The sequence below is a fragment of the Zingiber officinale genome, chromosome 11A (genome assembly GCF_018446385.1).
Source record: "Zingiber officinale cultivar Zhangliang chromosome 11A, Zo_v1.1, whole genome shotgun sequence".
Lineage (NCBI taxonomy): Eukaryota > Viridiplantae > Streptophyta > Magnoliopsida > Zingiberales > Zingiberaceae > Zingiber > Zingiber officinale.
Window position 1 is genome coordinate 91358887 of NC_056006.1, and position 72089 is coordinate 91430975.

The 72089-nt window shown below is 38.0% G+C and overlaps 4 protein-coding genes, 1 long non-coding RNA gene and 1 pseudogene across 6 annotated transcripts; 4 read left to right on the forward strand and 2 right to left on the reverse strand.

Annotated features, from left to right (window-relative positions):
- Positions 1–11448: 11448 nt before the first annotated feature.
- On the forward strand, positions 11449–15179 carry LOC122032144 (LRR receptor-like serine/threonine-protein kinase RGI3). Its single transcript, XM_042591404.1, has 2 exons — positions 11449–14390; positions 14456–15179. The coding sequence occupies exons 1-2, from the start codon at positions 11585–11587 to the stop codon at positions 14896–14898; spliced, it is 3249 nt and encodes a 1082-aa protein (XP_042447338.1). The 5' UTR covers positions 11449–11584; the 3' UTR covers positions 14899–15179.
- A 300-nt stretch (positions 15180–15479) lies between these two features.
- Positions 15480–17718, reverse strand: LOC122032170 (NDR1/HIN1-like protein 13). Its single transcript, XM_042591432.1, has one exon. It carries the CDS (start codon positions 16375–16377, stop codon positions 15646–15648), a length of 732 nt encoding a protein of 243 aa, XP_042447366.1. The 5' UTR covers positions 16378–17718; the 3' UTR covers positions 15480–15645.
- Positions 17719–30334: 12616 nt separating this feature from the next.
- Positions 30335–38089, forward strand: LOC122032219 (probable ADP-ribosylation factor GTPase-activating protein AGD13). 2 transcript variants are annotated; one of them, XM_042591486.1, is made up of 9 exons: positions 30335–30478; positions 30979–31067; positions 35090–35174; positions 35476–35551; positions 36193–36356; positions 36425–36554; positions 36713–36829; positions 36927–37022; positions 37568–38089. In XM_042591486.1, exons 2-9 carry the CDS (start codon positions 31028–31030, stop codon positions 37847–37849), a joined length of 990 nt encoding a protein of 329 aa, XP_042447420.1. In that variant the 5' UTR covers positions 30335–30478; positions 30979–31027; the 3' UTR covers positions 37850–38089. The 2 variants fall into 2 exon arrangements, with proteins under 2 accessions (XP_042447420.1, XP_042447421.1); XM_042591487.1 differs by lacking the exon at positions 30335–30478 and adding an exon at positions 30528–30588.
- A 1196-nt stretch (positions 38090–39285) lies between these two features.
- LOC122030866 (GPI-anchored protein LLG1-like) lies at positions 39286–43312 on the forward strand. Its single transcript, XM_042589914.1, has 3 exons — positions 39286–39618; positions 39739–39795; positions 42951–43312. The coding sequence occupies exons 1-3, from the start codon at positions 39534–39536 to the stop codon at positions 43310–43312; spliced, it is 504 nt and encodes a 167-aa protein (XP_042445848.1). The 5' UTR covers positions 39286–39533.
- A 19-nt stretch (positions 43313–43331) lies between these two features.
- LOC122030867 lies at positions 43332–45478 on the reverse strand. The gene is made up of 3 exons (XR_006125639.1): positions 45272–45478; positions 45009–45068; positions 43332–43559 (listed from the first exon to the last, which is right to left on the reverse strand). It is a non-coding gene; the product is annotated as an uncharacterized LOC122030867 (long non-coding RNA).
- A 1012-nt stretch (positions 45479–46490) lies between these two features.
- Positions 46491–55957, forward strand: LOC122031902 (annotated as a pseudogene).
- The last annotated feature ends 16132 nt before the right edge of the window (positions 55958–72089 follow it).

Below are 72089 nucleotides of genomic sequence, written 5' to 3' on the forward strand. Positions count from 1 at the left end.
GGAGAAACATTCAAGGCAAAGGGGAAGCTAAAGGGGAGAGACAAGGAATGTTACCTGAATTGAAGAGAAATTGCAGAATAAGTAAATGTAGATTCTGAAATTGGCTAATTGCACTTGCACTTCAATGCTGGATCAGTGACTTTCTAGATTCGAATTGTACATCAGAAACCTGCAGATCTCTGAAATTTCTGAAACTGTTGTTGCAGTGTCTCCAAGCCTAGGAAGTGGAAAGGTGCTACAGCTTTTACAGAATCCGGCCAAGTATTCAAAAGCTGATTAAATGCATGATTTAAATTCTGAAACTGAAATTCTGTTGGAAAAGAAACTGAATTCTGAAAGTGTGAAACTGAAATCTGAGTTCTCGATTTCTGAAATGAAGATGCTGTTATCGAGGGGATGAATTGGTAAGTATCTTAAGAGTCTTGATGGAAAGGACCAGAATCAAGAGATCAAGAGTTGCTAAAACTAAAAAGCTCAGGGAACTGAATTGCAAACCATTCCACTCATGAATCACTTGAAGATAGCATCCTTTACTCTGGAAAGTTGAAGTGATTTCAGTAAAGCTTGAAGTGATATATGCAGTTGTGTGATTTCTGTGATTACTGAAATTGCTGAATCAATTTTGATTCTATTATTGAAGCTGTGATCTCAGGAGCTATATTAATAGCTAATCGGATGATGTTATTATTATGTAGGAGTGATGAGTTAAATTGAATGATTAACATAGTGTAGTAATTGTTTGTGATATGGTTGCAGTTATGTAAAAGCTGTAGGAAGGAGAGCTGAATTCTTGTGTTATTGCAAGGGAAGTTTATACAGACTGCTGAAACTTGTGAAGACTAGATTTGAAGTCTTTATACTTCTAGTTCATGGAGTGCTATTTTAATTGTTAAGCCCTGTTAAGTCCTTAAGTTGAAGTTACCTTCGGAACTTGATTCTGAAAATGAGAATTCAATTAGCAGACAATTCTGAAAATGCTGTATGGATGGTGAATTTTGTCCGGGAACCATACAAAATTTAGGAAAACCTCATTGATTGATTAACTCAGTAACATGAGAATTTCAGGAAAAAAAAAGTTTCACAAGTGAAGAGTTTGCAATTTCTTTAAGCCTGTCACCTGAACCAGAATGTAATAACTGCTGATTTCTGGAAATGCCAGCTGCACTTCAGTGGAGTTCATTTGAATCAGAATAGCTGCTGATTTCAAATTTCTTTATCCAGATTTCTGAAATGCTGAAAACACAGAATATAATGCTTGAGCAGTTGAAATTCATATCAAGTTTGTGATTGGAACCTGAAGTGAATTCTGTGAGCAAGAGTTGCTGTGCTGATTGATTTCCGGAAGTGTAATTGGTGAAGATTTTCATAAGATCTCTCTGCTGGACACAGAAAGATTAAGAAAGATGTTTTGCTGGAAATAAATTATAAATGCTGAATCTAACTATTGGAGGGCAGCTGGAATTCATTGAAACTTCATTGATTCTGATTTCTGAATTGTTTAGAGGCAGAATTCTGTTGTGAGATGTAAGGGCAGAAATGAAGGCTGACAATGATGCTAAAAAATTCTGCATTTAAAGATCAGATACAAGGGATATATCAGGGTTACAAGTGTGTCATTTTGTGAGTTGTTTGTGCCAAGTTTTCTTTTGCAACCCTTAGGGCAGTTAGAGATCAAGTGAGCAGAATTCTGTGAGATTGATACCTGAAATTGTTGTGGAAAGAGTAGGCTGCTGTAGATGATCAATGAAGCTATTATTTGGAAATCATGAATGTGTTTTATTGTCCGAGACGACCAATGTTTTAAGTGTGGGGGAGGGAACTCTTCTTGCCAAGTTGATGTGAGATTGTTTAGCTTCAAATGCTGGAATTTAAGTGGAAAAATGGAAAAACAGTGAGAGAAAAAAATTGAAAAAATGGCACAATCAAAAGAGTATCAAGTGGAAGATAGAGTATCAAGATTCTTTGTTTGCCATCAAATTGAAGGAGAGGTTAGCTTGATACTTTGAAGTGGTAATAACATATGGTATTCATCTCTTTTCACATCAAAATGGTCAACTCATCAAGTATATTCCTCCAATACTCTTATCTTCTCATTTTCTTCATTAAATACTTTTCTTTTGCCATTTTCATTCACTTTCATTGTTCTTTTTGCTTCCATTTAAATTCTTGATGATAAAATCCTTTTGATTCATGTATGCTATGTTTTATGGTGGTGGAGAATTAGACACTAAGCAAGCTTATGGTAGTGAAATGTTGTGAGTTGCATTGAGTTGAACTCCACTAATACATGTTTTGAGTGTGAGAGCTAGAATAGGTAAATCCTTTGTGAGATTGCATCTTGCTTAATTTTTCAATTGGATTGAAACTACCATACCTACTGATTATTGTTTGGATTGTATTCATGATTGTTTGTGATCTTTAAAATGATCGTAGTTAAATTCTTTTTACCATCTTCTAGGTATTGCTAGAAAATTTGTGTGGAGATGATTTTTAGTTTCTTGACTTGAACGGGACGTCCAATACTAAGTGTGGGGGATTTGATAACCATGATTTAGGTATATTATTTTGATTCATAATGCATATTTTTGATGGTCTATTCATAGCTTAAACTCATATATACATTACATTTTGTAATTACATTTGATTTTGGACTTAATTATAAATTAGCTTATTTTCATGGTATTTGGTGCTAATATTTGATTCTTATTTTGTAGGCATCAAAAGGGTCATGGACCCGATCAGATTGTACCACACTTAGGCTCAAATCAAAGGCTAAACGAGGCGATCAAACCTTGGAACATTATGGACCGTTCGTTGAAGATCAGAGAGATCAGAGCCATCCGTTGAGAATTTGGTCCATCCGACCTAATGAGGAGCAGATCTCGTCCATTGATGAATATCCAGAAGTTTTGATCCAGATCTGACCTCATCCAGCCGTTGATCAAGACCTGGATTGTTCTGGACCATCCGATCAGTTTTGAGGAGGTTTAAAAGCTTCGTGAGAAGCTACAGTGCACCTGGACTCGGCGTTCGCGATTTCTCTACAGTAGCTTCTTCTTCTTCCTCGCGGCGCCGCAGTTCCCATTCCAATTTCCCAATCCAGTGGCTTCTTCTTCTTCACCGACGACGACCACTGAGCTCCTGCGTTCATCTTCCGAGGGCAGAGAGCGATCGAGGAGGTTTCCAGATTGCGTTTTGGGGTCTGTTCCACCGCCGCGTACCTGATTGAAGGGAGGTCTCCCGATCGGCGTTTTTCGCATCCACCAGAGCTTCAGGGAGGTTTCTCGGGAGCTACTGATTTCTTTCCGACCGTCATTCCACAGCGAGGTTAAGTAGATCTGATCAATTTACTTAGCTTTGCAAATCACAGAACCTTTGCTCTGTTTCTTCGGATTGTGAGGTTACCAGCTGGATGTGAGTTGAAAGGAGGTTTCCTGGATCTGTGAACGTTCTCTGGTAATAGCTGGAAGCTCGAGAATTGTTTGTTGGGTGCTTGAAAGGAGGTTTCCGAGAGCACTTCTGTTTTGGAGGTTTCCTGGCAGATTGAAGAAGATTGCTACGGGGTTTGGATATGGAATGCTTAGGGTTGTAGATTTCTTTATCTTTGTCTTTGTAGTGTACTTGAATCTGCTCAGATCTTCAGATCTGATTCATGACATTGAGATTTCATTCTTGTTTGAATCTTTGAATTACATATTTGATTTCTTGTTTTCAAATCCCGACCTTACTAACCGATTAGAATTGATTTAGGTTCTGATATATTTCTGAAAATCTATTACTGTTTGTTTGTAGGTTAGGATAATTAGCTAGCAAATCTTTGTTCTTAACAATCAATCTTTGTTACTGTGATTTTGCTTGAATGTTTAATTCTTACTTGAGTTTTTGATGGTTATCTTCATTTAGCATTATTTTGTTTACTGTTGAAGCTAGTTATTATGAAGTGGATGCTGAATGGTTTTTACAAGTGTGTTTAGGGAAAAGAATTTAGTTTCAATTGTTATGGCAAGTTGAGGATATGGTAATTGGTTGGTTTGATTAGATCATGCTTCAGTAGCCGAATTTTACTGATGTTAATTGGATGAGATCGATGAGTATCATGTCTAAATGAGTTTAATTGTCCATTGATTCTATTTTTAATTTACTAGAGCATTATTGCCAAATAGAAGAATTCAATTTGTCATATGCATCAAATGGTAATGCCTATTTGACCTTGTTTACGAGAGAATCAATTTGAATCAATTCTAGAATTTACACACATTCACTAGTATACCTTGGAAAAATACGACTTGGGACTCCATACTACATCTCCTATTTTTAGTTTTGAAATGTTCCAATATTAATTAATTTGATGCACCACATGACATGTAATATGGTCGACACCACAAAACCCTAGCTCTGATACTAATTGTTAGTTGCTACTCGGAAAATCTAATGGTTCCACTGTACAAAAATTTGTACAAAGGTCTGAGCCTTTTCCTAGCTACCATGTGTTCTTTTAAATTAAACTTGGATCGCCTGCGGAACTTAACACGTTTGATCCAAAGTTTAATTTATTTGTTCTTTTAGGTTTAGACTTGGATCTCCTACGGAACTTAATACTTTCGATCCAAATTACCTAGGTTATTAATTCCATTAAATATTAATTTCCAAAATTGGCTTCCAGGACTGCATGGTGAGGCACATGACCTTCTTAGATATGGGAACAACCACCACCGTCTAGACAAAGCCTTTTAAGAAAAGCTAATATTTAATTTCCTTAAATAACTTTAGGTCAACCAAAAAGAACAATCAAATCACAAGAAAAAAAAAATAAAAGAACACAACATCGAAAATAAATTCGAAATACTAGCATCGCATGCCTCTTGTATTTAGTATTTTTACAAAGAAATAAAACTAGTATGATGCGGAAATTAAATACTAGTATACCTTTTCTTTTGCAAGCAAAAACCTCTAGGTCTTCTACTGTATTCCTCTTCTAAGCTCGGACGTTGTGTGGGCAACGATCTTCCGAGATGAGAAACCACCAAAGCACCTTCTTCTCCTCCTTGCAAGGTTCGGCCACAACAAGAGCACCTCCAAGGATGAAGAGAAACCACCACCAATGCTCCAAGGGATGCAAGCTTTCTCTCCTTCTTCTCCAAGCTAGAATCCGGCCACACCTTGATCTCCAAGAGAGAAGAGAGTTTCTGCCACAAGGATGAAGAGAAGAGAAAGGGAAGAGCCGACCACACCAAGGAAGAAAAGAGGGAGAAAATAATAGAGGTTGTTCACCTTGAAGGCACCCAAAACCCCCTCTTTTATAATCCTTAGCTTTGGCAAATAAGGAAATTTAATTATAATAAAATTTCCTTAACTTTCCTTGACATGAATTAATTAAGAAAAATTAAATAAAATTTCCTAATTGATCATATCATGGTCGGCCACCTCATGGAGAGCAAACAAGGCAATTTTCAATCAACAATTAAAATTCCTTATTTGTCTTCGGAAATTTTAAAAAATAAAATTTCCCTTTAAAATCCCTTCATGGTTGATAAAAAGAAATCTCTATAATTTTAATTTTTCAACATGTGAATAATTTACAAAGAAGAAAAATAAAATATCTTTCCAATCTACAAATAAGGAAAGAGATTTAATCTCTTTCTTTAATCTTTTGTAGAACCTTATAAAAGAGATATTTTAATTTTTAATCTCTCCAATAAATTATATCTTTCACATAAGAAAATTTTAAAATTAAAATTCTTTTTTAATTTAATAGGGCCGGCCACCTAAGCTTGGGTTCAAGCTAGGGCCGGCCACCCATGGACCAAGGCTTGGCCGGCCCTAGCTTGATCCACAAGCTAGCTTGGCCGACCCCTACAACATGGGTATGAAGGTGGGTATAGGTGGGTATAGTACTCTATAAATAAGAGGCTACGATAGGGACCGAGAGGAGGAATTGGTTTTGGTCTCCCGATAAAATTAAGCATCCCATGTTCACCCCGAACACACAACTTAATTTTATCAATAATAATTCATTCCACTAGAGAACTATTATTGAACTACCGCACCAATCCCAAAATACATTTTTGGGCTCCTTCTTATTATGAGTGTGTTAGTCTCCCTGTGTTTAAGATGTCGAATGTCCACTAATTAAGTTAGTTACTGACAACTCATTTAATTAATATCTTAGTCCAAGAATAGTACCACTCAACTTTATCGGCATGTCGGACTAAGTCCACCTGCAGGGTTTAACATGACAATCCTTATGAGCTCTTCTTGGGGACATTATCAACCTAGATCACTAGGACATAGTTTCCTTCTATAATCAACAACGCATACTATAAGTGATATCATTTCCCAACTTATCGGGCTTATTGATTTATCAAACTAAATCTCACCCATTGATAAATTAAAGAAATAAATATCAAATATATGTGCTTGTTATTATATTAGGATTAAGAGCACACACTTCCATAATAACTGAGGTCTTTGTTCCTTTATAAAGTCAGTATAAAAGAAAACGACCTCTGATGGTCTTACTCAATACACTCTAAGTGTACTAGTGTAATTATATAGTTAAGATAAACTAATACCTAATTACACTACGACCTTTCAATATTTTGTTCCTTTCCATTTTGGTCGTGAGCTACTGTTTATAATTTATAAGGTACTGATAACATTATCTTCTGTATGTGACATCACATACTATGTTATCTACAATATAAATTAATTGAACAACTACAACCAAATGTAGATAATTTGACCAAATGTGATTCTTTATTCAAAATAAATGTTTACAAAAGCTTAGGATTTCAGTATACATTCTAACACAGTGAAGGTAAGGAAAGAGCCGCCGACCAGTGGTGAGGAAGAAGAAAGGAGAAAGTGTCGGCGCTGTTGAGTTATCGTGTGCCCTAGCAAAGTTGCAAGGAAGAAGATCGCCCCTCTGTCGTTCGTGCTCTTTGAGGAGTTTCTTAACGGGTGCCCGGATCCGGATTGAGAAAGTAGATCCATTAAGGATTAAATCCGGATCCATTAAAAATAAGATTGAGTTTCAAATTGGGATTTTGGATGAATCGGCTTAGAAAGTTGGACTCTTGTGATTGGATTGGGCTCTTCTTTCTTCATCCAAATTGGAATGAAATGCTCATGTCTATGGCTCCTCTTTAATTCCCTACAAAAATCATGAAATAATAGCAAAATTAGGGAAAGAGTATAAAAAGCTCACAAATATATCCTAACTCATAAATCATAATATTAAGCAAGATTTAAGTGAATGAGAGGATAAAAATGTTAAGTATGAGAGTTAAAATATCACATAAAAATGCTAGTTATCAAGGACCAACCTACGGGTCCATAAAAAATTATATATAAAAAATAAATAATAAATAAATTTGGTTACGAATTATACGGGTCAACCCCATAATTTAGCACACAGATATGATGTTTAGTATAATCATATCTAAAGTTCAGTTGAGCGTGTAGATAGTTTGTCTCTTAGTGCATTTTTTTTTTCTTTTGACAATTATTCTTTATTTGATTTAAATACAAAAGTTGGTGGAGTCCAATTTGATTCAAGTTAAAGTCTTGTCTTTGAAGTTCTTGAATTTTTCATTTTAATTTTAAGTTTTGGAGATTTTTTTTCCTCAACCCGCGGACCAATCCAAGCATGTTGTAGGCCAATCCAAGCAGGTCATGGGCCTAGGGGGTTGGTCCACCTGAACCCACATCTTTAAATGGATTGATAAAATTTTAACCGAATCTCCTTAAATTATTTGGCAGGACAGGCTAATCCGACATACTAAACCCAAATTGACAATTATATTCTCAACCCACCAAATTGATTTTCCCACCCAACAAAATTAACTTTGGTTTAGTTGACTCCCATCCAATTTGAACATGACTTAGACATCACTCAAGCCTAATCCAAAACTCAAAATGCGTAATAAACTGGTGCAGGTTTGACAGTGTAATTTTTTAAAGACTATAACTTTTGACTCGAGATTCGAAATCAAACTCTGTCAATAGTCACATGTCCAAAATTCAAAGATCTAAGTTTGTTATGGGGAACTTGTAACCGTCAAGTTTCGTGTTCAAAATCCACAGTTTAGGCCTTCAATTGAGCTTCCAAATATATTTTTTCTATTTTTGCTAATTTTTATTTTTATGATATTTAGGATAATTTTGGTATTTCTAGTATATTAATATATATGTGTTAGGATTTATCCATGTTAACATCCTATTTTGTTAATTGAGATTTCTATTGACAAATTTCTTTTTCTGATAAGAATTCTTTTCTTTCTGTAAAAGAATTAAAATTCATATATGAGGAATTTTTATTTTTCTTTGAGTCTTAGGATATGGGGTCTATATAAGTATTATATTTCATATTTTGAGGATAATTTTTTATCAATACTAATTCAGTCACATTATTTTTCCCAAAGCTTCGAGTAATTTTTGAATGTGTATTTCTTGATATTCGTACATGAATCAACAAGTTTAAAAGATTACTTCCAATATTCGTAGATTACTTCCAATATTCGTACACGTATCAACGGATTTGATAGTCACTTCTAATATTTATACTCGAATCAATGGATTACAAACCTCAAATCAAAGGATCAAACCTTAATTGGGCCCATTTACATCAAAATCACCTCCTAAACATAACAATTAATGCAAAGCTCTAAATCCATCAATTCGACCTCAAATTCATCTTTCAAATGCAAAACACTAAAAGGCAAAGGCAAAAATAAATAAATAAATCACAAATACAAATACAAGTTTGTTGTATTGTATTGCACATCAATTTGGCTCCTATAACACAGACAAGCGTATCCAAACAATATCACTAATGACAAACTAAATGCACTCTCCAACATATACTTTAATGAACTTCAACAACCAAAGTATCATGCCACCAAGAAGATCTTCACTAGATGTGCCTCATCAATCATCTGCACAAACAAATAAGTTCAGTTCATTGACTGAGCTCAAACATTATCAGCTTTAATCATGGATTCTCCAGATCTTGCTTGATTAATCTAAATGAATTATGTCTCTCTCAATCACTATCCCATTCTTCAGTCTACAGGTGAGGTGAGTGGTCAGACAGCAAAACCCTGGAATTAGGGATGATGATGCATCTCCACTTTGGCATGTGACACGAGGGACAAGAAGATATCATCGTCCATCGCCGGCCGGCAACCTCTAATATATTCTAAAGCTAGATAGATCACCAAGAAAAGTCAGGTTTGGACACTGAAGAAATCTAAACAGGTTTGTAAAAGAAGAGGCAGATGTGTATTTTGGGTCCCATTCTGAATCCAAAGTGCATGCTTTCGCAGGCAAAATCCATAGCAAAGGGAGGAGAGTAGTACTGCTATCATATATTATTTCTAGTTCTTCAATCTGCTGTTATTCAGACATTAACTTTGATATTTTTGGAAGAAAAAGCATGAAATTGGAATGATTTATAAAATTTGATGAGTGGAGACATATTCCATCATCAAGAAAGCATGAAATGATATATAAAAAAAATAAACTTCATCATCATTTATGACTATGGGGACATTGTGTGGATTTATCTTTACTATAAAATAAGGAGAAGAGCCAATAATTGAGTTATGCTATTGACAAGTAGGGAGTCAAATCCAATTAACATGACTAACCATGGAAATGGAAATGCATGAGGCTTTGCTTAATTCAAGGGTTCAAAGAGCACTATAATGACTGAAATGGCTGTTTCAACATCAAGCTGCAGTAATTTATATGCTCATTAGGTGTCTTTACCTCCTCTTTATTTACTCCATAATTAAATTTTGGAGCTTTCTTTAGCCACATATAATGCCCACATGTCGAACGGTGGATGGCATGTGAAGAACATCAACATAATGGCCAAATTAATAAAAACTAAGCATCCTGCCTAACTCCATCATCCATGCATGTGCTCTTTTGTACTACACTTCCTCTTAAATATTATTTACTCATTAATGCTTAAACTTTGCCCTTCAAGAACTAAAGCCAAACCACTTCTTACCTTCTATTTCTTTTCAGATACTCTCTCTTTTTTTTTTTACATTTACCATTGCCATTCCCTTGTAGGACTTCATCATTATACTAGTCAAGGAAAGCATAAACTTGGGTATGTTTTTTACTAGCTCAATCATGCAGAAAATAATTCTAAATTTGACATTACTGCAACAATACTGCTAGAGGACTCTAATATAGCACTTTTTACAATTTTTATTTTCTAGAAAAAATTGTAAAATTATCTAGACAAATGATATATGACAAGTTGAGTGGAATAGAAATTCTTATTTCAGAATGGCAATGATATGCATGAACAATAGGAGTGAAAGAATAAGAGATTTTTTTTACTTTAAATTCTATGAAACTTAAGGTTTCATCTGTACATATTTGATCTCCTGATCATGTCAGTGGGTGTTTATTCTCTTACAACTTGCAGCTTCTACAACTGCTAGCTACTGTAAAAAGGCTGGGCATGCTCTATAATGATCAGATCTGCTAGAGGAGGTTCTATAATACACTGTTGTCAGAACACTATAAATAACTTGAAGAACATGTACTTGAGAACATGCATTACACCTTGGCTGAGGTACAAGGTGATTGTATCAGCAAGTTATTTTTCACCACAATATGTGCTTCTCATTTCCATCATGTGATCTACTTTGTCTTCAGTCTTAATTTTGTTCATAAAAATAACTTCTTTTCCAATAAGTGGAAGCATAGTAATGTGCTACTGTCATAATAGAAGATTTGTTTAATCTCCACATAGATTAAATCTGTATCGGCAAGACTCCTTGCCATTTCTTGAAGGTCTAAAATGAAAAGAACACTAGTGGCGACCACATTATATCTTGCAGGAAACAAACCATAAAGCTAGTTCAGATCTTAGAGAGTAGGTTATAACTTTATATACTTAAATGTGGATTTCTACAAGGTTTGATTATTTAGGTTAATGAGGTCTACATGCTCCCTAGTGCTGAATAAAATACTTCTTCGGGCATCAACAATGGCATGTGGTATTGACAATGGGCCAAGGTTAAAAAAAAATTAGCAGAGCCAGCATGCTTAGTCTTCCACTTAAGGACACGTACATGTGTTCTATCTGTTCCTGGCTTTAATTTTAAGTAGTTTTTTAGGATTAACTCTAACCTTCCTCCATGTGCACTTGGAGATTCTTCACTTTCCCTCTCCTTGGACTCCAATTCAAACAAGAGCCAGCCTGACAGATGCGTTTTGCTCTTAGTTTACTGAAGAACAAATGACACTATACAGAAACAACTGCACCATCACTGTTGTAATATTGATTAGAGTTTCTTGATTGTAATATTGCAGAAATAGTGAAAAGAAGCTTATGCTTTCACAGAGAATGAACTCTAGTAATCTTCTCTTGATGACTAAACAAACTGTCTTGCTCTACAAAAGGAATAAAAAACACAAACACACACAAAAGCTAACATGCTATTTGGATCCAGATCTCTTGCTTTTCTATTATAAACAAAACATGGGGTTTCCCCACTGATATATCCCAACACCCTGCTCTTCTGCATTCTTCCTCGCTTCCCTCCCCAATCCCAGTATGGGATTGTTGCCTCCAAACTTACGTACAATTATCTTCTTCACCGTCTTATCTTTCTTCTTCAGTTGCCTGGCCATTGATGAGCAAGGCCAAGCTCTGCTTTCTTGGAAGCAGACTCTAAGCAGCTCCACTGACGCACTTAGCTCTTGGAATTCTTCAGATCCCAATCCGTGCAAGTGGTTTGGTGTTGCCTGCAACTCCAAGCTTGAAGTCACCAGCTTAAAGATCAAACTAGTCGATCTGCAAGGCCCATTGCCTTCCAATCTCCAACCTCTCAAGTCCTTGAAGAATCTAGTGCTTTCAGCGATCAACCTCACCGGCCCAATTCCAGTAGAGTTCGGGGAGTACAGCGAGCTCGCCTTCCTCGACCTTAGCAAGAACCAAATATCGGGCGATATTCCGCAGGAAATTTGCAAGCTGACCAAGCTCCGATCCTTGGCTCTGCACTCCAACTCTCTACAAGGCGCCATTCCGGCAGACATTGGAAACCTCTCTGGCCTCACGTGCTTGACGCTCTATGATAACTACCTCAGCGGCGAGTTGCCAGCGAGCGTGGGGAAGCTGGAGAGGCTCGAGGTTTTCCGCGCCGGTGGGAACCGGAATCTGAGAGGCTCCGTGCCTGCCGAGATTGGCAATTGTAGGAGCTTAGTGATGTTGGGCCTGGCAGTGACCGGCTTATCGGGGAGGCTTCCTTCCACTATCGGTTTGCTCGAAAGAATTCAAACCGTTGCTATCTACACTTCTCAGCTGTCGGGGCCAATCCCAGGAGAGATTGGCAACTGCACTCAGCTGACCAATCTTTATCTGTATCAGAATTCTCTCTCCGGTCCGATTCCGCCGGAACTCGGCCGGCTTCGGAACCTGAAAACTCTATTCCTGTGGCAGAACAACTTGGTCGGAGCAATTCCACCGGAGCTCGGTCAGTGCGAGCAACTGATCCTCATGGACTTGTCCTCGAATTCGCTTACTGGAAGTATTCCCGAGAGCTTCGGTAACTTGCGGAACCTTCAACAGATGCAGCTGAGTACCAATCAGCTCACCGGAGCTATCCCATCGGATATCTCGAACTGCACGGCGCTGACTGATATCGAGGTGGACAACAATGGTCTTTCTGGAGAGATAGGAATCGACTTCAGGAGATTGGAGAACCTCACTCTGTTCTACGCTTGGCAGAATTGGCTCACGGGGAGCATTCCGGCGAGCTTGGCTCAGTGCCGGAATTTGCAATCGCTGGACCTCTCTTACAACAACTTGACGGGCTCGATTCCTAAGGAGCTATTCGGGCTGCAGAATTTGACCAAATTGCTTCTCCTGTCCAATGAGTTGACCGGATTTCTGCCGCCGGAGATTGGCAATTGCACGAATCTTTATCGGCTGCGGCTGAATGGCAACCGCCTAGGAGGCACTATTCCGGCAGAGATCGGCAATCTCGAGAACCTTAATTTTCTTGACATGAGCAACAACCGGCTCGTCGGCCCGATTCCGGCGGCCAGCTCCGGGTGTCAGAACCTCGAATTCCTCGACCTTCATTCCAATGGCCTGAGCGGCAGCCTGCCGGAGTCGCTGCCAAGGAGCCTGCAGTTTGTTGACTTCTCCCAAAATAGGCTGACCGGAGTAATAAGTCCTGTTGTTGGATCGCTGCCGGAGCTGACGAAGCTCTTGCTAGGTAGGAATCAGCTCTCCGGCGGAATCCCTGCGCAGCTCGGGTCATGCAGCAAGTTGCAACTTTTAGATCTCGGTGACAACTTCTTCTCCGGCGAGATACCAGGCGAGTTAGGCCAACTTCCCGCGCTGGAGATCTCGCTCAATCTCAGCTGCAACCGTCTCTCCGGAGAGATCCCGCCGCAGTTTTCATCCCTTGAGAAACTCGGTTGCCTCGACATCTCGCACAACGAACTCCACGGAGACCTCCGGGTCGTCGCCACGCTACAGAATCTGGTTGCTCTGAACGTATCCTTCAACGCCTTCTCAGGAGAACTTCCTGACACCCCCTTCTTCAGGAACCTCCCTCTCGCGGACCTTGAAGGCAACCACGGCCTAATCATCGCCGACGGCCGTCCCTCGGCCCAAGAAACACAGAGAAGAGCAGCCGTCTCAGCTCTGAAGCTCGCGATGACGTTCCTGATCATCGTCAGCGCGGCGCTCCTCCTGACGGCCGCCTTCCTCCTCGCTCGTGCGCGTGCCGAGCCGCGCGGCGGCGGCGCCGACGACGCGTGGGAGATCACGCTCTACCAGAAGCTGGACCTCTCGGTCGACGACGTCCTCCACGAACTGACGTCAGCTAACGTGGTTGGGACCGGGAGCTCCGGGGTGGTCTATAAGGTCTCCATCCCAAGCGGAGTGACGCTGGCCGTCAAGAAGATGTGGTCGCCAGCGGACGACGACTCGGGTGAATTCCGCAGCGAGATCGCCGCGCTGAGCACGTTACGCCACCGCAACATCGTGCGCCTCCTCGGGTGGGGCCTCAACCGGAGCGCCAAGTTGCTGTTCTACAACTACTTACCCAACGGCTGCCTAAGCGGGTTCCTCCACCGGGGGGTGAAGGAGGCGGCGGCGTCGTGGGAGACTAGGTACGAGATCGCAGTCGGGCTGGCGCGCGCCGTCGCCTACCTGCACCACGACTGCGTGCCGGCCATCCTCCATGGCGACATCAAGGCCATGAACGTGCTCCTCGGCCCAAGATTTGAACCGTATTTGGCGGACTTCGGCCTGGCCCGGGTAATGGCCGACGGCGAACGTGCTCATAAGTTGGACACCAATTCATGCCCTCCTCGCATCGCCGGCTCGTACGGCTACATGGCTCCAGGTAAATTCTATCTTTCAATCACAATTATCTAAAATTCGATTCATGGCGTTGTTGGATTTGCTCAGAGCACGCGTCGATGCGACGGATAACGGAGAAGAGCGACGTGTATAGCTACGGAGTGGTTCTGCTAGAGGTGATAACGGGAAGGCATCCACTGGACCCGTCGCTGCCCGGCGGGATGGATTTGGTGCAGTGGGTTCGAGTCCACCTGCAGAGGAAGCTGGACCCGGTTCATCTCCTCGACGGCAGGCTGCTCGGCCAGCCGGAGCACCAGCTCCAAGAAATTCTGCAAGCGCTATCGATCTCGGTTTTGTGCGTCGGCCACCGGCCGGATGACCGGCCGGCGATGAAGGATGTGGTGGCGTTGTTGGAGGCGGTGAGGCGGCCGGCGAACGACGAGCAGACGAAGGATCCGGCGACTGCCTCCGCCGCCGCTTGCCCAGTTCGCAATGTGAAGTTGCAGGGGTCTTCGAATTGCTCGTTTGCGATGTCGGAGTACAGTAGTTGAAGAAAGCATCTGGCGGAAGCTGCTTTAATCTTGGGAAACAGTTTTGTGAAAGATTAAGGTTAATTTTTGCCCTTGTAAATTAGTTTTCAAAATTGCAGATGCTTTGGTCACTAGGATTAGAGAGGATTCAGCTCGTAGAAACCACCTCTGCTCTGTCCTCTGCTAATGGCTGCTGTACATGTTAATGCGGAAGACGAAGATCAGTAATAGAGCATTAAGGATTTCTCAGTAAAAATTGCTACTTATGTTGTTTGGTGAACAGAGATGAAGATTGAAGAACAGGAAAGGCTCAGAATTGTGAATCTTGGCTCGCTTCCATCTCATTGTTATTGAAGATTGTTTTCTTAGATCACCTTTCTATAGTTAGAAATGCGAATTGATTCGTTGTTTCTTAGATCATATTAACCTGACGACTAGTGGCAAGGGAGGTGATTTATTCCCACAAGCAAGCTTGGAATTGATAAGTTCACGAAGTCTTCGTATCTTCCATTGTGTTTCAACAAACACAACATTTTAGATCGTTGTTGGTGTTCAAACTTATACCCATCAATTATAGATCAAGCATTAAAGAATAAATCTAGTTTAAATTAAAGGAATTCCATTTTATATTATAAAATGTAATTACTCTTTTAAAAGTTTATCAACTAAGAAGTGATCCTGAAATAATGCTCACTTCGAGTAAAAATCTATCGTGATCAAGAAAAAGGGGAGAGAAAAAAATTTGTGATTTATGAAGAAATGCATATGTTAATCTTTCCTGCATCGCCGGGCCACGAGCACCCCGTTGGGCGGCGCCGTGATCTGGACGTCACAGCGATTGTAGATCCAGTACGAATAATGGCCGGCGCCAAATCTCGCCCTCACCTTGAAGCTCCCTCTAACGCTGTACACCACGCTGTTCTCCCTCACCTGTTTCTGGAGCTCCTCCGCCAGCTCCGCCGGCAGCAGCACCTCGCTGGTGATCATGCGAACCGCCTCCAGCCTTGACTCGCCCGTCCGCAGCGCGAACGGTCGCAGCGCCTGCACCGCGATGAGCCTGTCACGGAAGTAGAGCTCCAAGCCCAGCGACTTGAACACCACGTCGATCTTGTGGTTGGGGTTGGAGAAATTGGCGAGGAAGGCGACGTCGCCGTTGAGGTACGTGGGCGAGTCGAGGTAGATGCTGTTGAGGCTGGCGGCGGTGAGGTCGATGGAAGGGCTGCGCGGTCTGATGACGAAGAAGACGATGAGCGTGACGATGCCAGCGAGGATGAGGAGGAGAGTGAGGACGACGCAGACGACGGCGGCGCACCAGATGAGGGGACCGGTGCGACGTTCGGGCGGGAGGAGCTGTGACTTCCCCGTGTGCAACGGGTTCGAGAATTCCGGCGGCTTGTTCAGTGGCATGGTGGTGGATTTAGGAGGTTGGGAATGGGGAGGAGGAGGGTGAGAATGAAGAGGTGGCACTTGTGGAAGGGTGGTGCAACTGTGAGCGGGCATCTGAGGAGAAGTGTGGAGGAGAAAAACCTTGGGATGAAGCAACGAGATCAATAATGGTGATGAACGGCAGATGTTTTCTTAAGGAGGAAGGAGTAAGAAAGTTGGCTAAAGAGTAAAGAAGCTTTTGAATCATGGAATGGGGCCATGGCCAAAAGGCAATGCTTTTATAACCAAACTAGAAGGATCGACTAACCAATTCAACCAGTTAAATCAGGAACAATTTGGCCTGATTTGTTCAGAAAGATTAAAAGCAACTGGTTCATCCTCGGGTTCTTTTGTTTTTTCTTCTTCTCAAAATGCTACTTAAAGAAGGTTAAAGGAGCAGCAAACATATGGCAAGCAATACGATACGTGTCATAGCAGAAATATGTGAGCAGTGAGATCTTACGATGATCCAATTTGATTTCTGAATGGGCAGTGCCCACTTAGAGAAGAGATTTGTCAGTTTCTGATCGATTAATCTGTTAAAATTTAACTGGTGGAATGTTGCTCGGATGAAATTAAGATGGCATGACCTTTATTTCCTGAAGAAAGGAAAGTCGAAAAGAGAAAAGGGAGAGGAAGTTTCGAGAATAGAAAACCATGTACTTGAATAATTCAGCTGCAGTATAGTATTAGCAAGGGTACGAAAAGAGAGACAGAATAAAGGCGTCGCTAGTGGAGAAAGAGAAGAGGGAGAGGAACAATGGCCGCCGGAAGATGGCACTGACGGTCATCCGATTTGGCGTTGATCGGTGGGAAGAATGGTCTAGGATCGATCTGCGAAGAGGACTTGGCAAATAGAAAGGGCCGGGGCGGTTCTTACGCTCACCAATTACTGCTTAGCGGAAGAAAAGAGAGTGTTTGGAGAAAGAAGAGATCTAGTATTTGGAGGAAGAAGAGACTTGTTGCTGGGAGGAAGAAAAAGATACTACTTGGAGGAATAACAAAAGACCTGGTGTTTGGAGGAGTAAGGACCAGATATGCTTGGAGGAAGAAAAAGATGTACTAATTTGAAGAAGAAGAAGAGGAAGAAGAAGAGGCATTTTGCTTTGACGAATAAAAAGAGAGTGTTTGGAAAAGGAAGAAGGAATCTGTTGCTTGGAGGAATAGGAAGAGACTGCATGCAAGCAGAAGAAAAAAAGAACGGCACCGCTGCTTGGACAAAAAGAGGAAGTTAAGTGAAGAGAGAAGATGAAATCAAGAACAAAAAATGATAATCCTAATTCGTGATCGGTCCGATCTCATTAAAATTTTTCATCGATCATCAGAATATATCAGAAAATGAGAGAAGTGTTGGTGCAATATCCCTAGGTCAAGGTTGAACTGGTTGACTAAGTTTGGGTTGATTCAAGCTTGAGTATTGAAGTTTAGATTTCGATGTTTGACAATACATGGAGATTGTAGATGCAATCATCCATTTAGGAAGATTGTTGATACAATTCTCCTCTGATCAAGATTAACTAGTTAGATGTAAAAAAGAGTCAAGTAGGTCAAAGGATTGACCGGATATTTGACTGGGAAAGTCCTAACTAGAAGCTAGGCAGATGAAAAATCCTAGTGAGTGAAGCCAGGTGAAAACCCTAGTGAGTGAAGCCAGGTGAAAACCCTAGTGAGTGAAACTAGGTGAAAGTCCTAGTGAGTGAAGCCAGGCAGGTGTAAATCCCAGTGAGTGAAGTCGGGCAGATGAAAAATCCTACTGAATGAAGTTAGGTGAAGCTAGGTGAAGCCAGGCAAATGTAAGTCCTGGTGAGTAAAGTCGGGCAGATGAAAAATTTTGATGAGTGAAGCCAGGTAAAAGTCCTAGTGAGTGAAACTAGGCAGATGAAAAATCCTGGTGAGTGAAGTCAGGTGAAAACCCTAGTGAGTGAAGCTAGGTGAAAGTCCTGGTGAGTGAAGCCAGACAAATATGAAATCCTAGTGAGTGGAGCTAGGCAGATGAAAAGACCTGACAAGTCAAGCTAGGAATGTGAAAATCCAGGTGAGTTAAGGTTGACCGGATACCTGGTATTTGGAAATCCAAATATGTCAAAAGATTGACCCAATACTTGGCAAAAGGAAATTTAGATGGGTCAAAAATGATCGGACATCGGGTAGAAAGAAGTCCAAGTGGGTCATAGAGGACCAAACACTTGACACGAGACGGTAAATCTAAGTGGATCAAGGAGGACCGCACTTGGTGATCAGAAGTCCAACGAGAAATTGGTAAAGAAAAAGTCCAGATAGGTCAAAAGTTGACCGAACACTTAGCGGTCGTAAGTTCAATAGGGAGTTGGCATAGAACTAGGAAGTTCGGGCGTACTAAACTTCCGAAGGCCATAACTTTTGATTCGGATATCGGAATGAGGTGATCTCGAATGCGAAACAAAGCTCATTTTAAGCTCTACACATTTTTCTACTTGCCAATCGATTGGGGAGGTTAATCGATCAATCAATCGATTGATTGACACGATTTAATACAGAAATAGTTTTGATCGATTGGGTAATCGATCAAAACTTTCCCAATCGATTACTTGTATGAAATTAAGATAACATGACCTTTATTTCCTGAAAAAAGGAAAGTCGAAAAGAGAGAAGGAAGATCAAGTTTCGAGAATAGAAAACCCTATACTTGAATAATTTAGCTGCAGTATAGTATTAGCAAGGGTACGAAAAGAGAGACAGAAAGTATTAGTTTCATGAGCGGCAGCAGGGGGAGAAAAAAGGCGTCGCTGGTGGAGAGGGAAGAGGGAGAGGAACAATGGCCGCCGGAAGATGGCACTGACGGTCAACCGATTTGGCGTTGATCAGTGGGAAGAATGGTCTCGGATCGATCTGCGAAGAGGACTTGGCAAATAGAAAGGGGTGGTTCTTACACTTACCAATTACTGCTTAGCGGAAGAAAAGAGAGTGCTTGGAGAAAGAAGAGACCTAGTATTTGGAGGAAGAAGAGACTTGTTGCTGGGAGGAAGAAAAAGATACTACTTAGAGGAATAACGAAAGACCTGGTGTTTGGAGGAATAAGGACCAGATATGCTTGGAGGAAGAAAAAGATGTACTAATTTGAAGAAGAAGAAGAGACATTTTGCTTTGAGGAATAAAACGAGACTGGAAAAAGGAATCTGTTGCTGAGGAATATGAAGAGACTGCATGGAAGCAGAAGAAAGAAGCACCGCTGCTTGGACAAAAAGAGGAAGAGAAGCGAAGAGAGAAGGACAAATAGGAAAAAAAAAATGATAATTTCAGTTCGTCTATCTCTGGATTGATCGGTTCAATCCTATTGAAATTTTTCATCGGTCATCAATTATCGGGAAGTGAGAGAAGGAGAAATGAGTTCAACCGGATACAAGAAATTTGGGATTGAAACTAAGATTTAGAGACCATTATGTGAGGGGAGTCTGATGTCCGTCTTAAAATACGTTTTAGAAAATACACCTAATAAAATAAAAATATAATAAGTTTTAATTATTATATTATATATCGTATGCATGCAAGGATATACGGTAAGACGTGATCATAAAATAAAATTTTCTAAAATAACTTTTACTTTAGGTATACTTGGGATGATGCGAAGTGAAAAGGACATCAACTAACAAACCCAACGGAGTTTAACTTTACTCGTATCCATGCCGAGTTGTCATTGAAATGACTTCACAAACCCATGAGTAATTCATCTCCGATCAGTACTAGCCAAGCGTGAAGAGGAAGCAATCCGAGAGAATTCCCACTACACGATTTGGTGGGTGGCATGGCACCAAAATCATCGACAACGAATTCGTTGGCACCAAAATCGTCGACACTGAATTCGTTGGCACTAAATTCATCGACACTTAATTCATCGCCACCGAATTCATGGATACCAAATTTGTTGACACAGAATTCAAAACCAAACCATCTTGGTTCATAATTAAACTAAACTCTTTTGATTTATTAGTAAACCAAGTTATTGCATAACTAAACCAAACCTCTTTTGGTTTATTATCAAAACATTATGAATTCATATCTCCAATAGTCATGGCTTATGCACGCTTCCATTCAGACAAATATCTTTTTATATTTATCCTTCTGTTTGATCTAACCAAACTCTATCTCTCTCTTGATTTGAGAATCTAATTTTCAAACTCGTTTTAAGTCTATAAGATAAACTTGTCACACCCCGAGGGTATAGTTCTCGGTACCCCACTCAGTGATAGTATAATATAAGAAACCCTAAGAACCATCTAAACAGAATAATCAGGAAATTTATCAATTTTTATATATATCATAGTTTTCATAGGCCACAATACTATACAGATAAACAATATCTGAAATAAAATTACAAAATATAAATACAACGAAAAAAAAGTAAAACAAACTAGAAAATCAGCACGTCTAGATTTCTGAGCAACTTTATGGAAGTCCAAAATCAACTACAATATCAAAAGGATCCTTGTGCCTGCAAAACTAGAGGCCAAGGAATGTAGAAAGTTAGTCAAATGACTAAGTATGTAATCAGGAAAAATATGCATGAATTTAATCTTGTTTAAGAAATCAAAAAGATATGATTTATTATTTCAACTTTTATTTCTTCTCTTAGTTCTCAAATAATATACATAATTATATATTTATGATCATCTAATATTTATTTGTTAAAATTAGAATTTATCTTCATATATTATCATCAATTAAGATCAATTCTTAAATCTTATTTATTTAATCAACAGTCGCACATGTCATCTATGGTATAATATCAACATGGGTAAATATAATAAATCAACTAAAAAGTGAATCACTAGAATCAATATCATCAGAGTGAAATATCATATGTATAGGTTAAAACCTCCTCAGAGTATAAAACTGTCGTATACGTCATCTGACGTACAGACTATTAGCCATTATCGATGGAAGACATAATGAACACTGACCAAGGGCTACATCATGCCACCACGCCTCGAGTGTATGGTCAGGTACTCTAGACCACGACCGCTGTGCTACCACAATAACATGTGGGCCATCCAATACTCTAATATAAAGCTCTGGTATAAGTTAGGCTCATAGTCTTTACTTTTTAATATTCTTCATTTATCATCTTTATTATTTCACTTTAAGGATTCCATGTTATCTATTTATCATAATTATTCTCTTTTTATATCAAATGGTCAATCAAGTTAATATTTTTGTATCAAGTCGATTAATTTATCATCTTAAGGTTCACATATAAAAAGCTACAAGTATCAACAGGTAGAATATCAAAAAACATAGAGTATAGAAGGTCAATAAATCAAAAGACAGGTATCAACAGAAGAATAATTCAGAATATTTATTTAATTTTTAAAACAATCTTTCCCATATTAATCCCATTATGAACTCACATGTAAATAAGAAATAATATCAATTATTTATCCTCCATAATTTTATTATTTTAACTCATTTAGCTACTTGTAATATCATTTTAATTTCCTTTTAAAAATAATTATACAAATATATATAATTTCATTATTTCTTTATTCATGCACAAAGATAAATATATGAGTCAAGAGAGATGTACCCACTTTATATACAGCAAAATCATCGAGTGTCGGTAGGTCACCGTACTCCACTCAAGCTCGTGCCTATAAACATAACACCAAACATAACTCAAATAATCAAAAGATTGTCTAATAAGAATCATGACATGAACATCTAAATTGTTATCTATAACTCGAAGTCGAAGGATCATTTTGATCTCACTTCCTCGTAATATTCCCCATCCCTAAATTGATTTGGATCAAATATATCTTGCATGTTTTCCCCATAATAAATTTAAGTGCCTTCATCCTATTAACATTATGGAAAGGCTATCAAGACAAAGAAAATAAAATGATATCAGATTCATCTTGAGGAAAAATTGATCGCTCCTGTTTGTTGATGGAAATCAAGAAAGGAGGTCGTCGCTAAAAACCTAAGAGAGAATGAAAGTAATAAGAGCTTACTATTGTTGGAGAGAAAGCAAGACAAACCAAAGGGTGAAATAGTTGAAATGTGTTGAAAGAAAAAGGAAGGAAAATCTTTTCCGTTTTGCTGGTGGCCTTGACTAACTCCGACAAAGGCTCCGATGGCTATGATAAGTTGGAAAAACAACAACAGAAGCGGGGACGAGATTACTTCCCTTGACGTTGGAAGCGAACAGCAGCTACCACTGCTTACAGGAGAAGAGAAGTCAAAAGAAAAGGGGGTTTGTTGTGCTTGAGAAGAAGAAAGAGGAGGGATCTGTCGTTTGTCATCACTGGAGAAGAGAAAGAAGAGGAAGGGAGGGGTTGTTGCTCGTGTTCCTCTTGCTTGTTAGTGAAGAGGAAGGAGAAGAAGGACTCGTGATGAAAAAAAAAAGTTCAACTCATGGCCTAAATCCACATTATCTTATGCTGGGAAAGCCCAGCTAGTATCATCAGTCCTGCAGGGAGTAGAATGTTATTGGATGTCTATTTACCTCTCCTACAGGGAATCATAGCATGCATTTACAGCATCGGTAGATCTTTCATGTGGACAACTAGAAAGCTCCCTATCACATGGTCAAAGATAGTCCGCCTAAAGGCGAAAGGTGGTCTTGGCTTGAGAGACTTATGAGCATGGAACCACACTCTCCTGACAAAGGTTCTATGGAACATACATGACAAGAAAGATACACTATTGATACGTTAGGTCCACCACACATATTTACAGTAGCATGTATGGGTGTGGGGGTGGCAAGCCAAACACACAGACTCCCCACTTATCAAGCTCCTGATGCACATTAGATACAACATCCTCGACATGGTAGGTAGTTCGGAGGTAGTAGGATAGATATGTAAATACCCTGAGATAGTTTTAATGGTCAATCTAAATAAGTTAGGTCATATTATGTTTAATCCTTGTATCTAAGTGTGCAGAAACTTAGGAATACAAGAAATCAAAAGGAAGATATAGGTAGCGAAAAGAATGGCACGACAAAGGAGTCGATGGGTTCGGTGCATCCAAGGGATGAGGTGCTGCGGAAGAGTACACAGGCGAATGAGAAGGATGTGCATAGTACTTCCAAGGGATGAGAAGCTGGAGCGGAAGATTACTTGATAAGAAGGCTGGAGTTGGGTTCGGGTGAACTCAACTCTAAATGATCATAAAATCACCCAAATGACTGGAGCAGCAGCCAGGCAAAGTCAACTCTAAGTTGACTTTGTCCAAGTGCCTGAACTCTAGGTGCTCGAACTAGCCTGGTACCAATTAGGCATCTCCACTTCGAGATGTTGCTATGAATAACTGTTGGAGTTCATGTCAACAACACTTCAAATGTCCGGACCGATCCCCGACAAAGATAAAAAGTTATTATCAGCCCATTGAAGAGCCATTGAGGAGCAGATAAGGTGCATCGTTGGGGATGCTCGGACCCAATTTAGGCGTCCGGAGCTGCCATGTTAGCCAATGGTCAAATCTAACCAGTAAGCTATAAATAGAGCTATAATCCGAGAAGTTCAGCGTAACAACCGAAAATGAAACACTTACTTCTATTGTTTCTGTACTTAATTGTTATAAAAGGCTACTCCACCAGAAGGAGATTTTTAGTGAAGATTTCAAAGTCTTGGACTAACAACTGTTGGAACCCCAAAGTTGTTTTGATGTGATCAACAAGTTAAGTTAGGTCCTGTGTGTTTTTAACCTTGTGTCTAAGTGTACAGGAACTTAGGAGCACAGGTAGTCGAGTGGAAGACGCAGCTAGCGAGAAGGACGGCACGTAGTGCGTCCGAGGGACGAGGCGTTGCGGAAGAGTACACTGGCGGACGAGAAGGAAGTGTGCGGTGGTTCCGAGGGACGAAAAGCCGGAGTGGAAGACTGCTCGAGGAGCAAGAGACGCAGCTAGCAAGAAGGTCGGCATGGGGTGCGACCGAGGGACGAAGACTGCGGATGAGTACGTTGGCGGATGAGAAAGAAGCACGCGGCGATTCTGAGGGACAAGAAGCCGGAGCGGAAGCCTGCTCGAGAAGACCGGAAGTTGGGTTCGGGTGAGCCCTATTCCAGATGACAGAGATCACCCAAGTGGAGCAGAAGACCCCTGCTGGAAAAAGTCAACGGGGTTGACTTTTCCCTCCGGGGCACGGAGTTGACTTTTTGACTGGATCGAGTTTTGACTCGATCTGAACATTGGGGGATAAAGTTTATCCCCCCAAGGCGCCCGGAACCCTAAGGGCGCCCTACCAAGGCTATAAATATAGCATTGGTTCAAAAGTTTTTTCAACAACTCAAGAATTGTAATTTCAATGCTTGTGTGCTTTGAGTTTAGAGTTGAGCTTCTGTTTCTGTGCTTAAACGCTGTAAGAGGCTTCTCCGCCTGAAGGAGATATTCTAGTGCACTTCATCTTCCTTGGATTAACAACTCTCTCGTTGTAACCAAGTAAATCTCTTTTGTCTCTTACTTTTAGTTTATTTGTTTAATTTATTTATGCAAGTGTTCTGTTGAGAGTTCGAGAAGGGTTGGTTTTTGTTTTTGTATTTTCAGGCTATTCAACCCCCCTTTTAGCCGGCCGCCGCGATCCAACAACAACCTCCCCAGTTGTAACTATGTAAATCTTGCCTCTTCTTTTCTTTTATGTTAATTAATTCTTGTTCAACTAACCTGTGTTATATTTGCTAACTTCAAGAAGCAAAAGAAATTTTTTAACTCTTATTTCAGGGCAATTCACACCCTTTTTGCCAGCCACACCGGGATCAACAAGACCCTTTCTTCCGGGTTCAGTGAGAAGAGTGGAGGTGTCAGGAAAGCTTATGATCATTTTAGGGACTCCAAAGCCAAGAAGCTTTGGACAGTGACAATATGGCAGAAAGACCTCCAGCCAAATCATGCTTTCACAGTGTGGCTCTTGGCCAATGGGAGGCTACCAGTGTTAGCTAGATAGGACTACATAGAGGACTTCTCACCTTCTATCGACATGATAAGGAGACTTTGGACCATGTCTTCTTTCAATATGAGCTGGTCCGACAGCTATGGGGACAAATCAAAGCTTGGCTATGGATGTCGTCACAGATGTCCACTTACCAATGCATATTGCGAACCTTCAGAGGGCAGTATAAAGGGACCTCCACCTTAGCTAGGGCTTGTCACCTTGCCATGTTAGCAATGGTTCATCACATTTCAATGGCAAGGAATAATAACATATTTGAGGGGAAGAGATTTGATGACGAGCAGGTTCTTAGGAAGATATAGATACACGTCTTTAGGCCGTTTGGTGGATTCTCGGGTCGGGTACCTATACACAGGTGATACTTTTGAGTTCATGTTATTTTTGGTTACTAACCTATTTACACATTCAACATATATGCATAGAGATACCATACTTGGGAGCATACATTATAACATACATGTAGATTAACATAGTGAGGGCATACATTTTGTTACTGCATAAGTGTAGGGATCCTTGTACACCTAGCGACAACATGAATCTTGATGTCATAGGCACCACACATGTAGATAGACTGTCGATGGACCTACTAGGGAGCAGTGAGACATCATTCTGCACTTGTATAGGGTTAGTGATGAGGTCTCTACCCACCGGCCAATCTTGGGACATTTTGGCATAATACATTGAGGTTTGTCGACCATATATATTTCCCTACTACAGATACAAAACTCAGGCAGGAGGTGCTTCCTATTAGATCCACCCAGAGGCGGACACTCTGGTTACAAATACTCCCTTCCATAGCTAACTGGGGGAGACATGCAGATGCGCTACTGGAGCAAGATTCTGGTGTATGTAGCCCGAGTAAGTTTTGATGTGATCAACCGAGTTAAATTAGGTCATGTTGTATTTGATCTTTGTGTTTAAGTGTGCAGGAACTTAGGAACACAAGAAATCGAGCAGAAAACGCAGCTAAAGAAAAGGATAGCATGGGAAGTAAGTTGGTGAGCTCAATGAATTTAAGGGACAAGGTGTTGTCAAAGAGTATACCAGCAGACGAGAAAGACGTGCACGACGCTTCTGAGGGATGACAAATTGGAGCGAAAGATTGCTCGATGAGAGAAGACCAGAGTTGGGTTCGGGTGAGCTCAATTCTGGATGGTCGAAGAATCACTCAAGCGATTAGAGTCTAAGACGAATAAAGTCAACTTTGAGTTGACTTTGTCCTAATACCTGGACCAAGTCTAGGCACCTGAACCACCTTGGTGCCGAACATGCACCTTGTCATAGAGTCATTGTTGTGGATCACTTTAGTGTACCCTTCAACAATGATCTAGGCGCTTGGACTGATCCGAGTGCCCAAGAGTGGATAAACGACTTATCACTTAGTCGTTGCAAAGCGAATTGAGGCAACCAGCTAGGGGTGCTCGGATCGGGTCTAGGCACCTGGAATTCGCTACGTCAGCAAACCACCACTTTGACCAGTAAAGCTATAAAAAGATGCTTGGGGCTCAAGATTCACGACAACACTTTCTATATTTTGAATTTATTATTTTATTTTTCATAATTGTGCTTTCAACACTTGTAAGAGGTTTCTCCATCTCTAAGGATTCGCTCGTAGAAAGAAATCTTAGTGAGTTGACATTGCCTTAGATTAGCAATCTTTTGATTACCAACCAAGTAAATCTGATTGTCTCGTATTTCCATTTTATGTATTTCAACTTTCATTTATTAAGTGTTTATCTAACTTAAGTCAAAAGATTGAGGAAGTGTATACTTATAATTTCAGGTAATTTACCCCTTATTGTCGGCCCACACGGGACCAACAGCTAGATGGGATGCAGGCCACCTAACAGAGCACTCCAACGTCATGGATGGAACTTTATCGGATGTTACCATTGAGTGAGTGTAGTGTGACTAATGAGGAGTGAGGAGAGCTGAGAGAGTTGACCATAATGGATGGAGTCATATAGTAGAGTATAAGGAATGCATGTGAGAGAGACTGTATGAGATGAGAGTGATATATGAGAGAGGGGACTACAACGCAGGGAGTTATGTAGTAGAGCATGAGGATTGTATGCAAGAGATATTACATGAGGTGATGGTTATGAACAGGTGAATAGATCCACCTTAGAATGATCTATCTAGTATGTAGTAAATTGTTAGTGGTAAAGACACCTTAAATCCGTTTATGGCTAAGGCTTTGCCACAAAGCCCAAGAGGGTGAGTAGGCCCACCATAAAGATCTATCTAGTTCGCAGCAAAAGGTTTGAGATAAGGACATCACAAATATGTTTATAGCTAGGGCTTTGCCAAAATCTCATGAGGGGTGCATATGCCCACCACAAAGGCCTATTTAGTCTATAGCAAATGGCTCACGGTAAAAACACATCAAATCTATTGATGGATGGTCACTTGCTAAAAGTGATTTCATGGGACTTAGAGGTGACACCGGATGGTCCTAGACCCATGGCATAGGAGGAGGCTGATCGAGATGACTTGGAGCCATCAGTGGTTCACAGATACATGATAGAGCCCATGACATGGAGGGTGTGGCGACACCCAGGATAGAGGATGGAAGACATAGTATGGATAATGGTGAGGATGAGACACGTGCAGTATAGACAGAGATCATAGGCGGTGTTGATTGATACCTCAGCTTTGGTACCCTGTACAAAGGATGAGTAGGCATCCAGCATGTATCACAGAGAAAGCGAGAGATGGTACATGAGTGAGCAGATGTTCATTATCATGGCTACCCTTCTTCTAGATATAACAGTTCGTAAGATATGACATAAGGGCCTTTGTGGTTATTTTGTATGGTTGTGCATATTTTGATGAGATATATTTACTTTTCATAAAAAAAATACAATACTCTTAACAAGTGATGCTTTGACTAAAGACTTTGAGTAACAATCCTAATAAGTGACTATAGGATATATATTTCCTTGTAAGGAATAGTGAATTCTTTGTTAGCTATTCAAACATTCTCGGACACTTCGGCTTATACCTAATCATTTCGGATATACACCTCTTCGGAGATACTTGCTTAAGATGTCAAAATATGTCTCCATGGCCAAGATGACTTGAATACCTCAAGTCGAAGGAAACTCACACTTAAGCTATAGTAAGAGCTTCATTGATATATCCATATATGTAGAGAACTATATGAAATTTAATTTTATAGTAAGTCACTCTAATAAACTAGTTACCATAACTAGCATCAACGTTTAACTCTCGACATCCTAATATCTCAGTCAGTGAGAAACGACTGCTTAGTTAGACCAAGGAGTATAAGCAGTGCTAACCTCACAGAATCGATGATATTCGAACACATCAATTCATTGACTAGGGAAGATTTTAATATATTCATAATTATATATGTAGAGATGTCCATTAGTCGTGATCCAATCACAAGTTCTCTCATACTATAAATCGTATTGTGAATATTCAGTAAATAAATTTAATATCCAATCAAATACATATAGAATGTGTACTCAAATAATGAATATTTATTTATCCAATAAATAGTATATTCATAAGATGATTACCTTATGATACCTTTTAAATATAACACATTAATCATAAATTTTTTTCACATACCATCACATTTAAGAAAACAGAGCAGGAATTACCAACAAGCTGGGAGGCCGAGAAGAGGATTCCGATGACGTGGACTAGGCAAATATCGGCAAGGTTGCCACTTGACCTCGACGCTCAAGCTCTTCGCCTACTTCAATCTTTGCGACTCCTTGACCAAGTCGAAGGTCACATCCTTCATCCGTAACTACATGCACCGAGTGAGCACCGACCCCTCGCCACGCTCTCGCTTCAACCTCCACATCACCCTGCCAGTTAGCGTGCAACGCAACCCGTACTACACCAACCACCACTAAGGACTTGAGCAAAGAGAGGCCGGATGGAGGCCACTAGTAGTGATAGGCGGTGGGACCACAAGCCACTACAGATAGGGGTGTAATCGAGCCGAACCGAGCCGAGCCGAATTCTTGGATATTTGAGTTTGACTCATTTATAATCGATCCGAGCTCGAGCTTTATTTAACGAATATATTCATGGCTTACGAGCTTATTCGAGTTTTTATCGAGCCTAAACGAGCTTAATAAATATAAATTATAAATTTAAATATTCATTAAAAACTAAATTATATATTTTTAAAAAATTATAATATTCTTGTTAAAATTTATAATTTTATCCTAATAAATAAATTTAATATATTTGTTTATTTTTCATAAGTAGAGTGTAAAATCTATAAATTTAATATCAAAACTATTATTATTTTTATTTAAAAGTTGATTTATGAGCTTAACGAACATGTTCACGAGCTAACGAGCTGAATATTGTGAAGCTTGAGCTTGGTTTGTTTATTTTAACGAGCCTCATTAAACGAGCTTAAACGAACTTTTATCGAATCGAACTTCGAATAGCTCACGAATGACTTAACTCATTTACACCCTTAACTACAGAGGCGTTGAAAAGACGTCGGGGATATGCCACTGAAGGTGGGGAAGAGGCACGGAAGTAAGAAGGCCGCGCGCTTAATGATGTCCACGTGGGCCTCGAGGGCAACATGGACAGTTGGGAGCTTGCGGAGCACTTTTTTTTTAATCGGAGCGGATTCTACCGGATCCAATCCAAAAACTTGCTAAATCAAATAAAGTTAAATTACACATCTACCCATGATGATGGATCACATCGTGACCAATTAAATTAATATTAAATATAATTTTCTAATCTTCTGGATGCGTTAGCCATGTTCTCATTACATCTGAACAATGTATCCGTCAAACTTGTCCAATTGAGTTGGTCAGTATTGTTGCAATGGCACAGAATCTCGATAAAAACTTTGTATAACTCTCTCCCACCGTGCTGACCGATGATTATGAGCCGTGTGGGGCGCCCGGTGCAATGTCTCCGTCAAACTTAACGTGCGCATTGAAATTAAATTTCCCAAAATAATATTCCTCCTCTATGCGCTGTCACTGCATCATAATTTGGATAAAATTAGAAGTGGAATTAATGGTTCGGTTCAAAGCGGCCCGGTTTGATTTTAGATGCGTGGTCGTCTTAGTACGAATTGGAAACCGCGGCCCGCGACACGTACGCTGTAAGATTGCTGTTATTTCTTAGTCAATTATTTCTGGGTATTCGTCAGCCAGAGGAGCAAGTTCCAGCATCGGCGACGTCGTGAAGCTCGATTCATTCCGGAAGGCTTTTCTATCAAACCGCGTTTAGGTTGCCTGGTAAGATCGATTTGCGGCGATTGCCCTTCCACCTTTCTTGTGTTTTGGGGAAAGATTTGAAATCTGTAGTCGATCCTCTTCATCTTCAAGATCCTAGTTTTTCTTTTTGGGTAGGCATTAAGCTGCTGAGGCTTTGTTTCAGACGCTTAAAGTTCGTTCTTTGGGGGATTTTGTTTGCCTTTGATTTGCTTATGGCTTGAAAAGAGTTTGAAGTAACATTTCCCGACTACTTTGTTGGCTGATAATTTTTACCTGATATATACAGAGATCTGAAGTTTGCGGATTATTTGACTTGTATATTACCGTAGTTCGGCAGCCTGTTATTGTTTGTTGAGTTCCTATTTTAGTATCGTATCCCTTTTCCTGTAGTGGTTTTTCATCGTAAGGTTATACCTGCAAGTAAACTTGCACAATGTGAACTATATCCATTAACTTCAGAAATCTACTTAATGTTGAATAGTGACTAAATTATCTTTTTTTTTTTTTTTTTTTATCTTCAGTTTTCGGATTAGCCCGGCTGTGGAATATCGAGATCATCAATTTGTAGACATGAGCATCCGCTACTACAGATCAGAGAAGCCTGCCTCAGGTGTGCACTAGTGTAGTCTTTCATATTCATCATCCTTATCTTCAGCTTACTATACACCAGATAATATTTGTTGTTTGGTTGGGATAAAGCAAATTTCAAGGAAGCTGTATTTTGAGAGTAAATATTTTTTATCTGAATTATTCAGTGCCTGGTACACCATCATAAATCAAACTATCCGAGTACATTGGGAAATTGCTATGACAATTAGCTTCACTCTTTAGATTGTTGTGGAGTGATTTAATTAAGCCTACATTAGCCGCCATAAATTCTCCACTCTTTTGCATTCTTTGAACGACAATTTACCAAAGAGCGCACGTAGGTTTCCAAATTGACCAAAAGATGCATACTACTTTGGTATTTACCAAAGGGTGCCTTCAATTATGTGCTCTTTCCGTTTTACCTCTCCTGACAAATCTAATTTTTTCTCTTTCTCTTTTCTCTGTCTTTTTTTTCTCTCTTCTCTTTCCTCTCTCTTAAGCATGCACCTCTCTTCTTCTTCCTCCCCTCTCTTTTCTTTCCTTTCTTTTTTGCATGCATGCATAACGTCGGTCTAATATGCAAATCATATCAGGCTCACAACGTTTAGGGTTTAGTTGATTTTTTCAATGACATTTTAACACCTTTAGAGAAGCTGAAATAATTAATGGAGGGCACCGTTGGACTCCTTATAGCCTCAGAAATCCACAGAATCTAAAATGGTAGCAATCTGATATCTCTAGATCGATTAGTGGATTTGATTGAAACCCACTGATGGACTTAAACAGGTTCGATTGGACTCATTTTAGGTCTTATGGATTTCTAAGGTTGCAAGGAGTACAACGGTGCCCTCCATTGCTTATTTCGGCTTCTCCAAAGGTGTTAAAATATTATTGAAAACATTAGTCCAATGTGGGCCTGATATGACTCATATCAGACCCACAACCATATCAAACACACATTGTTGGCCTGATAAGGAACCATATCAGGTAGGCCTAATATGAAACCATATCAGACCCTATTAGGTAAAAGAAGCGGGTTAGGTTTGGAGTCCTTGGCCCTATTAGGTAAAAGAAGTGGGTTAGGTTTACGGTCCTTAATCCATAAACACGTTCATTCTATCTCCAACTGAAACCAACCAACCACTCGAACGATCTCATCTATCCCCGTTAGAAAGCCATTGGAGTTCATTTAAGAGAAATTGGTTTTGCTTTTCGTGCCATATTAGCTTACGCTTGACCCCCCGCATCTTCCCTTTCCTTTATTCGTTTTCAAATTTCGTGTAGAAGTAAATTCTCAAAATTTATACCAACCTTTCGTTAAGTGATCTTACAACGAATAGGAGTTTTTCCATTGTAAATGAGTACGGAGCATCAACGAATTTTGTTAGGCCTGGTATGGTTCCATATTAGGCCCATATTGTGCTGATTCTTTTGATAATATTTTAACACCATTGGAGAAGCCGAAATAAGCAATAGAGGGCAACGTTGAATCTAATGGACCTAGATAGGTCTGATTGGATTCATTTCAGGTCCTGTGGATTTCTGAGATCACAAGGAGTCCAATAGTGTCCTCCATTGCATATTTTGGCTTTTCCAGTGGTGTTAAAATATTATCAAAAGAATCAGCCCAATGTGGGCTTGATATGAAACCATATCAGGCCCAATAGAATTCGTTGATTGCTCCGTACTCATTTACAATGGAAAAACTCCTATTTGTTGTAAGATCACTTAAGGAAAGGTTGGTATAAATTTGGAGAGTTTGCTTCTACACGAAATTCGAAAACGAATAAAGGAAAGGGAAGATGTGGGGGTCAAGTGTAAGCTAATAAGGCACAAAAAGACAAACCAATTTCTCTAAAATAAACTCTGACGACTTTCTAACGGGGATAAATGAGATCGTTCGAGTAGTTGGTTGGTTTCAGTTGGAGATGGAATGAATGTGTTTATAGATTGAAGGACCCAGACCTAACCCACTTCTTTTACATAATAGGGTCTGATATGGTTCCATATCAGGCCCAACGTGAGCCTGATATGAACCATATCAGACCCACGATTCATATCAGACCCACGTTGGACTGATTTTTTCGATAATATTTTAATATCTCTAAAGAAGCCAAAGTAAGCAATGGAGGGCACCGTTGGACTCCTTGTGACCTCAGAAATTCGCAGGATCTGAAATGGGTCCAATCGGACCTATCTCGGTCCATCAGTGGGTTTACCACATGACCTGAAATGGGTCAAATCGAATCTGTTTAGGTCCATCAGTGAGCTTGAGTTTAGGGTAAAACCCACTGATGGACCTAGATAGGTCCGATTGGATCCATTTCAGGTCCTGTGAATTTCTGAGGTCATTAGGAGTCCAACAGTGTCCTCCATTGCATATTTCAGTTTCTCAGTGGTGTTAAAATATTATCAAAATAATCAGCCAATGTGGGCTTGATGTGAAACCCATATCAGGTCCAATGGAATTCATTAATTGCTCCGTACTCATTTACAATGGAAAAACTCATGTTTAAGATCACTTAAGTAAAGGTTGGTATAAATTTGGAGAGTTTGCTTCTACACGAAATTCGAAAACCAATAAAGGAAAGGGAAGATGCGGGGATCAAGTGTAAGCTAACGTGGCACGAAAAGCAAAACCAATTTCTTGTAAATGAACTCCAATGGCTTTCTAATGGGGATAGATGAGATCAGTTGAGTAGTTGATTGGTTTTAGTTGGAGATGGAACAAATGTGTCTATGGATTGAAGGACCCAGACCTAATCGCTTCTTTTACCTAATAGGGCATGATACATATTAGGCCCAACCATATCAGGCCCATGTTGGGTTGATTTTTTTAATAATATTTTAGCACGTTTAGAGAAGCCAAAATAAGCAATGAAAGAGCACCGTTTGACTCCTTGCAACTTCATAATCCACAGGACCTGAAATGAGTCCAATTGGACCTATCTAGGTCTATCAATGGGTTTCGATCAAAACTCATTGATCGATCTAGAGACATCAAATTGCAATCATTTTAGGTTACGTAGATTTATGAGGTTGCAAGGAGTTCAACGGTGCTCTCCATTGATTATTTCGGCTTCTTCAAAGGTGTTAAAATGTTATCGAAAAAATTAATTAAACCTTAAACGTTGTCGGCCTGAAATGATATCAGGCTCACGTTATTTATGCATCCATGAAAAAGAGAAAGGAAAGAGAAGAGAGAGGAGGAAAGAGAAGAGAGGTTGCATGCATAGGAGAGAGGAAAGAGAAGAGAGAGAAAAAATGGTAGAGAAAAGAGAGAGAAAAAAATTAGATTTGTCAGGAGGGGTAAAACGGGAACAGCATATAATTGAATGTGTCCTTTGGTAAATACCAAAGTAGTGTGTGCCTTTTAGTCAATTCGGAAACCTACGTGCGCCCTTTGGCAAATTGTCGTTCCTTGAATGTTTACTGTTTTAATAAATGTTTGGCATAAGGTAGATCACTTGATTTCTGATAGACATGTCTCCACATTCTCTGCCCTGCTTTTCTCTTATTCTTTCCTGTTTAGCCGACCAAAGCTCTTTATGGTGTTCAGCAACTGTTTGTTTTTAACTTTCTATTCATGCACTGCCACCATGGGAGTCCTAGTAGACTATGATCTAAGTAATGTTTGGGTCTTATATACAGTTATTTACATTAATTATTGTTTAAAAGATAAGATTTTGGGAAAAAAATGTCCATAACATCCAGATAGTATGAGATCCAAGAAAATTGCAGCTTTGTGGAATCTAGAGATATTTTATGGAATGCCACTGTTGTTACATGCAGAAATTTTCCTTTGCTGGAAGTACATCTAGGATACATTAGCTCCAGGAACACTGTACTTTGGTTAAAGCCTAGTAGATACTGGTGATTTAATTAAAAATATCACATATTTCATATACCATGCTTGGACAAAAATATTTCCCCACTTATGGAATCTAATATTCATTTCTACTTGGTAATCACAAATTCGAAATCTAGAAATTTTGTGTATTCCTCATAGATTAGAAAATACCCATATGATCCTTTATGTAACAGGTAAAATGAGAAAACTGAAGGAGCTTAATCTCAAAGGTGATAATCGCATCTGTGCAGATTGTAGTGCTCCAGATCCAAAGTGGGCGTAAGTACTTGCATTCTGCCATTAAATGAATAAGATTACGGGAATAATTTGGAACAATTGAAACTGATATTTACATTGAAGTGTAAAAAACCTTTTTTCCCGTAGCTAATTGCTAAGAAGTTGTCCTCTTTAAGGAAGTGTTTCATTTCACAATTGTCTTTATATTCCAAGCCAATAAAAAATTACTGACTTAGCAAAGTGTTAATTTATGAGACTGATTAGACAGTAAATGAGTTCAACCAACAGTCCAGTACTGATGTCTTGTAGTCTAACCTGAACATTTCGTCATTGCAATTTGCAGGTCAGTGAATATTGGTGTTTTTATATGCTTAAAGTGTAGTGATGTTCACAGGACTCTTGGTACAGATATATCAAAGGTACTATTTGAGATGCCAAATATGTTATATATGGATATTTAATCCATTGCCTTTACACTTGACATTCCATTGTAAGTCAACATCAACATTAACATCAAATCAACAACCTGTTTTAATCGCAAAACATTTCATGCATCAAGTCTATGAAATTTCTCCCTTATAGCCTTTTTCAATTCTTCTCGTGCAAGTAATTGGCTGGATAGTAAGATCCCAGTTACTAGCATAACCTTTTGAATGCCATTTGTGTCATTTATTTGTTTTATTTTTGTGTACATGGCATTAAACTTTAGATGGTGCATTACTAGTTTTTTTTTATCAATGAATTTGAAACTTTCTGTGCACACAGTTTCCAGCTTATGCCATTCAGAAATTGTTTAAATATCCAATATCTCACTTTACTCTAAAGGTCTTCCAAACTTGTAGTCTTTGAGATTGCTTTCCTCTGCTAGTATGTTTTGTTCGAAACAGCTGCTCCTAGGGTAAATATTAGTAGAAGAAACTTGTGGAACCAATTGCATATCCTGCTAAAGGGACTGTGCTTTTGCGAAATTCCAATTGGATAGATTCTGATATTTTGTGTTAAATACTGTGTCATTTCTGATTTCGCTTGCTTTTTCACCTCTGGTACTGTTGAAGTTCAGGTGCTGCCTTTGACATTGGAAGAATGGAGTGAAAGTGACATTGATTCCATGATTGAAGTGGGAGGGAATACATATGCCAACTCAATATATGAGGCTTTTCTTCCTAAAGGGTATCGAAAACCTAAACCAGATTCAAATAATGAGGAACGAAGCAAATTTATTAGGTAATTATTTCACTGTTTCTCCTGAAATTGGTTCATTAACTGCTTGTTAATGATCCCACTCTTTGTAGGTCAAAGTATGAGTTGCAAGATTTCCTGAAACCAAGTTTGCGTATAGTGTCTTCAAAGATATCCTTCGACGCATATGAATCTTCAAGGGATTTGGATCACAAGCATCAACCCTGCAGTTCAAAGAAGACAGTAAGTCGTTTTTGAACATTCTTTGTTTTAGAGCTCATAAAGTTGTTCACAATGACTATGTTATGTGTTACTCGCCTTTTATGGTACTCCACTGCTTTGGTCTTTTAGTAAACACAAAATAGTGATCAAAACTGATGAGGTACTTTTTATTGTTACAGGAAGATGCACGGGAATTTATTGGTGAATTGAAGGTCAAAGTAATCAGAGGCATAAAATTAGCTGTTAGAGATTTGCTTACAAGTGATCCATATGTAATTTTGAATCTGGGGCGGCAGGTGAGTTGATTTACGTTGATTATTATCCAAAGGAAAATGGTTACTGTATTATACTAATTTTACCTTCCAATTTCCACCTGTCATCTGATGGTTGCAGAAAGCCCAAACTACAATTAAAAATAGCAATTTGAATCCAGTATGGAATGAAGAATTCAAATTTACAGTACCTCAACGTTATGGAGCATTGAAACTGGTAAAATCAGATGAACCATTTTTCTTGTAACTAAATGTTTATGAAAACCAAGGTTAGAAAGTAGATTCATATAACTAATAAATTGTAAAAAATAAGTGTACCGATGCAGAATATAATTTGATACCAACATTGTTGACACTAGTATGATTATAGTTTCCATAAGCGATGAAAAATGAACTAACCGGGCTCTCAAGTTACAAGGGACATCAAGAATAGTTTGCATGGATGCATACTTCTGTAACAGCATGTTATTGTGTTGACTTCTATCCATTGTTTGAACTCGAGTTGATGAATTGTACTCAAGTTAATGAAAAATTCCTTTCTCAAGGACAATATGTTATCGAATAATCTTCGGTCTTTAGTGACTAATGTACACTTTCAACAATTCCATTTTGCACTTTTGATTAATTTCACTTTCACGGCCACTGCACTTCTCGTTTATCTTGTTGCAATATACAAGCCAACAGTTCAAACCAATTTTAATAGTTCAATTTCTGTATAAAAATCTGTTCTGATATGAACTTTTGTTGCCCTATGTCAAACAGCAAGTATACGATCACGACATGTTTTCTGCGGACGATATAATGGGTGAGGCTGAAGTTGATCTCCAGCCTATGATCACTGCTGCATTAGCTTTTGGGGATCCTGAGCTTCTCGGAAACATGCAGATCGGAAGGTGGTTCAAAACAAATGACAATGCACTCATTAAGGATAGCTTCATTAACATTGTGGATGGAAAGGTAAAACAAGAGGTACATCTAAAGCTACAAAATGTAGAGCGTGGAGAGATTGAACTAGAATTAGAATGGATTCCTGTAGATGAATGAACCTTCTCGGCTGGTGGTTGGTAATTTTTTGACTTGCTAGCTCTATCAGTTCATGCGTTCAAGGGGTTCATTATTATCTTTGTGTAAAAAGGTATAGATCTTTGTTATTAGTTTGTATCATATGTTTATTTGAAGATAGATCCTTCACTGAGTGTATTTAGATCTTCCGTACATGTTGGAGCTATGTTTCGTGTATCAACTTTGATTTAATTCTAATTAGCAATTTTTAAATGGATTTAATTGAGATTGTGTCATTGAATTTAATGCCTCGTTAAATAATAACAGTTTAAATTTTAGGATGAGAGTAATAAATAGGAGTAAAATACCTTTAACCATATGTGTTTTATATTCCGTAGTATTTTGTACCCTTGTGTTTAAAAAGTAATATTTAATGTTCCTTTAATCAAAAGTCATGTACCAGAAATCTTATAAAAGATAATTATTTCTCAAAGATAATTATTTCTCTTTTTTATCATTTTCTAATAATAATAAAGAAGAAAAATATATTAAATTAACTATTATATCTTTGGTAAAATTTTTTATAAAATTCATATATATACATGAGCATAAATAATAAAAAAAATAATAATTCTGAAAAGGATAAACAGTCAAAAATTTATTCTATCACTTTTATCAAACAAAAAACATAATTAAAATTCTAAATTGATGAATCAAAATTAAATGAAGATGAACAAAGATCATTATTAAAATTCTCCTCCTCATCATCATCAAGTGTGGCATGTAATAAAGTGATAGTGATTTTGGTTCATTAATTTAAAATTATGATTTCTTTTTGATTTGATTAGGGTGGTGGAATAAGTTTTTGGTTGATTATCCCTTTTAGAGTTGCTACGTTTCTATTATTTATATAGGTGCGTGTATAAATTTTGTGAAGGTTTTTATTGAGAGATATAATAGTCAATTTAATTTTTTTTTCTCTTGAAATTATTATTAAAAATTGATAAAAAAAATATCAGTGTCTTTTATTTATTGTTTGTTGCATTTAATAATGAGGAGGATATTTTTAATGAGGAACTTGGTTCCATTTTTATTTAATTTTAGTTTATTAATTTAGAATTCTATTTTTTTTATTTTGGTAAAGATGTTAGAATGAGTTTTTAGTTGATTATCTTTTGAAGATTATTTTTCTATTATTTATGTTGATTGATTCATGCATAAATTTTGTAAGAGTTTTTATCGAAAAATATAATGACTAATTTAATATGTTTTTTTTTCCTTTTTAAAGTTTTTATTGATAAAGGCATAATCATCTTTTATTTGATTTGTTTTTTATCAAAAAAAAATAATTAAATGTTATTTTTTAAATAGCAAAATACTACTAAATAGAAACACAGGGTTAAAGATATTTTATCTTTTTTTAATGCAATTTTAGTTTGAAGCCTCTTCATTTTAGTATTTTACATCGGATCAAAAATAAAATACGGGGGATGGGATTGTAAATAAGTGGAATGTCTGTGGGTGAAGTGACCGTTCTGTAAAAAAATATTCTACTGCCGTTCCCTGGCGGGCTTCCAGCTTCGCGTTCGATCATGGCTTCCTCTCTTCCCGACTTCTGCGGCCGTGTAAGCAGCGCCCCTCCTCTTCCTACACCGTCCTTCCACTTCTCTCCTCCGCGTCTCTTCCTCTCTCGTTCGGTTTGCACTATCGAAGGAGGTAGGATGAGATGGATTTGATTCCCAACATTCGCTTGCCCACCGTTCTTCTCCTCGTCGTAGCGGTGTCGGTTGCCGATTCCACCTTCATCTCAGGTAGGATGCCGAAAAAATTCGATCTTCAGTTGATATTTCCTCTATGATTTTGTTTTCTTTTCCCCTCTTTCCCGAGCTGACGAGTTAGGGCATTGAACGATCTTGGTTACCTTTGGATAGATAATGTGCTCGGGTCGCGTGGATCTGCCGGGCGGAGTTTGCTTCAGGCTCAAACGAGTAAGATAATTTGCACTTACTGATTTCCTTGTCTTCATCTGACAATCCATCTTCCAGTTCATGGACGATATGCTCAAGTTATTTTTTTCTCTGTTTATTTTGATTAGCAGGATATTTAATTTCCGAAATTTTATGTTTCTATTTATTTATTTTTTTTCCTTTTCGTTCAAGGGCAGGATTGAATTGTCAGCATGAAAAACTAAACCAAAACTAATGTTTTTTTGTTTCTGTACAAATTAGTTCCCAGAAAGTTTGGGTTTTCATGCAATTTCTTGTATTAATTCTGGAATCTGAATCCATACTCATGTATTAACCGTTGCTATATCATAAGAGCATCCACAATAGCTTAGGATATTTCTCCCAAGTATTTGTGGACCCCACTTCCATATCATCTTTTAAATATTCCACTATTCAAATATCTCAACTTTCACAATGAAATATTCCACCAATCAAATATTTATGGGTCTCACTCATCAAATATTCATTCTCAAATATCCTCAATTCCACAATTAAATATCTCATCAAATTTAATTAACTTACATTTAATTCTAACAAAAATTTAATAGAAATATAAATTTAAGTTCATACAAATACAAATACAAATATTTTATAAATTTAAAATTACAATACAGAGATACAAAACCATATTTAATTAATAAAATACATAATAATAAACTATAAATAATAAAAGTAACATGGAGCAGCTAAAATAAACCAAATTAACTACATGTTTAATTTTTTCTTCAGTTGTTCACATATCGCTAGATGATTTTGAAGTTGTTCATCAGTCATGCCTCGTGTGTCCATTACGAGGAGTTGATGTGCTTGGATGAGTTGATCAACTTTCTTATTGTTATTATACTCTTCAAACTGCGCCATTGATTGTTGCATAGCCTGATTCAATTCATCAAGTAGGCCTACTCTTTCTTTGCCTTTCCTCTTTGCTGCCTTCTGTCCCATTGGACGAAATCGGATTTCTCTATCATCTATATCAGCACTTGTATTAGGATTAGAAGAGTCAGTATGTGCACCTGATGATTCTGATGTTCTTGCTTTTTTTGTTGCCCGTCGATCTGAGGATTGAGGAGCATACATAGGACTATCTTTCACGATTCTCCACACATGCTCATATTGGAAAGTAGTTTTAAAAGTACTCTTGTATTCTTCATGAGCTCGCACCATCAAATCCTCATCACTCCATCCGCTTGGTCGATCATTATACCATTTATTGTAGATTCCATTGTATCTATTTACGATCTTTTTCAATGAAGCCCAATGTGATTTTGCTTTCTCCGCAGTTCTCTTTTTAGCTCCTTTAGCTCGATTGGTATTGAAGTATGTCACAACTCGTTTCCAAAATGACTCACTCTTCTGGGCATTACCAACTACTGAATCTTCACTCATAATAGTGTAGGCCGCTGCAAGGAGCTTATCATCTGCCACTGTCCATACTGTTCGCTTGTTATGGTCTTCATCTGATTCGTTGCCCATCTCTGGTGCTTGATTGAGAATAATATCGTCGGACCCTATTTCTGATGAAAATGGAGGAAATTGCGAATCAGGGACTACATAAGGTGTACCTTTATCACTGTCAATTGCATCAACACTAGCTCTTCTCGATTCATTTGAATTAATCTCTGGTGATTGAAGCTGATTAATTCCATGAGATGGGCCTTGCATGAAATACTGATTACTCTGCCAATATTCTGGAGGATATGTATAAAACGGAGCTCGAGGGTCGCCACTCAAAGAATTTGGATAACTTTGAAAATTATGGTAATATGGTGGTGGGTATGGAAAAGGTTGGAAATTTGGTGGATGTTGAGTGGGAAATGGGAATTGAGGATTGAAGAAATTAGGATGGGCTCGAGAACTTTCTTCACTTGAATTTTCGTCGATATTTGGAGAGTTGAACAAATCCCTAAAATAATGACCAGAATTTTTATCCATCTCTCTAAATTTTTGGTAGGCAATGGATATGAAAATGATGAAAATAGATGAAAGAAAGGATGTCTATATAGGGAGAAATTGAACGTTTTCGAACGGTTAATTTTTCGAACGTTTTCGAACGGTTCATTTTTCGAACGTTTGATTCCGAACGTTTGATCCTTGACAATTAAATCTTCTAACGTACTCTTTTTAATGTTTGCATAGTTTAAATTTAATTAAATTAAAAAAAAATAAAACAAAAAAGTTGTCGGCAGACTCATATAAGGTGGGTCCACCATATTAAAAACACAAAAAAAAAAATATAAGTATTGGCAGCCCACTTTTGTGGGCCCCACATAAAGAAATCACCGGACACAGATGAGTGTCCGGTGATTTCTATTATCCCATCCAATATCCCCCACAATGGGGGATATTTGGGAGTGGGGGATATTTGGAGAAATATCTCCTCCAAATACCTCCCACTGGAGATGCTCTAATCTTGAAGAGACCTCTATATGACTATCAGTCTTAAAGAACCTTAGAATAGAAATGATTTGACTTATCTTGTTGATTTGTAATTACTAATTACTGTGACAATTTTTTCCCCTCACTTGAAATACAATGATTTTTTATTCTGATCTCAGAGAGTCCTCTTCAATTTTTTGGCAGTCAGATTTGTCAGGCTGCATTCTTAACCTGTGCTTTGCCATCTCAAGAAAAATAAAAATTTAAGATGTGAAGATTCAAAGATCAGGCTGCATTCATTTTTTTTTTTTTGAAGGCTGCACTCTTGCGCTTTGACATCTCAAGAAAATAAAACTTTAAGATCTGAAAATTCAAAGAACCAGCCTCTCTCATAAGTCTTATGTCGATGTCTTCATTCTTAAAATATACCACTTGCAATTTGGGAACTCAAAAGTTTGACTGTTTTAGCTTCACATATTTGACTGTTGAAAGTATGGCTATACAGGTACTTAATTTCCTTGTTATATCACAAAAAACACACCATTTTGTGTTCAGATATGCTGACACTGGTATGGCTATATAGTTTCAAGAACAATGCAATGACATTGCTACTTAACAAATCTCAATTGAACCTACATCTTCTTTGTAAATAGCTGAAGATCATTATTGTGGCCCTCAAACCACAGATACTTGTTAGTCTGCCTGTTGATTATTCATTTAACTGAAAGTGCTGAATCTGTTCTTTGGAAATTTATTGTTAGGTTGCCCCATCGACTTTGAAAACTTGAACTACACGATCATCACCAGTAAGTGCAAGGGTCCACAATACCCTGCTAACTTCTGTTGTACTGCCTTCAAGGAATTTGCATGCCCCTATGTGGATCAGTTGAATGATGCCGCAAATGACTGTGCCACGACCATGTTCAGTTACATTAACCTCTATGGAAAGTATCCTCCAGGCCTTTTTGCCAGTGAATGCCGTGAAGGCAAGGAAGGCCTCGCTTGCGATGCTCTTCCCCCAGGATTGGAGAGTGCTGCTGATGCAAGCTTCACCACAACAATTCGATACTTCACTTCTCTTGTTCTGCTCTTTTCTGGAATTATAATATCCCTTTATTGGTGAAACAGAAAAAAATGTATAGATTGAGAGTTGAGACAAAATTGAGTCATGCCTACAAAGCTTGTTAGGTACCACTACTTCGCCTCTGTGTATCATTGTGTGTATAACAGCAGTGAAATATTGCTTCTGAATTCAATGAACGTTTTGCTCTTTAGAAAAATATACATATTCATGTAAACCATCACATTGGTACTGGTTTTGTCACGCCCCCAGAAGAGTCCCTGTCAGATAAAATTCGGCAACATCTCCCCTGTACCGGTGACAATATGAAGCATACATACATACATCACAATATATAAACATGAACAACAGATTCATCAACCCACACGACTGGAACATACATAAAATAAAAACAACATAACCACGAAATGTATCAACTATATGTATATGTCATAGTTTTCATAAACTACAATTACTATACAGATAAACGACATCTGTAACAAAATTGCAAAATGTAAATACAGCGAAACAAAAGTAAAACAAATAAGAAAATCAACACGTCGAGGTCTCTGAGCAACTCTATGAAAGTCCAAAATCAATTATAATATCAAAAGGATCCCTGTGTCTGCAAAACTGGAGACCAAGGAATGTAGCAAGTTAGCCAAATGGCTAAGTGGATACTCAAGAAAGATGTGCATGAATTTAATCTTATTGAAGAAGTCAAGGAAGTAGAATAAATCATCATCTTTTGTTACAACTTTAGGATTATTCTTAAAGTTCTACATTTATACATATATATGTATAATCATCTTCTCATTATCTATAATCAGGTAAAATTTTTAGATAGAGTTTGGGATCTTCACCTTATCATCACTTGTCATCATTAATAAAATCAATTTTTCAATCTTATTATTTAATCACTCAATTATAAGTTATCATGGTAAGATCAACATGTATATCAATAGTCTGAATCTGATAAATCAACTAAAAAGTGAATCACTGGAGCCAATATCATCAGAGAGAAATATCATATGGATAGACCAAAAGCCTCCTAAGAGTATAAAACTGTCGCATACGTCATCTGACGTACGGGCTATCAGCCCTCACCGGTGGAAGACATAATAAACACTGACCGAGGGCTACATCACGCCAACACGCCTCGGGTGTACGGTCAGGTACTTTGGACCGCGGCCGCCGCGCTACCACAATAACATGTGGGCGGTCCAGTACTCTAATATAGAGCTCTGGTATAAAGCTAGGTTCATAGTCTTCACTTTTTAATTCTTCATTTACTATCTTTATTAATTCACCGTTATGATTATATTCATCTATTATCATGATTATTCTCTTTTCATATTAAATGGTCAATCAAGGAAATATTTTCGTATCAAATCTATTAAGTTATCATTATAGGGTCCACAGATAAAAACTACAAGTATCAACAGATAGAGTATCAAAAGCATGAAGTATGAAAGGTCAAGCAAGTCAAAAGAGACAAAGTATCAACAGAAGAGTAATTCAAAATATTTCTTTAATTTTAAAAACAACCCTTCCCATATCAATCCCAATATGAACCCACATATGAACAAGAAATAATATCACTTATTTACCCTCCAATGATTTAATTATTTAATACCCATTTTGCTATTTAAGTATCATTTTAAATTCCCATTTTTGAAAACAATGATACAACATATACATAATACAATTTATATATTTATTCATGCACAAGGAACTATACAAGAGTAGATGTATCCACCTTATGTACAGCAAAATCTTCGAGTGTCGGTAGGTCACCGTGCTCCATTCGAGCTCGTATCTACAAAATATAATAACTCTAATAATTAAAAGGATAATAAAATCATAACACAAAATCTGAACATGATTTACAACTCGAAACCACTAGATCATTATTTTTGATCTCGCTATCTCGTACCACTTCACATTCCTAAATGAAACTGTTGTTCTAATCTAGATAGCCCTCCTAACTACACATCAATTAACACAAAGTATAAAATATACCTTCTAAGGAGTTTGTGTGGCTGCTGGAAATGAGGACAGCAACTAGGGTTATTTTCCCGTCGTCGTTGGCCACCTCAGCTAGCTCCGGCGGTGCTGCCCAAAAAAGGACAGCAGCTAGGGCTGCTGTTGGAGGAAAGAAAAGGTAGCAAAGTGCCGCTGTTGGTGGGGAAAAGGAGAGAGCAACTAGGGCTTTGTTTGCCCCCCTTTCCTAGTGGTCCGGCGAGCTCCGGCACACTCCGAGGAGCTCCGACGATGCTGTCGAGAAGCAGGACAGAAGAAGAAACTTGTTGCTTGTGGCCGTTGGAGAAGAGAAAAGCAGAAGAGAAGGGGTTTGCAAGCTTGGAGAAGAAGAACAGGGCTCTCCCTGTTGTTTGTCGCTGCTGGAGAAGAAAAACGAAGAAGAAGAGAGGGGGAAGGGTTTAAGGCTTCGGTGGGGAAGAGAAGAAAAAGGAGGGGGTATGGGGGAGGGTTTGTGCACGTGGATGGCATGGGTATATTTGTTTGTTTTTTTTTTTTTTCAAATACTTAACAGGTCTTTTACTTTGTGATTGGGAAATGTAATTTCAATTGCTCAAAAACTCTTTTCTTGTGAATGTGGAAGTAATCGGGCAGCAAAATGTGACTTAGGTTTGATCGATCTGATGTTTTATATTAGTGTCATTTATTTGAATGTAAAGTTTGTCCGTGTTACATGAGAACATCAAATCTTTTGCATTTTTTTTATTTAGTCCTGAAAATGATTTTAAAATAAAAAAAATCTCTACTGTAATTTTTGATACTTTCAAATTTATTAAAGGGTTTAATATAAATTAAGAACAGCTCGCGGATGATGAATCAATCCAACATGATTTTTTTTTAAATTAAAAAAAAAAATGGCACTGTCAACTAAGAAGATGGATCTCTTGTTCATAGTTGACGGATCTCTTATCCATAATTGGCGGATTAAAAGATGATCTATTAAGATGATTTATTAAATAGATCGATCTATTTTGATAGACCCAATCTATTAAATAAGTGGTGTTTATTAAAATCTATTAATTAAAGACAATAAACCATCTCTTATTTGCAAAAAATTAGTGTTATCTCCAAATTTCTGTGTTAATTGAGAACTTCTAAATAATAATAATAATACTAAGATCCGGTCATAAAATTACTAACTAGAAAAGAATGAAGAGAGAAATTTGTTTAGTAAGTTCAGTGACTGTTACACATGCCTATCCATTATCACTCAGTTTGTTATTCGTATCCTTTTCGCTGCTGCTTCATCCATAGGGAATGCATTAAAAAAAAAAAAGGGGGAAATTGCCCACCCTAATCCTATCCTTTTTATTTTCGGGAATTTCTTCGGTTTATGCTTGGAAGGCGTCCGATGCTTTGGATTCGGACACCGTGTGGATGCTAATCATCGCTCGACATGTCCTGGTAACCTATTGGAGGTGCATACTAATTATGAAAACCCATCTTTTTTTTTTTTTGCGATTCGTTCCCTGACCTGATAAGATCTTTGTTATCTGCAATCGATTTAAAGGCCATCGGCCTCTATTGGTTGTTTGTTGTCCTCATGTCGTCAGTTAAGTGCTAAGGTTCAGGTGTTGCTTCTGTTGCCGCTTTAGTTGAAAGATCTCATTTAAGGTTTTAGGGGTTCTTTATAAAATCTATCTTCCTTTTTGATTTCCTGTGTTGTCTGGGATAAATTAGTGAAGGACGTGGTCTATTTGGTTTTATGGTTCGGATTGGTTCATGTCCTTGTTAGTTACATTTTGATTTGTTGTAAACTTATGCACAAAAGCGACCCATTTTATAGTTAGGCAATTTAAGTTGATCAGACTAATATCTCTTAGTGTTGATATTGTGTAAGCTTAGATTAAAATATTCTATCTTTTTCTCATATTCAGTTGGCGTTCTCCATAGGTTGTGCAGACATTTTGAAAAATGATTATTTCCCTGATTCTTTGTGATGATTTCTGTGAATAACTGATTGCTTTTGAGTTTTGAGTACAATGGTGCAAAGATATTGAAGGAAATCTTTTTGTTATGAGTAAATATATATGTGTGATTGTGGCCTCTTGCAATTTTTTTCCTTTTTGGACGCTTGCTTAATAATTTATAATTGTGATTTCTGAATCTTTAGGATGGTGCATCAATGAATGAGCATGGCCCTTTTTATTTTGATATTTTGTAATATCATATTCTCTTGTTTCTCTTTTGGATGGTGTTATTTCTTTGAATGTTTGTATCTATTTTTTCATTGATTTTGTCTGAAAATTTTCTGTCATGTTTATGTGGTTATTCTTATCCTTGAAAATACATTAATATCTATTTATCTTTGGCAGGAGAATATATGCCACGATACCACTTTGATGATATGGATAAAATGGCAGAAGATTATGAGATGGGCGATGTAGATGACATGTATGAAGAATTTCAAGGTAGAGCAATGGGCTATTCAGACTCTGATGATGAAGAATATGACCCTTTGGTATGCTTATATCTACTTCTTTCCTTTTTAGTTTCTTCATTTAACAGGATGGCATTTGTAATATTATCACTCATTTTTGTTTATCTTTAATAAAATACAAACTTCTCATCATCATTATTGTATTGCTTTCCTATTTGTTCTTCAATGTTTTCTTATTTCTATGTCGTTCACAACTTAGTATCTTTGTAATTTTCAGAATGGAAGGGCAAATGACATTTCCTCTGCTCAAGCAAGGAAAGGAAAAGATATTCAAGGAATACCATGGAGTGCACTAAGCATTACACATGAGACGTATAGACAAACCAGGCTGGAGCAGTACAAAAACTATGAAAATGTTCCAAATTCTGGAGAAGAATCTGAAAAGGCATGAACATGAACTTCGATGAATGAGTAGCTCAGTTGCATTTACTAGTGAACACATCTTTGCTGACCATCCAGCTCCTTTTTTTCCCATTAATCGTGTAGGAATGCAAACCAACAGAGAAAGGTGGCATGTATTATGAGTTCCAGCGAAATACAAGATCTGTCAAATCCACTATTCTTCATTTCCAAGTGAGTTAATTTGTTCCATTCTTTGGCTTGAAACTAATAATTCCACTTCTCTACAATCTCATGATCTTGCCAAAATGAGTTGCTTAATCAGATTGGCATGGAGGGGTTTGCATTTCAATTAAATTAATCAAATTTAAGGCGTGCTCACATTTTTTGTGGTTTGAATTTAAATTATGGAACACGCTTTCTTCATCGGTGATGTAGAAAGGAACCCATTAGCTAGCAATCTGTTGGAATTTATTGTATATTTCTATTGGATCCATAATCCAAGCTATTTATTTTCCAGTAGGATAGTGCTTAAGGACAGACATTCTCTCATCGCATATGTAAATTTTCATATAGCTATCAGTTTCTCATAATACAAGAATGATGACTGTTTGATGGTTTCACATGTGTTACACTACTGCACACCCATGCCAACTTCCTGTTGTTTGTACTTTGTATCGGTCCTTACTCTTTTGATCAACCATCCATATAGTAGAAGAATTCAGAGGTTTCTTTGGATTTGCATTTCTTGTGAACAAGTCAATTGCTGCTGGCAAGTTGAGTATGACCTTAATTTTTCACTACTCAGTTATGTTGAGGAGCATCCGTATCAAGCCTGTAAATTATTTCTTCTCAACTCTGTTTTCTATGTTGCTTAAAGCATTATATGAGCTCAAGTACTCTTATTGATGACCCCTATTCCATTTTGAATTTGCAGCTGAGAAATTTGGTTTGGGCTACATCAAAGCACGATGTCTACTTAATGTCACATTATTCTGTGCTTCATTGGTCCGCTTTAAACGGAGAAAAATATGAAGTTATCAATGTTTCAGGGCATATAGCTCCATGTGAGGTGTGCTAATAGAATCAGTTTTACTTTATTGTTGCTGGTATATTTTAACTGTGTTCGTCCCACTTAAGGTGTTTTTGAGAATTGAGGTTATGATTTTTGATATCTGGAATGCATTTCAAGTTAGGTTTACAAAAATAGTATCTGTCTACAGAAACACCCTGGTAGCTTGTTGGAAGGATTTTCGCAAACACAAGTTAGTACATTAGCTGTGAAAGATAACTTGCTTGTAGCAGGAGGATTCCAAGGTGAACTTATCTGTAAGGTAATCTTCCTAATCTTGGGTTGCTTATGTTTTTTACATGGTTTTTATTGTTATTGTTTTGTCTGCTACGTTTTAAAGAATCTATACTTGTAGCCTGGAGGTGGGTTAATGATTGAGCTACCTATGTGTTGTGTTATACTTTGACTAGTTGACCAGTCCTGTTTGTCTAAACAATTTTTTTACCATAAATATTGCTGACTAAATAAATACAGAGAACTTGTTTCTTGTAGATATCTCCATGAGTGCTAAAATGTTTGTTCTATAGTTAATCTTTATTTCATGGCAATGTTCATGATTTGATGGAAAAGCCTGTATTGAAATTTGTGTTTTAACATGCTTCCAAGAAATTTTGTGCACAAGAACTGCCCCTTCAGGAATAATTGAAGAATGTTGTTTTAGAGATTTTTTGGTTCATGGAATCAGAGATCACCATGAGAATAAGCATTGCCTGACAATCGTTCACATTGTAAATTGACAAGAATGTGAGTTTGAACAAATCCATTGAAAGGAATGTGATAATAGTATCCTTTAGTTTCCAATATTACTCATCTTAAAAATATCATTTGACTATTTATAATATTAACATGAGTTGAATATTTATTAATATATATTATATTTCATTAAGCATCAACTTTATATAAAAGCAGAGGGTAATTTTATCCTAAGAACTAGTTTAACATTTCCAATTAGAGGGAATATAAGATAGTGGGCATCGCTTTATTGGGTGAATGTGATTCTCATGAGCATGTAAGAGGTCTGAGAATCTCAAAAAATTGGTTGTACAAAACTGAACACTGTAATTGCATAACTGTCATAGCTCTTCTGGGAGTTCAAGATTCCATGAAGGAAACATGCCCTTATAAATAAAATTCCTAACTGATTGATCTCTATTTGGTTCCATTTTGGACAGTCTCGCAAATCTATTTTGCTTGTAAGCAGCTCTCAAACTCCATTTCTAAATTAGGCTAGATTTTAGGTACCAGTTATTACTACTATGCCTTTTTGTGTCCTTTGAGTGGTCCTCATTTAATTGTTTGATCTTCAGTGTTGATTTTATTTGTACCAATTTTGAGAAATCATAGAGAGGTCAGCTAACCATTTATAGACTCTGCATTCATGCAACATACTTGTTTTTTAACAATTTGAACTTTCTTGTTGCATCACACACACTTGCATCCACTCCCCTTCCTTGGCTATTCTCCATCTGACCTAAATCATTTAAATTGCTACCTCCTTCCAACTATGCATATTACTGTTTTATTTATCAGCTAACCAGTATGTAGAGACCAAGCAAACTGAAACTATACTGTGCTTTTGTATATTTTTCACTGTAGTTGTTGGCCTAATTGTTAGTCAGACCATTGTTCCTGGAACACTGCTAGCTTGACTAGATTAGCTAATTGTTTGTCATTCGAGAATTGATAAGAATTGCTAAGATGTCGTTAGGTTGGCTGGTTTGACCCACTTTTGTGAGTATTTGTTGTTTGTGGAATTTGATTTGTTGAGGCTTGGTAGAAAACCTTGTGCTAGCTAGGATATGCAATCTTATCTGAACTCTAGTAATGCTCATATTTTAACCAATCAACAATCACCTGCCAATTATGGAGTGTTACCACTTTGATTTGCCACCAATGGGATTCTGGGGGTATGAAGATGTCTGGTGCTTGTTTTTATTGACCGTGGAGTTTGTGGCATGTGCATATTACTTGCAAAATTGCAACTGTGAATTTGACATTGGGATTCTCTTGTTTCATGGCTAGTCTTTCTTGTTCTAATAGTTACATTGCAAGCAGTTGCTTGACATGGCCACTGCCTATCAATCTATTTAACATTTTAATCTCTTAGATAACCTATTTGAATTCTATTAACAGCCTTTTTTAAACCAATCATTACTCTGCTCCCAGACAATCTTGTTATCACCGCCGCCACCTACCAGTTGAGTATTGAAATGACTGACACGAACTAAGGATGGCATTCACTACTTTTCCTTCCTTTCCATCTGCTTTGTATCTTCTTTCGGAGCAGATGATGGGCATTTGACCTGACAGAAGTTGTGCACTTGAGCGCATCTGTTCGCCCTTTTCTTTGGGGTGAACAAAGGCCTTCTTCTTCATTTAACTGGAGAAAAGCTTGTTCCTACCTGAAGTCTTTTAGTGTATTATTATTGGTGTGTGTTATAAGCAAGATCCACAAATTAAATGAAACAGCAAATAACATATTTGTTTTATTCCATTCAAATTAGTAAATTATTTTCTTCTTAACCTTATATAATAAAGAAACAAAGATTATTCATACATTCTTCATGTTAGTACTTACAAATCTGGTGCTAATTTTTTTAAGTTTATTTTGTATGCTTAATGATTTTCATTCCCTTTTGTTCAACATTGGTAAGAGAGGTGGTGATTTATGGATTGATAGAATTGGGGGATAGTGGATACTTAATTTTGTTGGTTGATGGATTTCCCTATGACATGTGGTATTATGCTGAGTCCTTTTTCCCATAGAGTTTATGAGGCTGAGTGGGTTGGATTATGGGCTAGAGACTACAGGCTCCTTCAACTTGAGAAGGTGTGTGGTTGGGAGGGGAGCTAGGATGCTCACTTAGCCGCATATCATGATGAGATGTTACATAGGATAGTTAGTCCAAGGATCTACTATATCCAGGTGGGACAATCATTTTTGGTGGATGGACCTGTTACCCTATGACAAATCATTGAACATAACCATGTATGAGACTCATCAGGATGTGATGAAAGTCGAAACATCTATTCTGTAGCTAACTTTAGCGCACCTGTGCTAGACTTCTATTTATATGATGCTGTTTTGGTTTTTTGTTTATTTTGGTTAAACTTGGAAGCTGGAATACATAAGTATGTGCCTTTTCTCTAAAGGCCTTAGTTTCCCTTCTATTTTCGGTATGATTTCTTTATGTATTATATTTGAAAAGTTCAAGCTGTCGGGTACATCTAATATAGCAGATAATTCATTATTAATGTGGCTCATACAATATGGTCCCTTAGCTAGTTCATGATTTTACCCGTAAAATACCATTCCTATTCATCCATCAGATCGGGATTGCTTGTCTATGATGTATTATAAGATTTTTAGTTTATAATTGAATCCAATGAATGAAATCTGGAGCCATGCCATTTGAAACGAATGGTTTTTTCACGAGATCGACACCGGCACAAAACACGCAATAATTTCGCTTGTGTCATCGCGTGCGTGACATGCACACAATAGAAGGAAGAATGAATCAATTTGGGGATGAAGACTTACCTAGATGCATCGGCGAAAGATTAGCTCTGGGAGGTGGGCGAGACAAGAAAAAATCGCAAAGAAGGGGAGGAGGTGGAAGAATTGAAGGCAGAATCGAGGAATACGCGAGGAAAAAAGAAAAAGTAGGGTTTTATTAAAAGTTCTAATTAAAACCGTTAAATTATATATATAATTTCTAATTTCTAATTAATTATTATATAAATTAATAATTAATTAAATAAATAGTTAATTAATTAATATAATTACAATATATAATTTTTTGTTTAAAATATAAAATAAAATAAAAATAGATAATTTATATAATATATAGTTATATAATTTAAAGTAAGTTTAAAATCAAACTTTAAATTATTTTTATAAATTAAAAATAGATTAAAATTTTATAAATAATTCTAAAAAATTTAATTGTTAAAAAAATTTTAAAAAAATATCTAAATTTGATTTTAGTATGCAATATAAACTATATATATATATATATATATATATATATATATATATATATATATATATATATATAAACTATAATTAGAAGGGGTGCCTTGGCGCAATGGAACAGTCTCTTGCAAAAAGCAGGGTAAGGCTGCGTACAATGGATCCTTCCCCGAGATCCCGCATAGCGGGAGCTTCGTGTACTGGGCTGCCCTTTTATAAACTATAATTATATAAATTAATAATTAAATAAATAAATAATTTATATAATTATTATATATAAATTAGGGTTAATTTATATAATTATTATATATAAATTAGGATTAATTTATATAATTATTATAGGTGATAATTTTTTTTTTATCTTAGAATCATTTTGAGATTTGGAATCATGAATATTAACATACTAGCTCTCTCTTTTTAGATTCTTGCTTCCTAATAATATGAAATACTTATTTTTGTTGATATGAATGTCTGATTTTTACACCTAGAAAATGCTTAAGATTATCTGTCCTTTATTTCAGAAGTTTTGAGAAAGGCATGTTTTCAAGTTACATAAAATTAATATACAACTTTTATATATATATATATATAGTTTCGAAACCATATCGTTCTGGTAACCTCGGCATTAGTCAAGATTTTAAACCTTGATTGGATCAATCAGCCCGTCTCACTGAATCCTTTGACATGGATAATTTGGTTGCTACACTTCATCTTTTTGGTTCAATGTATGATCAGTGATTACCATAGCTACCTATTGATTACCCCATGATGTGATTATTTGGTTTGATGATAGTGTTTATTTTTAGATATCATTTTTCCCACTAGAAGAACTTGATTGAGAAACCAATTTGAGTTAAAACTTGACATCCTTTTACTAAGATGATCTTGAGAAGTCTCTTTGATGTGCATATTGAAGCACTGTGATTATTATTGATGCAAATGTTGCATTGTTGTATATATATATATATCATAATTCTTGTTAAATAGAAGTGCTTGAGAATTCTCTTTAATGCGCATTTTGAAGCACTGTGATTATTGTTGATGCAACCGTTGTATTGTTATGTTGAATTCTTGCTTCATGTATATGTCCAAATTTTGGCCTTGATAAATGGATTTTCCCTGAGTTTGTTAGAGAAAAATAAGTATCTGTATGCTTGTTTCTTTCTAGTTGAGCATGCCCACAGGTTATTACCATGCTTCAGTGTACATATGATTGATGGTGAAATCAATGTCATCCAATATTCTTTTCTTTGAAATTGAAACAGTTTTTAGACCGGGAAGGAATTAGCTTTTGCTGCTGAACGACATATGATGACAATGCTATCACCAATGCTTTGGAGATTTATGAAAGTTCGAGGTAATATGCATTACTGTCACTAACTTTCTTGCGTGTATTTTTTTCCCTGACTGTATTATAACACATCCAGTGGGGCTGTTTGTTTCATGTCTTCAAATAATGACTGTGGAGTATGAGACTTTGATATGGAGAAATTTCAGCTTTGCAAGCATTTTCGCTTTCCATGGCCCGTGAATGTAAGACAAATAATTTGTAAAATTATCCAGAATGGGTTAAACCAAATTCCTAGTAATATTAATGCACGTACCTTATTACTTCAGCCAGAAGTGAAAGGAATCTTTTAATTAATTTTTTTTGTTCCATGCTTGAATTTTGTGTTAGTTATTTTGTTTGTGTTGCATGCTAACATTTGGATTGTTAATATAACTGACGGTGTCATTTTTTTTTGCAGCATACATCACGTAGTCCTGATGGAAAAGTTCTTGTCATTGTGGGAGATGATCCTAACAGCATGTTGGTTGATGCTCATACGGGAAAGGTTTGTAGTATTCAAATGCTAATAATGTTAGGAGTAAAACATTAGTACAATGGTCTTAAGAGATCCAATTAGAGAATAAATACACTATGATTCTGATTTATCTTTAAGTTTTAAAGTAGTAAATGAAAAATTTGTTAAAGTTTAGTGACTGTTATCAACACTCCACCATAGTAGTTTGATGCTGCGTGGTTTGGCTTTCGAAACTTGAAATCTAGCTTGAATAACAACTTTTGCAACTCTGGTTATTGCAGACTGTCCATACCTTGCAAGGTCATCTGGATTTCTCATTTGCATCGTCATGGAATCCTGATGGCCAAACGTTTGCCACCGGTAACCAGGACAAAACGTGCCGGATTTGGGACATCAGGAATCTATCAAAATCTGTTGCCGTATTGAGAGGCAATCTTGGCGCTATCAGATCGGTTCGCTTTTCATCTGATGGTCAATTTTTGGCAATGGCAGAACCTGCTGATTTTGTTCATATCTACAATGTGGGAAGTGGGTACAACGAGCGACAGGAGCTGGACTTCTTTGGTGAAATCTCAGGCATGTCATTCAGTCCCGACACAGAAGCGCTGTTTGTTGGGGTATGGGATAGGACTTATGGTAGCCTACTACAATATGGCCGGCGACGAAACTACACTTACGATGCTCTTCCCTCAGGATCGGAGAGTGCTGCTGATGCAAGCTCCGCCGCAACAATTTGATACTTACCTCTCTTGTTCTTTTCTTTTCTGGAATTGTAATTTCCCTTTGTTGGTTAAACTGGAAAAGGGTATAGAGTCTGCTACCTCGCACTGTTATTCCAAATGTATGAAGTCTTCGAGGGTTTAGACAAATGGAGCCATGCCTACAAAGCTTTAAGCTTATTAGGTAACAGTACCTCGCCTATAACAGCAGTGAGATATTGATTCTGAGTTAAATAAGCTTGTTGCTCTTTAGAAAAATACACATATTCATGTAAATGGTTCTTTTTTACTTTGTAAATCTTGAATTTTCTTAGCAGCTACAACATAGTGATAGAATTGCGATACATCACTAATATAGGCAGTGAAATATTGATTCTGAGTTAAATAAGCTTGTTGCTCTTTAGAAAAATACACAAATTCATGTAAATGGTTCTTTTTACTTTGTAAATCTTGCATTTTCTTAGCAGCTACAACATACTGATAGAATTGTGATACATCCCTAATGAACAAAAAGATGCTTATACAGTAGGTTCTAGTTATCATTAATTTCTAAAATAATATTAAAATCAAAATAATAGCTAACAAAGAACTGATATGAATCCATCACAAGGTTATTATTTCTTACTTGTCAACGGTAATCATAGTATTAATATCATTAACAACGTAGGTTAATTATGGATGTGTAATATCAGAATGACACGAAATGTGATATATAAGTGTTCATTTTTAATAAGTCCTCTTTATGATCCAAATTGGGTTTAAATCATATTTACTAAAAATGTTATGTTAAATTACAATGGTAAATCACGATTTAACTTTATGACTCTAAATGGAGTGCACATCATATTTACAATCAAATGTAAAATCACCAGTAAATATGATATTCATATGTCAGAAAAAGTTAAAGTCATATACACATAAAAAATCTATAGTATATACAATAAAATTAAAGTCAAATATGATATTTCCATCTGCCTAGTTTCACTCACTAGGACTTTCCATCTGTCTGGCTTCACTCACTAGGATTTTCCATCTGCTTGACTTTATCACCAGGACTTTCATCTAGCTTCACTCACTAGAATTTTCACACTGTCTGGCTTCATTCACCAGGACTTTCACCTACCTAGCTTCACTCACTAGGTCTTTCACTTGGCTTCACTCACCAAGATTTCCCAACTGCCTAGATTCACTCACTAAGTCTTTCACTTGACTTCACTCACCAGGACTTCCCCTTGCCTAACCTTCAGTTAGGACTTTCTCAGTCAAATATCTGGTCAACTTTAACCTACTTGACTCTTCTTCACATCAAACTGGTCAAATCTTGACCAAAGGGGAATTCCACCAACAATATCTCCAATTGAATGATTGCTCCTGCAATCTCTATATATTGTCAAACATCGAAATCAAATCAAGACTTAATCTTGAGGCAACTCAAGTTTAGTCAACCCGGTCAACCTTAATCCAGGGAATATTACACCAACAATCTCTCCTTTTTTGATATTTGACAATACCTTTAAGTTAGGCTAATCTCATAGCCTCAACTTCCCTTCATGCCAAAATATGAATGAGGGTTTCCTTCATTCTTTCCCTTTCCTAGAGGGCAAACTCCCTCTTTAGGTAATGAATACCTAACTTAAACCCTACATTCCTCCCTTTGGCACACATCAAAAACTCTCCTCCTGAAGAGTTACTCACACGCTGTTCACAACCTCTCATGTTGTTCACAACGCTATAATGAAGATCTCATACCCTTCATTGTCTTCAATGCTCACCCTTGAGCATTAACCACTTAACAATGCTCATCCTAGAACATTCATCATTCCAACAATGAAGATCTCATACCCTTCATTGTATCCAATGCCCACTCTTGAGCATTAATCCACTTTACAATGCTCATCTTAGAGCATTTTCTCTAACGAATGTTAACCACCTTCCAAGATGTTAAAAAAAATTTTCATATCCTTAAAGAGTGGCTCCCCCTAAAGACATACTCCAAACTTTTGTCATTGCACCAACAATGACTTAGAATCCCTAAACCTTTAGGAAACCCAAAACTTGAAGTTTTAAGGTTCAAGTATCATTATTTGAATGCAAACCTCAACCTAAACTTCAACTAAGTCTACTTTTAACCAAACCATTCTTGTTTCAACAAGAATATCACCCTTAAATGTATATAAATATATTACAAGGGGTTGGGAATAGTTAACGAGACTAAAAATGGCTTAAAGTACTGAAATCAAACTTCGACAGCCAAATCTAGCCTTTTCAATCGATTAGGGTTGGGACTCAATCGATTGAATATGTTTCAATCGATCCATTGATCGATTCCGCGAGCTTCTGTTGACGAAAAATACCTTTGAATTGATCCACTGATCGACCTAGGCATGAATGAATCGATCGGCTGATCAATTTAGTGATCTTTTGCTCACGAGAAACCCATCTCAATCGATCGGTTGATCGATTAAGACACTCTAATCAATCGGCTGATCGATTGAAGCTCTGATTTCCTGAAAGTGAATTTCAACCAAGATTCAAAAATATCCTAAAATTTTTACAAAATTCTAAAAATCATGAAACTTCTTGTAGACGTTATTTAGGGTATATACTATTATGGAAAAATAGTTTTCTAAGAAAATACACCTATTTTAAAAAATTGTCACAAACTTGAAAACTCTGGAAAACTTCAATGTTTTCTTTTAGTTTGTGTCTAATTTTTCAATGATGATTACTATCAAAAGATAGCCTTCACCAAGGTTTTCCAAAGTATATTTAAAATAAATTTCAAAATCAATTTCCAATCATATTTTTTGGGCTCAATGCACATGACTTGTACATTAGCTTTCCCAATGATTTGAAGACACATAACTATGTGTTTTGTTGAAATCAAAACTCAATAAGATGCACTAAATCAACATCTTGAGTTTTATTCATCATCCTAACATCTCACTTGTATCTAATGTGCACTAAAACACATACAAGTCACCTTATAGTCTTTGTGAGATGTAGATTTTGGTTTTGCCCTAAACTAGGGATTATGCATATCTATTTAGGCATTTTAATTTATAAGCATCCACCTAGGATGTCACTTGTTAGTAAATGTCATTGTCCTTAATTATAAGGAATTTAAAACTATTGCATGTTGATTTTATGGCATACATCAAAATAAGTAATTTTCAAAAGAAAATATACTATAACTACATGATATATGTATGACATGACATGGTATTTTTGTTTGTTTTTCATAATAATTATAAATGCAACATATGATATCATGACATATGATGGGCAAACAATCATACCAATTTAGCATTAATAAGTATACCTAGATTATCTATTTAAGTATTCTTAAACCTTAGCTAAACTTAATAAAATCATCCTAGGTTGCCCCTATTTTCATAAGAAAATGTCAAACTCTCAACTTGATATTTCTTTTGGTTTTCCTCATTTGTGCCAATTTAAATTAAATCCAATTCCTCAAATTTTGGAGCATTTTACTCTTCCAAAGAGTAAACAATTAATCATTTTCATTTTCAAAGGTTAACAAAAACCTTAAAAATGCCTCCAAGTGTCAACTTTATTAAGGTTGGGTTAACCACCCTTACTCATTTAGAGTTGACATTCTCTAAACCCATCTAGGGTATAAATAATATGCTCCTAAGAACCCAAAATCTATTAGTACTCCTTGGATGCTCTAGGTGCTCACTAGGGATGACTTCCCTAGTTACCTTCCTAATAACCTTTATAAACTTCTTAGAAGCCTTGGTCACACTTGACTCACTTAGGTCAACTCTAGGGATAGATTCTCTTGTGACCTTCTTGATGACTTTCTTTGACTTCTTAGAAGTCTTAGTCATATTGGTCTTGACAAAAATACTTCTAGGGATAACTTCCCTTGTATCTTTGACTTGACCCCTCAACCTAGGGTTGGTTCCATAACTATATGGAACCCTATGATATGAAGTCACATCCTTCTTAGCCTTAGGTTTGTATCCCAAACCTATGGTCATTTGATGGCTTTTGTGTTCCTAGACCTAGGTAATACTCATTTTGCCCTTTTAAAATATTTTCGATTCTTTTCAAGGCTTTTTCCAATTTATCAAGCCTCGGCCTTAAGGCTTGGTTTTTCATCTTTAAATCCTTAGATTTTGATTATTTTTGAGTCCCATAAGCATTTTTGTTTTTAGGCCTATATTCAAAATTCTTAGAGTTCTTGCCCAAGTTGGTTATCTTGTCATTGCCCCTATATCATGCTAAGACTACCACACATTTGGTTATCTTGTCATTCGCCTTGCATCTTTGAATTTGCTCATTGTTCCATTTGCTTTTCTTGAGAATTTTGCCTTTTGAATCTCTTGGAGCTTCAAAGCCTTCCATTAGAGCAAATCATTGCTCTATCTTCATCATAAAGAAATTTTTGATTCTTAATTTTCAAGAATCGAAGCTTGTCATTGTGAATGGTAGATGCACCCTTGTGTCGTATCCAATTCCATCTTGGAATTCCATTTGAAGTTGAGCCTTTGATGAAGTCTTTGACTTTGTTGAACTTGCTTCAACTTTTTCTCCCTCTAGCTCGTTGCCCATTCCGGCGATGATTCGGGTGAAGAGCAACTTCGCTCTGATACCACTTGTTAGGGTCGATTTATAGTTAGAGGGGGGGGGGGGGGGGGAATAGCTCCATTCGCTTGATGATGATGTTGTTGCAGCGAAAGACACTCAAGCAAACGCTAACACTAGGATTTACTTAGTATCCACCTCAAGAAGAGGTGATTAATCTAAGGATCCACACACGACACACTCTCCACTATGAAAAATACTCCTCGGTAACTACTAGAGGTGGAGAAACCTCGTACAAACTCACACAACAAGATACAACACACGCAAGAAGAAAATACAATAATACAAAAGTAAAAAACCTCTTCTTGCTTGACCTTGTCGATGTAGGTCGCCTCTTGAACCTTGGAAGTGCAACAACACTTGTCCCCAAGAGCTTCCAAGAACCGATGCTTGTCATTGTGAATGGCAGAGGCACCCTTGTGTCGTATCCAATTCCATCTTGGAATTCCATTTGAAGTTGAGCCTATGATGAAGTCTTTGACTTTGTTGAACTTGCTTCAACTTTTTCTCCCTCTAGCTCGTTGCCCTTTCGGGTGATGATTCTGGTGAAGAGCAACTTCGCTCTGATACCACTTGTTAGGGTCGATTTGTAGTTAGAGGGGGGTGAATAGCTCCATTCGCTTGATGATGATGTTGTTGCAGCGGAAGACACTCAAGCAAACGCTAACACTAGGATTTACTTAGTGTCCACCTCAAGAAGAGGTGATTAATCCAAGGATCCACACACGACACACTCTCCACTATGAAAAATACTCCTCGGTAACTACCAGAGTTGGAGAAACCTCATACAAACTCACACAACAAGATACAACACACGCAAGAAGAAAATACAATAATACAAAAGTAAAAAACCTCTTCTTGCTTGACCTTGTCGATGTAGGTCGCCTCTTGAACCTTGGAAGTGCAACAACACTTGTCCCCAAGAGCTTCCAAGAACCGACGAAGAGTAGGCGGAGAAGGTCATGCACTAGAAAATAGCTTGCCACGACTTTATACTCGACGCTTCTAGGGCTCCCAATAAATTGGGCTTACTCCCAATCGATTGCCATGTCAGATCAGCATCATTCCAGCCGTCCATCGCTCGCTACTTGCATAACGGTCATCATCGAGCGATCGATTCAGAGCGCCTTTGTGCTCTCGCTGGAAAAGGCCCGAATTAATCGCTTGATTGATTCATCCTTCCTCGCGTTACGTGAGAATTCCAACCCTAATCGATCGACCGATCGATTGGCGGTGCCCAATCGATCGGCTGATTGATTGGGGATGCTTCTGTGCTTGTGATTCAGCCTCCCAATCGATCAGTCGATCGATTGGGCTGTTGTTTATCGCAACACTCTCCCAATCCATCAGCTGATTGATTGGGCTTCGGTTCAATCGATCGGCTGATCGATTGGGCTTCGATTCAATCGATCGGCTGATCGATTGACCACCCTTGACTTGCTTAACTTTTCTAAATCCAACATCCAATCAACCATGACCTGTTAGAACTTCTCATGCCTAGCATCTGGTCAACCTTGACCTGCTGGGACTTCTTCACAAGTATTCGGTCAATCCTTTGACTCACTTGGACTTTTTTCCTCGTGCCAAGTGACCAGTCAACCTTGACCCACTTGGACTTACCGTCTCGTGCCAAGTGTTCAGTCCTCCATGACCCACTTGAACTTTTCTCCACCAGATGTCCGGTCACCCTTAACCCATCCAGATTTTCTTGTGCCAAGTATCCGGTCACTCCTTTGACCTACTTGGATTTTCCAACACCAGGTGTCCGGACAACTTTGACCCACCTGAATTTCCACGTGCCTGACTTCACTCACCAGGTATTTTCATCTGCCTAGCTTCACTCACTAGGACTTTCCATCTAGTTGGCTTCACTCACTAGGACTTTCCATCTACTTGGCTTCACTCACCAAGACTTTCACCTAGCTTCACTCGCTAGGATTTTTCATCTGCATGGCTTCACTCACCAGGACTTTCACCTAGCTTCTTTCACTCACCAGGACTTTCACCTAGCTTCCTTCACTCACCAGGACTTTCACCTAGCTTCATTCAGTAGGATTTTTACACTCCCTGGCTTCACTCATCAAGACTTTCACCTGCCTAGCTTCACCCACTAGGTCTTTCACCTGACTTCACTCACCAGAATTTCCCAACTTCCTAGCTTCACTCATTAGGTCTTTCACCTGGCTTCAATCATCAAGATTTCCAACTGCCTGACTTTACTCACTAGGACTTCCCCTTGCCTAACTTCCAATTAGGACTTTCCTAGTCAAGTATCCGGTCAACTTTGACCTACTTGACTCTTCTTCATATCAAACTAGTTAAATCTTGACCAAAGGGGAATTTCACCAATAATATACCCAATCAGACAATTGCTCTTGCAATCTCCATATATTGTCAAACATTAAAAACAAATCAAGACTCAAGCTTGAGCCAACTCAAGCTTAGTCAGCCTGATCAACCTTGACCCAGGGGATATTGCACCAACAGAAATGACTTGGTTTCTAGCAGCATACTCATCATTTTTGCAAGCAATATATCATCCACATAGAGAACAAGTATGATAAACTTGTTCCCACTAAACATGATATACAAACATTGATCAACTGATTCTCTTTAAAATTGTATGAAGATTCCACTTAATCAAACTTCTGGTACCATTGACGAGATGCCTATTTTAAATTACAAATGGACTTCCTTAGTTTACATATTAGGTGCTTTGAATATCTCGACTTAAAATATTTTGGTTGCACCATGTATCTAGTTTTTTCAATGTTTCTATTAAGAAAAGTAGTCTTAACATCCATTTAGTATAGCTTTAGGTCATAATGAGCTACAAGTGCCATAATTATCCTAAGTGATTCTTTTGTCGAAACCGATAAAAAAGTCTCCTTGTAATCAATGTCCTCCCTTTAAGTGAATCCTTTGGTGACTAAGTGTTGTAGGATCGATGGGTGCTAGAGGGGGGGGGGGGGGTGAATAGCACTCATGACTTTTTCACTTATTTCGGAAAACTCAATCAGAGATATATGCAGCAGAAATAAAGAAACAAGATAGAAATGAAAAGCAAGCGCTAACACTTTGGTTTTACTTGGTTTGGAGCCTGTGACGACTCCTACTCCAAGGCTTGCGATCGTTGATCGCTTTCGTTGGGCAATCACTATACATTCAGAAATAAGTACAGATATTAAGTACAATTGCAATATAATAAAGTTAGTGACAATACTAGAAATAAAAGTCATTCGTCGATTGTTGGAGTAGCATAGGAGAGAGCAGCAGTTGTTTGTTCTTGAACTTGAAATTGTTGTTGAAGCAACTAATTCAGCCCTCCTTAAATAGTCAACCCAGACTTGATCCAGATCCACTAATCTCAGGATCAGGTTTGACTCGTCGCTGATCGGTCGACCGATCCCACCATTTGGTCGACTGATCCTGCCTGAATCAGTCTGTCTTCCTATCCAGATTCAGCTTCGGATGAGTCTTCATTCGGTCGACCGATCCCACCATTCGATGGACCGATCTCGCTATCCTTGCTAGCTTATCTAGGGTCTGATCTCGGTCACCGCATATCCACTATTCGGTCGACTGAACCCCAGGTTCAGTCTACCTATCCTTCGGTCAAACCGGAATAGCTGACTGGAAATCTACTATGCTTGCTTAGATGTTTGGTCGACCGATTCCCAGTTCGGTCGACCAATCAAGACCAAAACTTCAACATGTAAAATGTTAGTTTCCCTACAAAACAGAGTTAGACAAATAACAAATAATAATAAGCAATATATAACTTTTGGCAACCTTCGGACTGTTCGGTTCTGACTTTTGAATTTCCTCTGGAAACCCTAGGTCGAACCAACGCCTATTGTTCCCTCAACAGGGAATGCGTCCTCACCTACTCCTCTTAGGAGAGTTACCTTTGCTGGACTGGTCCTCCAGACCGATTGGACCTTTGCTCAGCGCTCGAGACTTTAGGTCTTCATACTGAACGTCCGCTCTACGACCCGTCCAGACTTTCACCTGGTCTGCGACCACTAGGATTTTCATCTAGAGTTCCCGACTCTAGGATTTCGCCCAAAGTGCTTGATCTGCCAAGACTTCGATGACCTAGGGTTACCACCTCTTAGGACTAGGGTTACCTCCCCCTAGGGTTTTCCATAACCTAGGGTTACCACCCCCTAGGACCTAGGGTTACCACCCCCTAGGACCTAGGGTTACCACCCCCTAGGACTTAGGGTTGTTGGACTCCGTGGTTGTTTTGATGTGATCAACCAAGTTTAGGTTAGATCCTGTTTGTTTAATCCCTGTGTCTAAGTGTGCATGAACTTAGGAGCACAAGAAGTCGAGCGGAAGACACAGCTAGCGAGAAGGACGGCACGGGAAGGGAGCCGACGGGCTCGGTGCATCCGAAGGACGAGAGAGCTGCGGAAGAGTACACCCGGTGGGCGTGAAGAACATGTACGGTGTTCGAGGGACGTAAAGCTTGGTAGGAAGACTGCTCAAGGAGAAGGCCGGGAACTGGGTTCGGGTGAGCCCTATTCTGGATGGTCGAAATCACCCAAACAAGCTGAACCAGAGCAAGTCAACCGGGATGTTGACTTAACAAGTGTTCGGTCGACCGAACCCTCTGATCGGTCGATCGAACCCCTTTTCATCAGCAGCCAGCCATTGGAGACACATCAATAGCCACGTCAGCAACCAATGGCTGATCGGTCGACTGAATCCTCTGATCGGTCGACCGAACCGAAGATAATCCACAGACTCAATCGAGCATTTTGATCGGGCCAACTCAGCTGGAGACCGTTGGCCGATCGGTCGACCAAACGCAAGGATCGGTTGACCGAACCTAAGCTCAATCCAGCGAAACTACACCTGGACGGAAAGACTGGGCATGTTCAGTAGGTTCGGTCGACCGAACCTGGGGATCGGTCGACCGATCCCTCTCGAGTCAAAACCTGATCCCGAAGATTAGGTTAGCTGATAAGCTTTAGAACCCCTATATAAAGGGGGTCTCGAGTAGCTATTTGATACAACAAAAAAAATCGAACTACAACTCCTGTACTTTCATTCTAGCGATAGTTCTGTGCTTCCAAGTGTGTAAAAGGCTTCTCCGCCTTCAGAGAAGGAGATCATTCATAGCGCTTTCTTATTGCCTTGGATTAACAACATTCTTGGTTGTAACCAAGTAAATAGCTGAGTTCCCTGTTTCTGTTCATATTTTGGTTTTTGCTTAAATTTATAACTATTGCATTTATTTGAGTTTAAATTGGTTGAGGAGGGTAAAGTTTTTATTTACAGGCAATTCACCCCCCTCTTGCCGGTCTCCGCTGCACCAACAAGTGGTATCAGAGCCCAATAGCCTCAGAAGGACTAACCGCCATCTGAAGCACAAAGATCTGAACAATGGCCAGTGCGAACATTCATCTCCCGAAGTTCGACGGAGACTTCGCTACATGGAAGCGAAAAATGGAGGTATTCTTTAAAACGGATTTTGACATTCTTATTACAATGAAATCTGGTTTTGCAGCTCTAAAAGATAAAGAAGAAAATCAATGGACGAAGAAGGAGCAGGCTGATTTCGTCGCTAACGGAAAGGCTGAGTTTCACTTGCTCAGCGTTCTTCCGCCCCAGGAGGTAAATCGGATTGGAAGCTACGACTCAGCAAAAGACCTCTGGGAGAAATTCCTAGAGCTCCACGAAGGTACCTCGGAAGCAAAGCTAGCGAGACGCGACATCCTTCGGACACAACTAACGAACCTCCGGATGAACAATGACGAGAAGGTAGCGCAACTCCAAGCAAGGATTAAGGAGATAATAGCTCAACTAAGCAACCTTGGAGAAGAAGTAACGAATCGGTATTCCATCCGATATGCACTCAACGCCTTCCCCAGAACACCAGATTGGGCGTCCTAGTAGATGCATACTACATCTCTAAGGACTTTGAGACAAGTAGTTTAGAAAACTTATTCTCTACCTTCGAACTTCATGAGTCTCGACTTGTAGAGAAACCAGTAGAGAAGTCAAACCTCAACATTATCCTACAAGCCGAAAAGGATGATCTCGACTCTGAAGCATCGATCGACGATACCGAAGCGGCACCACTGGTAAGACATTTTAATAAATTTCTTAAATCTAACAAATTTAAATCGCAGTCGAGGAAGCTTCAACGCAACAGAAGGACGGTACGATGCTACAACTGCAATGAGGATGGACACATCAAGGATGACTGCCCCAAACTGAAGAAAAAGAACAAAGAAAAGCCTCAAAAATCGACGTCCTCTGCACGTAAGAGCCTGAAGGCAACATGAGATGATTCTTCATCCTCCGAGTCAGAAGCCGAAGCTTTCTCGGGACTAGCTGGTGGCCATCCATCTCTTCGAAGGCGACTCGGACTCAGAGATGAGCATTGATCAAGGGGGAGAATCAGAAAAAGAAAGCTACGATGAAGGGGGAGCATCGCAAAGTGAGGTAAGTAAGGTATGTGATCTCACTCCTTCTCAGTCTTTTAAATTTATCAAAGTGCTTACTAAAGACTTAGTCAAATCAGAAAAAGAAATTGTCAATTTAAAAACAATGTTAGAAAATTTGAATTTAGAAAATGAGAAATTAAATTTAGAAATTGAAAAACTGAAAATTAAAAATGCATATTTAAAAACTAATGCTTTTCAAAAATCAAAAATTAATGTTTATGGAAAATTAAATTGGTATATAAGAAAATATCAGGGTTAACTTAGAAGAATACCTAAAGGATATGTACCCCCTAAGTTTTTGACTAACCCTGTAGGAAGGAACCTTCACTGGGTTCCAAAATCTCTGCTAGTTTAAAAATTTTCTTTTTAGTTAAAAGTTTACAGTGAGAAAATTAAACAATGAGTTTCTTTATGGAAGCTTTGTCTAAGGAAGTGGTTGTTGCTCCAATAACCAAGAAGGCCTAGTGCCTCGCCACGACCTGGAAGCCGAAATATAGAAATAAAGTGTTTAATTAACCTTCTGATAAAAATATTAAAATTAGAATTAAATAATACTTTAAAAAGTTTTTAAATATTTCCTTAGAAATTCTTCAAAAATAAATTTTTTTTAATCTTTTACTTAGAAAAACTCTCATTTTTTCTTTGAAATTAGATCTCTTAAAATTATCTAAGCTAAAGTTTTTTTATAATATTAAATGTTTACTTAGCAAAATTTTCAAAATGACTTAGAAAATAAAATTAGTTTTAAACCCCGTTTTTGCTGTGATCAAAGGGGGAGAGTGTTGGTTAGTCCTAGGAAACCGTACTGGTTCCACTGTACAAAAATTTTTGTACAAGTGTCGAACCTTTCCTTAAATAACCTATTTGTGTTCTTTAGAAATTAAATTAGGAATCGCAGACGAAACTTAACATCATTGATTCCAAATTTAACTTATCTATTCTTAATGGTTTAGATTTGAATCGCAAGCGGAACTTAACACTATTGATTCAAATCCACTTATGTTATTAATTCCATTAAATATTAATTTCTAAAATTGGCTTCCAGGACTGTATGGTGAGGCACATGACCTTCTTGGATATGGGAGCAACCACCATCGCCTAGACAAAGCCTTTTAAGGAAAGCTAATATTTAATTTCCTTAAATAACTCTAGGTTAACCAAAAAGAACAATCGAATCACAAATTCGAAAAAGAAGAAAACACAAACTCGAAAAAACTAATTCGAAAAACTAGATCTAATTACCTCTTGTATTTAGAATTCTTACAAAGAAAATAACTAGTATGATGCGGAAGAAAATTACTTGTTATACCTTCTCTTTGTAAGCTAATGACCTCGAGATCTTCTGCCGTATTCCTCGCCTTGCCTTGAACGTCGTGTGGGCGACGATCTTCTAAGACGAATACCACCCAAAAGCTTCTTCCTCTTCTTCTAAAATCCGGCCACCACCACCACCAAGGAGAAGAGAGCAAAGGGAAAGGGAGAAAGGAGAGGGCTGGCCACCAAGAGATCTCCAAGCAAGAGAATAAAAATTGTGTCTCATGAGGCCTCCTCACCCCTTCTTTTATATTACTGGCCCAAGGCAAATAAGGAAAAACTTTTTACAAAAGTTAAAATCTTTCTCAAGGTTTTTCCTTTTCCCTTTTAATATTTCCTTTTCTTTCCTCTTGATTGAATCAATCACCAACATTAATTTTGTGATGATTTTTTATTTTAATTATGGCCGACCCCTTGCTTGGGCACCAAGCAAGGTGGCCGGCCACCTCATTAAGAGAAAAGGGCTCCTTCTTATTATGAGTGTGTTAGTCTCCCTATGTTTAAGATTACGAATGTCCACTAATTGAGTAAGTTACTGACAACTCACTTAATTAGTATCTATATCCGAGAGTAGTACCACTCAACTTCATCGTCATGTCGGACTAAGTCCACCTGTAGGGTTTAACATGACAATCCTTATGAGCTCCTCTTGGGGACATTCTCAACCTAGATAACTAGGACACAGATTCCTTCTATAATCAACAACACATACTATAAGTAGTATCATTTCCCAACTTATCGGGCCTATTGATTTATCGAGCTAAATCTCACCCTTTGATAAGTTAAAGAAATAAATACTAAATATATGTACTTGTTATTATATTAGGATTAAGAGCACACACTTCCATAATAACTAAGGTCTAGTTCTTTTATTTAGTCAGTACAAAAAGAACTTGCCTAAAATGGTCCTACTCAATGCACTTAGAGTGTACCAGTGTAATTTATTAATCAAGATAAACTAATACTTAATTACACTACGACTGTTCCGATGGTTTGTTCCTTACCATCTTAGTCGTGAGCAACTGTTTATAATTTATAAAGAACCGACAACATGATCTTCTGTGTGTGACACCACACACCATGTTATCTACTATATAAATTAATTAAACAATTACATTTAATAAATAAATGTAGATATTGACCAAATGTGATTCCTTTATTTCAAAAATAAATATTTACAAAAATTAGGCTTTTACTATACACTCTAATAGAAAGTTTAGTAACAAGTTTAGGGGGAGTTAGGGGAGTTAAAAAAAGTTGAATTTTAAAATATTTTTCCCTTCTAACTTATGTTGCAAATTTTTATTCTGTTGTGTTTAAAATGTTAGTTTAGTAATTTTCTTAAAATTACTATTTGTTTATTTTTACCCTAACTTAAACTTGGGTTGATGTACATCAAAAAGGGAGAGATTGTTGGACCCCGTGGTTGTTTTGATGTGATCAACCAAGTTTAGGTTAGGTCCTGTTTGTTTAATCCCTGTGTCTAAGTGTGCAGGAACTTAGGAGCACAGGAAGTTAAGCGGAAGACGCAGCTAGCTAAAAGGACAGCACGGGAAGGGAGCCGACAGGCTCAGTGCATCCGAAGGACGAGAGAGCTGCGGAAGAGTACACCCGGTGGGTGTGAAGAACATGCGCGGTGTTCGAGGGACGTAAAGCCGGCTAGGAAGACTGCTCGAGGAGAAGGCCGGGAACTGGATTCGGGTGAGCCCTATTCCGGATGGCCGAAATCATCCAAGCAAGCCGAACTAGAGCAAGTCAACCGGATGTTGACTTGACAAGTGTTCGGTCGACCGAACCCCTTTTCATTAGCAGCCAGCCGTTGGAGACACATCAACAGCCACGTCAGCAACCAATGGCTGATCGGTCGACTGAACCCTCTGATCGGTCGATTGAACCCTCTGATCGGTCGACTAAACCAAAGATAATCCATAGACTCAATCGAGCATTTTGATCGGGCCAACTCAGCTGGAGACCGTTGGCCGATCGGTCGACCGAACGCAAGGATCGGTCGACCGAACCTAAGCTCAATCCAGCGAGACTGCACCTGGATGGAAAGACTGGGCATGTTCAGCAGGTTCAGTCGACCGAACCTGGGGATCGGTCGACCGATCCCTCTTGAGTCAAAACCTGATCCCGAAGATCAGGTTAGCTGATAAGCTTTATAACCCCTATATAAAGGGGGTCTCGAGTAGCTATTTGATACAACGAAAAGAATCGAACTACAACTCCTGTACTTTCATTCTAGCGATAGTTATGTGCTTCCAAGTGTGTAAAAGGCTTCTCCGCCTTCAGAGAAGGAGATCGTTCATAGCACTTTCTTACTACCTTGGATTAACAACGTTCTTGGTTGTAACCAAGTAAATAGCTGAGTTCCCTGTTTCTGTTCATATTTTGGTTTTTGCTTAAATTTATAACTATTGCATTTATTTGAGTTTAAACTGGTTGAGGAGGGTAAAGTTTTTATTTGCAGGCAATTCACCCCCCTCTTGCCGGTCTCCGCTGCACCAACAAGGGTTACCTCCCCTAGGATTTTTCACCTGCCTAGAATCCACTAGGACTTTTACCTAAGAGTACTTAGGACTTTCCTGCAAGCTCATTCACACTTGTTAGATAACAAGATAACTTAATTTTTAAACCCTTTTCCATTATCAAAACACAGATTCGATCGTCTAGTGTTTCCTGCATCAACAAGTGTGTCTTATACTTTTTGACATTGTCATGTGAATCCTATTTGATTTTAAATATCCATTTACAACCAATATGTTTCACACCTTTAGATAATTCAATAAGTTCTCAAACATTGTTGTCTGCCATAAACTTCATCTCTTCCTTCATTACTTTAATATATTTTTCTTGATGAGGGCATTGTTTGACTTCTTGGAAGGATGTGAGATCATCTTCCAACCCAATGTCAAACTCATGCTCTCAGAGATATACAAATCATGAAATATCGTGGATCTCCTTCCTCTAATGAATCTCCTTAGTGGCACTTGATCTTGAGGTGGTTGAGAGTCATTCTCAACCATTGGAGGGAATACCTCAATTTAAGGTGATGTCCCTTCTAATTTAATTGGAGGTGATATGGGAATACAATTACCCCTTCCAGTTGTACAACTTTAAATATATGTGGAATGGTAATCATTTCACTATTAGCTGCATCGATAGTTGCCATATTAAGATCATCAATGTTCTTCTCAAATAACATTTCCCTAACTTTATCACTCCCACCATCCTCAATAAATTTAGCATTTCCCGTCTTGAAAAAGGATTTACTCAAGGGGTTGAAAATATGAAACCTCTTGAGTTTTCAGAGTATCCTATAAAATGGCAACTAATGGTTCTTGAGTCTAATTTCCTTTCGTTAGACCTATAGTGAAATGTCCCCTAAACTATCTTAAATGAGTCATGTTTTTTTTTTTACCCAAACATAGAAACACTTGAATCCATACATAAATTTTGAATTTATCAAAAGTACTCAAATAGTTCTCAAAAATTATATCTTCTTGTAAACATTAAGTACGGGTCACCAAGTTCCATAATTTATACTTCCTAAAGAAAATATCTAAATAATGCGGAACATGAGCTAGAAGATCTTCAGGTTGTATTGCTTTTGTCTCGAGCCTGCTCACTGATCAAAGTCTCCTATCTCATGTGTCTCATCTCTTACAACAATCAGCATTATAAGTCTAAAGACTCAGTATATTCAAATTATAATATACATTAATTAATTTTTATAACCATGTGTTCTGATGGGGAAACCTACACTAACTAATTTTACCCTTAGCTTCTTACATTGCATATCATAACTAGAGCATAAAGGTAAACATACATTTCACAGAGCATAAATGATTTCATAATTAATGCATAATATGAGCATACCAGAGTATAATCATAAGCATGACTCAAGCATTATTCTCAAACCTAACTAGAGCATAAATAGAAGCATAACTAATGCATTCCTCATGAGCATAACTAAAGCATGAACATGCACATGGCTAAGGCATAATCATGGGCATAGTACACACAAAGCATAATTATGAACATACTACTTGCAGAACATATA

Bases quoted from the DNA above. Each gene is read 5' to 3' on its own strand.
- LOC122032219 (XM_042591486.1), top strand. From the start codon at position 31,028: ATGAGCATCCGCTACTACAGATCAGAGAAGCCTGCCTCAG. The intron at 35,552-36,192 runs GTACTATTTGAG...GTTGAAGTTCAG, and splicing joins TTGGTACAGATATATCAAAG to GTGCTGCCTTTGACATTGGA. The intron at 36,357-36,424 runs GTAATTATTTCA...CACTCTTTGTAG, and splicing joins GAACGAAGCAAATTTATTAG to GTCAAAGTATGAGTTGCAAG.
- LOC122032144 (XM_042591404.1), top strand. From the start codon at position 11,585: ATGGGATTGTTGCCTCCAAACTTACGTACAATTATCTTCTTCACCGTC. The intron at 14,391-14,455 runs GTAAATTCTATC...GGATTTGCTCAG, and splicing joins GTACGGCTACATGGCTCCAG to AGCACGCGTCGATGCGACGG.
- LOC122030866 (XM_042589914.1), top strand. From the start codon at position 39,534: ATGGATTTGATTCCCAACATTCGCTTGCCCACCGTTCTTCTCCTCGTC. The intron at 39,619-39,738 runs GTAGGATGCCGA...ACCTTTGGATAG, and splicing joins CGATTCCACCTTCATCTCAG to ATAATGTGCTCGGGTCGCGT. The intron at 39,796-42,950 runs GTAAGATAATTT...ATTTATTGTTAG, and splicing joins TTTGCTTCAGGCTCAAACGA to GTTGCCCCATCGACTTTGAA.
- LOC122032170 (XM_042591432.1), bottom strand. From the start codon at position 16,377: ATGCCCGCTCACAGTTGCACCACCCTTCCACAAGTGCCACCTCTTCAT.